At 36.1% G+C, this 72,089-nt stretch overlaps 1 protein-coding gene, 1 long non-coding RNA gene and 1 pseudogene across 2 annotated transcripts; all 3 read right to left on the bottom strand.

Annotated features, from left to right (window-relative positions):
- Positions 1 to 33,750: 33,750 nt before the first annotated feature.
- Positions 33,751 to 34,683, bottom strand: LOC127129590 (uncharacterized). The gene has a single exon (XM_051058742.1). It carries the CDS (start codon positions 34,681 to 34,683, stop codon positions 33,751 to 33,753), a length of 933 nt encoding a protein of 310 aa, XP_050914699.1.
- Positions 34,684 to 37,815: 3,132 nt separating this feature from the next.
- Positions 37,816 to 39,107, bottom strand: LOC127132458 (uncharacterized). The gene is made up of 3 exons (XR_007806719.1): positions 39,020 to 39,107; positions 38,458 to 38,504; positions 37,816 to 37,959 (listed from the first exon to the last, which is right to left on the bottom strand). It is a non-coding gene; the product is annotated as an uncharacterized LOC127132458 (long non-coding RNA).
- Positions 39,105 to 40,719, bottom strand: LOC127129589 (ornithine carbamoyltransferase, chloroplastic-like; annotated as a pseudogene).
- Positions 40,720 to 72,089: the final 31,370 nt, after the last annotated feature.

The raw sequence follows: 72,089 nt of genomic DNA, 5'->3' as shown, positions 1-72,089 counted from the left end.
TAGGATTTAAGTAGCATACTAGAATTTCCCTTAGATTTTAATTAGGATTTTCATTATAATTTAAGTAGGACATTAATTAGGAATTGAATTAAATTCTAATTAGGTTCTTGATTGAATTTAGAATTACATGACAATTCTACATTAGGTTAGAATTAACTTTAGGTCATGAATAAAATTAGACATATTTTGCAAACGACCATTTTGCCCTTATGGGCTTATTTTTGGTATTTTAGTGATAGAATGACATAATCCCATTAGGATTAGAATGTGACATAGGACTTTAATCATTTCCTTACAATTTTAGGACTTAACATAGAATTTTAATCAATATTTTGACCATATGTACATGCTCCTTTAGGACTTCTAACTTAGAATTTTAATCCATTTCAATACATGATCCCTTAAGGTAGTTTCTAACAATCACTAACTTGAATTAGATCCAAACTTAGTTCCCTAAAAACAAAACAAAACCCACGATTAAATTGATCAAAATCAATTTTGATTAATTAAATCCTTTGAACTTGTATAATCCCACAGTCTAAATTGAGTGACCAAAAGACCATTGGTCACTTAATAAGACTTTTCTTCCAAGCTGTGGAGCTCAAGGCTTCAACTCCAGATCTTCAATCAAGGCATCCTTAGTCACACCAAGCAGCGGATTATACAAGATAAATCAAAGGTCAACATTTGGTAAATACGATTCAAATTGTACGAAACGAGCCTTAAGTAATGAGGAATGATGAGAGGAAGTCTCTCTTATCCTTGTCTAGAGCGACTTTGCGTATGGGGCATATGCCCCAAATATTCAAAGTGTTCGCCCTTATTCATAGACTTTAGTATAATACGAATCAATTAAACTACCAAGTCTTCTTCATGCAAAGACAACATCAACACAAGGGTCAACAATGAAGGTTCTTCACCAACAACTTGTCAGTCAAGAGAAGTATCATACGCTTCGAGCCTTAAGTAATGAGGAATGATGAAAGGGAGTCTCTCCTATCCTTTTCTAGAACGACTTTACGTATGGGGCGTATGCCCCAAATATTCAAAGTGTTCGCCCTTATTCATAGACTTTAGTGTGATTCCTATCAATCGACTGTCAAGTCTCTTATCACTTCACTCTCAATTCCATTCTAATCAATTCAATTTCAATCATCCATTTCTTCTTGCCTCCAATCAATTTCTTTTCAGCCCTAGTGGGCTGAACTACGAAAGCTCTAATTTTCTCATTGCACAATAAGGGTACGTAGGCAGGAGAACCCAGTTTCTTCGTGAGCTACCTTATTTATAATCCATCCTTAATTTCAATCAATTCTACTTCTTTTGCCTTATCAATCATCTTGTTTTCAGCCCTAGTGGGCTGAACTACGAAAGCTATGATTTCCTCATTGCACAATGAGGGTACGTAGGTAGGAGAACCCAGTTTCTTCGCAAGCTATCTTATTTATCAACTTATATTTTCTATCCAATCAATCATTCTTCATTCATGCAATCTATACCATCTTTTTGAGATCAATCATACTTCTCCTTGGACTCCTTGTCCATCCTTTTAGGATGTCCTGATGACAGTCCATCTCTACAATCGAGAGTTGTTTGGCTCTTATCCCAAACACTTAATTCAGTCTTTCTTTTTGGGTTTACCTTATAGTGGCGGCCTGCTAGTCCAAGTATTGGTAAATGCCTACTTTTCTCTTCGATTAAGAGACTATCCTTCTCCTGGATCCAAGCTGTTATCCTGATTTGATCTCAAATTGTTGATCCCCCAACAAGTGGTACACTATTCCTTGCACTCTAGCGTTACAATCCTTCCTTGACTTGGTGTTTGTCTTGTGAGTCCCTGTTACTTAGACAAACATCTCTATCTCTCCCTTTCTATTCTTGTAGTTCCTAACTATGATTGCTCTGACTTTCTCATTTCACGATGAGAATACGTAGGCACGAGGATGCGAATCCTTGGTGAGCATACTTCTAATTATTCCTCCTCCATCTTAGGGCATCATTCATATCTTTCACGATTCATTATCTACCTTCGATCATAAATCATTCACCCAGTGACATACTGTATCTTTGACATCGAAATACACCTTCTTCAGAATTCCATATACATCCTTTTAGGACACCTGATGTAGTCCATATTTCTACCTAGAGTTGTTTGGGAAAACAACACCAAACACTTAATTCCTTCCTTTTTAGCCAGAACGCTACAATGGCGGCCTGCTAGTCCACGTATCGGTTAATGTTGATTCCCTCTATGGTAGAAACCACATTTCTCTTATGGATTCTGTAGATGTTTTTGATTGGCTGCATTTTGTGTTAAAACACTAACTGTACTCTGATGTCGTGACTGATGTCATGACATGCTTGAGTAGTATGCTGCAGGATTAGCTAATACAGGATTTACTGAATGTCAAACTGGATATTATGACATTCATCCCTGACAGCAGATACTGAACTATAGAATAGGTGGTTTTTCTGTTATAGCTCAGTATTTAGTTCAGTCTGTTTTTCAGGAGAGTAACAGACCTGACACATAGCCTATTGTCTGAATGCCAAACTGAATGTTATGACATTCATCCTTGACAGCAGATACTGAACTATAGGCAGGTTGGTTTTTCTGCTACAGTTCAGAATTTAGTTCAGTCTGTTTTTCAGGAGAATAACAGACCTGGCACATAACCTATCGTCTGAATGTCAAACTGAATGTTATGACATTCATCCTTGACAGCAGATACTGAATTATAGGCAGGTTGGTTTTTCTGCTACAGTTCAGTATTTATTTCAGTCTGTTTTTCAGGAGAATAACAGACCTAGCATATGGCCTATGATCTGGATGTCAAACTGAATGTTTTGACATTCATTCCTGACAGCATATGCTAAAGTGTAGTCTAGTTAGTTTTTCTGTTTCAGTATTTTTCTCAGGCTATTTTTCAGGAATCAAACAGCTGAGCTAAAATCCAGGAAACTAACAACTGAGCTACAATTAAGAGGCCTAACATATAGCCTATTTGGTAGCACCCTAATATGTGGAAATTAGGTTAACTTGCTTAACCTTAATTTTAGGAAATACAAGTACAAGGCCCAACTGCTGCATTATAAAAGGATGGCAATCCTACTTTCAGCAAATCAGGGATTTCGAAGTGTGAAGCATTAAATACATCATTGTATTTCATAGCTGTATTTTAACTGTGTCGTGTATTAGGTTGTACTTGTGAGCCAAGCAATTATCACCTAGATGATTGCATTGGACTAGGGTGTTCATTGAGTTGTAAGTGTTGTGTCACTCTAAGCTTTTAAGCGTGAGCGCTGTGTTTCTTGATTAAAGCTTTTAAGCACAATCAAGAGTTGTTTGAAGTATAACTTCACCACTGACTTTAAACTTATTAAAGGTTGAAATCACTACTGTGATTGAGGGGGGGTGAGTAGGAACTTTGGTCTTAGTTTAGATTGAAATTGCATTGGGTAGGTATTAAGTGATAGGATTAAACAGTTGGTTTAAGGCCTGAATTAATACTGCTAATAGTGGATTTCCTCCCTGGCTTGGTAGCCCCCAAATGTAGGTGTGTTTGTCACCGAACTGGGTAAACAATTTTTTGTGTTATTTACTGCACTTTACATTTAAGTTCTGCATCATTCTTGTCTGCGCAGAATTGGATGTCATAACATCCAGTGTGACATCGATAGTCTGTTAACTAGAATTTCAGATTCCAATACACTTTCACCTTTCGATTTCAAACAATACTTATTCATTCACATGTTACCAACTTCTTCTATTCTGTGACTTCGGTCACTTCATTCCGTTCATCCCATGATACACTTGTATACTACCTTCTTTCACTCCATGTGATATACCTATTCTTTGAGCCAAATACACTACCTCATTTCACTCCTTATTGTGTCACCTTGTGAACCAAGTGTCGCATTACGCGAAAAACCGGCGGGAAAAGACACAGAGTCGCCACCGTGCGTTATTTATCCCAAAGGAGGGAAAGGAAACGCTCGAAGTAAACCTGGAAAGGAAATGGTCTAACGACCAGAGATGCAAGGATCGGGAGTCGGTTATGCGAAGGGAAGGTATTAGCACCCCTACGCATCCGTCGTACTCGACGGGATCCACGCTCAGAAAGAATAGAAGAAAGGTTGCTAAAAGACTGCTCACAAACTGCACAAAACTGGAATAGAATACAAATGAAAGACTGAAGAAGGGATATGGGGAACGTGCTCGCTAGGATATCGCATCCTATGCATACGTATCTTCTCTAACCAGAGAAGAATCAGAGCACTCGTAGCTCGACTAACGCACGCCGAAACAAAGCGCTGAAAGAAGACGCTGAGACTTCAGAGCAAACACACAAACCCAAACTGGAAACCGACTGCCAATCGCTGGACTTACGTCAGACTCCACAAAAGAACACGGGAAACCGAAGGCCAATCGTTGGTCTTACATCAGACTCCAAACAAAGAAACGCCGACAGGAAACCGACTGCCAATCGCTGGACTTATGTCAGACTCCAAACAAACACAAGGAGAAGAAGAGTCTCGATTGCATCTAGGGCAAGAGAAAGGGAAGGTCTCAATCGCAACGGGGCGAGAGAAAAGAATCAAAGTTAGTTGTTAGTCAAACTCGACAATTCATCGCATCTCGTGCCTACGTATCTCATCTGAACATGAGAATCAGAGTTGCCGTAGTTCGGCTAAACTATTTCTGTTGGTTTGTGTTTTTTAAGTGGACAGCGTCACTTCGCAATCTACCGGATGCTCGACCTTGGGAGACTTACTCACCTGTAGTAGAAGGAGTTAACGTGTCCTTAAGAGGGGATCAAGTTTGTTTGTGTTTTAGGATGCTCACGTAAGAAAGGAAGTCCTAGACGAAGGAACCGTGCTACCTTAATTGACATGCAAACGAGACTACGCGGAGTCTAGCAAACCTAGGGGATACAATCACACCACACAAACACATACAGCATGAAGTAAACACACCAACAAGGGGCTCAAACATCAAGGCTGGGCTTTAGTCAAGGGGTCATATCGACCTTGACAAACAAGCCAAATACTGGAATGGGTAGTCAGGCTCTTAACCTCTAACATTGAGAGTTAGGGTGAGTAGATGACATGGAGATGAGGGTTATGCCTCATAGCTCTTAACCCGGGCCTGGGTGAGCTTCAATCAATGAAAGTGTGGGAGTCCAGAATGTGGGACTCTATTCCACGATGACTGACTCTATGTACAATGATCTTGGGCTTTTATTCAAAATGCGTCAACACATAGTGTGAGCAAGATGAAGGACTCAACTGAATAGCAGGGGATGGATTGCACATCCCTTCTATCTGCCAATGCCTCTTCACTTAGGAGGTCTTGATATGTACATGGCACAAAAGTAAACAAACAAGAACATGGCCTCTTAAGGAGGGCTTTAGACAGGTGCCTGCCAAAATAACATGACAGGTCTTCCAGACTACATGGAGAATAGGAAGTTACCTAGGTGGTATGCCAACCACAAGCAAAGCAACTCAAATAATGAGTTAAAGCGGCTAAAGTACCTGTAAGAAAAGCTAACCAATCAGTATAGTTCAGACAAACAAACAACAGTTAATAGATCTCGACAGACAGACAAATCCAATATGCACAATGAGTAAGCCATAAGGCAAACACTCAAGTGAATTATCATCAAAGCCTACAAAACAAACAAATGTTAGCAAACAATAACAAATGGCCAAGCTCAAATGAAGAAGCAACATCAATCATGGAGATGCATGCTTGAACCTGAAATTCACAACTCAAATGTGAGTACAAACCCCCTAGGGCAAAGCCTAGGGTCAAAGGTGAATCAAAAAGTCAAAACAGAACTTGATATTCAACATGAAGCATCCTTAATCAAATGAGAACATGTCATAAAAAGTGCCAAATCAAAATCATTAAGCAAGGTCATGATATGAGCAAAGGAAGACAAAGACAATTTCAAAGCACACAAATGATCATCATGAATCAAAATTCCATATCAAAACAGAAATGACTCAAATAATTATGGAAATTTTCATGAGCATACAACATGTCCAATACAATCATCATACCAAAAATTGTAAACAGAAGAGATCAATTGGTCTATCAATGAAAATGATCAAATAGGACATCCAATTGTGTGACATGCATTGTCACACCATATTAACATGTACATAAAACAGGAATGGAACATGAGAAAAATATCAAACCAAGCCTCAAATGTCAATCAACATGTTAAGAGTCAACACACAAAATTTCATGGCCATTGGATTATTTTGGAGCATTTCACATTGGAAATAATGAGGCAATGTCACAAATTCATACATGTTCAATCAATCCAACACAAATCAAATTCCAGAAGAGATAAAATCATGAAATCCATACCAAAAAATAAAGGACATTCCAAGGTTCATTTAACAAAAAGAATGGAATTAATTAGATCATTCTACTATTAGTTATGATTTTTTGAAGATCATGCATAAAAATGAAATTAAAATTGAAATATCATGAAAATAATAAAAATGAATTAAAGAAAAGTGGAATTGCCAAAGCCAGGATTCGAAGTATGTTCAGCGCGCCATCAAAACGACGTAGTTTCACTTGGAGGAATAAAAAATGAAAAAGAAATAAATGCTGGAGCACGGATTCGAAGAGAGGGTCTGGGCGCTAGCAGAACGACGTCGTTTTGCTTCCTCCTAGGGTTTGCAGGCGCTAAAAAGCACTATTCCTAGCGGTGGTTGGTACGGTGGCTCGCGGAGGAAACAACTGTCTCCTTCGTGGAGACGGTGGAGGAACAGTAACTTCCAATCAAATTTTTCCAGAATTTTGAAATGAATACACCAAACGGACCGTCTTGACATGAGGAAACCAAATCTACAATTATTTTGGCCTAATTCCTAATAAAAAATGCAAATCGATGAAGAATATTTTTATGCATCAAGACTTTAAATCATCATAACTTCATGAATACTCGTCCGTTTTTAATGAATTTTATGTCAGAATTCTCACCATGAAACGCTCTACAAGATTATGTGCATAAAAGAGATAATTAAGAGATTCGAAAATTGCACCTTCTTGAAGCTTCAACAATGGCAGTGGTAGATTCAAGTGTCCAGCAGCATCCAAACCTCTTATATCAACCTTGTTAACACCTCTGAAGCACAAATCAACCCTTGGAATGGCTTGGATCTAGCTAGATCTTCAAAACTCCATGTTCGTGTTCATGATTGGAATGGCTTGATTCTTCACCAATTTCTGCAAATCAAGGCTTGATCTGTACCAAATGATGATCAAGAATCCAGAATATGCAATAAAAATCAAGTGTTCTTTGAAGAATTTTTGAATTTGGAAGAAGAGAAAATTTGGAGGGAAATTTTCAATCTAGATCTAGAATTGTGAAATTGTGAAAATTCTGTTATAATTATCTATTTATATGCTGGCTTAATCCATTTCCTAATCACACTTAACTTGGCTAATGAAATTTTAATTCAAAAATGAGGTGTAGTGCAAAATTTGGTTTTTTCACCCCATGCATGCAACATGCACGTGAACAGTAACAATGGCCATGCAATTTCACTTAAAATCCTCCTATGAACATGTTGGAATGGTTAAAAAGTCCATATGATGCACCAATTTTGAATTCATGATTTTCCCTCCAAAAATCACATGAATAAGCAAATGATTATGTGATGAAATTTCATATAATGTGATGAATGATTTGGAAAGTTCATGTCATGAGAAGAATTATGCAAAAAGGAGCACTCAATTTGGAGTTATGAGTCAAAAGTTATGGCCTTTTGAAGTTCCATGCACACTTGGCAATGATTGGATCATATCTCCTCAACCATGCATTAGATGCTCATGATCTTGGACTTTTTGGAAATGGGAGAGAAAGATCTTAAACTTTAATGTTGGGAAAAAAATCATTTGAAGCTTCTTTGATGTTGGAAAGTCAAGTTGAAGTTGGACCAAAACCCTTCCATTTTTGGAAACTTTCAATTACAGGTCACTTTCCATTTTTGGAAACTTTTGATCTGACCTCAAATTCTTCAAGATATGCATTTGTAATGACCAATGAACCCCATTTGAACATGAATGAGATGTTGAAACTCATTTCTCCACCTCATAGCCTTCAGTTGACTTTCTGTTGACTTTTATGGGCCCTAGATGACTTGAACATGCTCAGATGACTTTGAGCCTCAACCACTTGATGAAATGCTTCAAAATGAACCTTGGTTCACATAAGCCCTCTAGAACAACCATAGGGCCTTTATCTCAAGAAGATGCCTGCTCTCTTGCACTCTCCTGATGCCAGTCTTGACTGATAAGATGGACTATGCAATGTTAATGCAATGTTAATGACCTAAAAAATGAAACGAATGTACAAATGGGGGGTGCAAATTTGAGGTGCTACACCAAGAGATGTTTGGGACTGTGCCCAAACACCTATTTCTTCGTCTTTTAGGCTTTATCTTATAGTGGCGGCCTGCTAGTCCACGTATTGGTAATAGCCACCTTACTCTTGGGTTCATCTTTTCACCCTTTTTGGAGTTAAAAACATAATTCTTTGGTTCAAACCATATCTTTATCACACTTCTTGTCATCTCCCACTTCTAGTTCCTTGAACTACGAAGCTCTGAATTCCTCATTGCACTATGAGGATACGTAGGCATGAGGGCCCTAATCCTCACCGAGCACTCTATCTATTTCTTTCCTTTCCCCTTTTTCTTTTACGAGTAACCTTTAGATATCATACCTATTCAAGCGAGACCAATCAAAATGGTTCCCATGGAGTACCATGGATGTTTGGGGTACTAATACATTCCCCTTTCATAACCGACTTCCTTACCCGATATATCTCTTTCCCCCGGGTTTTATCGATGTTTTCCCTTCCCTTTGGGGATAAAGAAAGTTCGATGGCGACTCTGTTGTATGTTCGAGCGTGCGATACGTTCAGGTATATTTCCGCTAGCTTCAACAGTGTTGTTGTGTATGATGACTATTTTATTGTAATTTATATTTAAAGAATGAATTAGTAAGATACATGTACGTGAGCTCGCAAGAGTATTTTTAATTTGTTATATTATAATATTTCACATATAATTTATTTTTTATATTATACGATTGTAAATTGTATGAATGTAATAGAGTTAATAGCTCTTTTCTCTCTGGCATTTGATTCATTTTTGAAAAAACCCCATGTAAAATAAAAGTTTGGATTCCCCCTTTAACCTTTGAAGATTCCTCTCTTTTCCCCCGTGTAAGACCCTAATTTTGACCCTAAGATCCCTCATGATATCTCATCATATGCATTGGCATTGGGATCACACATTGGTGTCCTCCTTACCCCTCATTCATTGGGTTTGCATTGGGAGAGGTCACCAAGAATATTTGATTGTATCATACTTTGTTTTTCATTGTTTACTAACCAAAATGCCAAAAAAATATGTCAATATATAGTTTGTTGCTTTTGTAGGTAGTGTGTGCATTCACCCATGCTCCATCAAGCCCATATCTAGGTTTTAAAACCCTCATTGCAAGGAGATCAATCAAGAGATGGTTAAAATTGGCTCTATACATCATATATGTATCCTCATGGTCTTCACATATCATTTTGATCAATATTTCATCAAGAGATTGAAGCTTGTTTGTCTTGGAAGCCCTAATTCATCTAGGTATCTTGTGTGACTTCCTCAACAAGTTTCTTCAGCATTTGATCAAATATTTCAAGGGATACTTAATATTACATCATATTACACATATATGATCCTCCATGAGTCCCAAATATCAATAGAATGTCAAGTTTGCAAGATGGTTCATGGTGGTTGACCATAGAAAGTCAACTGGTCAAAACTGGGGTTCCCTAGTCCCTATCTCCTACAAATTTTTTCATATGAAAATGATTCCAAGAGAATAGTTACTCATAATGACATTATAAACAACTTTTATTTTTAAGTCAAGAGCTAGCTTTATTGGAAAGTCATTTTTTATGGTGGAAGATTATAGGTCATTTTGTCTGAACCCTAGTTAGGAGGTCAACTTCCAAAGACCATAACTTGCTCAATATTTATGAGATTAAATCCATTAAAGTTTCATGATCAAATTAAAGATGTCCTTTTCAACGTTTATGTTTGGAAGAAGTTAAAATTCAACTTTCAAATGCATGTGCCAAGAGGAAATATTATAGGTCATTTTGGGTCATTACCTTTGAACAAGTGATTTTCCTCAACTTCTAAAATACATAACTCCTTCATGAAAAATCCAAATAAGGTCAAATTTGTGACCAAATTTAATAGGTTTTAAAGATCTACAACTTTTATTAAGGAATTTTTTCTATTTGAAGTCCATAGCAAAAGTTATTCAAGATGGACGAAGTGAACATTTGACTTGGTACTTCGAAAATTTTCAAATATGTTTGATTTTCCAAACTTCCACCTCAAAATTCATCATGATTCAAGCTTCAAATGTAAACGTGTTCAACATGAAAGTTGTTCCCATTAATCTCACCTTTCCAAAAAGGTAAAGATCACCTCATTTGGCTAAAGAATGAAGGACTTGCACATGGGTTCTTTTCAAGGGACCAATTGGATGAATTTCACCTTCACATTTCAAACTCCAATGCATGGCCACATGACATGATTTCAGCATGATTCTAAAGAATTTTTGGACATGATAGCATTACTTGATGGGCCTATCACACGCCCAAGCAAGCATGCAAGATGAATTTCTAAATTTGGCAAAAATTTGGAAGTGTGTGGAAATGAATTGGAATGCCTATAAATACAACCCTCATTGCTCATAATTGAGGACCTCATGCCTAAGCTTTGAACCTGCAATCCAAACCCTCACCATCAAAGGATAATCTTGAAGGTTTTCATTTAAAAATCAAGTTTCAAATCCCATTCTGTTTTGAGATTGAAACTCCAAGAGTCCAAGCCATTTGCGGATCTTAATCACTTCCTGCGAGCTTCTGAAGCCAAGCCAAGCATAATTAGGATCAAGATCAAGCAAGTTTGAAGCTCACTCAAAGGTATTTTTCAGAATTTTCATCTCTTCGATTCTCCCTCAATTCTTCACTATTCTTTGTGATTTTTGGTTGGTTGAAGTCCTACCAATGTAGGCAAGAAGATTGAGTTGCTTTGAGGTCAAATCGAAGCAACTCAGTTCATGATCCTCAAAATTCAAATCCCTGTATTTTTTTATATACTTGGAATTGGAGAAAATTGAGGCCAAATTCGAGCTCCTGAGCATTTTCTCTTTAAAATAGTGCCCTTGTTTTCCATTTTTCATGAAGTTGAGATTGGACCAGTCCGGTGGTGATCATTGGAGAAGATGATCGGAGCTAGGGCTCCGGTGGTGCGTTGGTAGGTCTCAAACCATCTGATCTGGTCCAAATGTTTTAATCTTGGCCCTTGGTTGTGATTACCACACGTGTGGCGCTTTGACTCAGGACTTTGGTGGATAGCGTGCGCGTGACCATTATATCTGCCACCTCAATTAATGAGGGAAATTTGGTGGCCCTTATTTTTTGTATTTTCTGATTTTTTTTCATTTAATTGCTTTATTTTGTTTAATTCATATTAATTTCATTTTTAGTCCAAGAAAAATGGGACTTTCACCAAAAGTCTTTAAAAAAATTCTCTTTCATTTTCTGAATTAAAATTATTTTTTGGATTAATTTTGATATTTTTCATGAATTAAATGTTTTTGTGCATATTTTTAATTGTTTAAAAATACTTCTGACTTTTAAAAAAATCATGAAATTTTTTGTCTAAGGTCCTTTGACCTTGTTTGACCTAGGATAAATCTCTTGGCCATTTATTTGGTGCTTTGAAGAGATTTTAGGTTTTGACCAAATTAAATTGAATTTTAATGCACTTTTTAATTTGATGTTTATTTGATTAATTGTGTAAAACTTATGTTGAGCCATTTTTATGGTCTTGTGATGTTTGACTATTTGTTTGGGCCTTGGTCAAGGTCGATTTGACTTTTGTTGGATTAAAATCATTAGATTTATGGGATTGATGAAATGTACATTTCATCTCCCAAAATAAATGAATGATTTTAATTTTATAAAATTCCTTCCATGACCAAATTGTGTTTTTCTCACTCCCTTCCCCCTTCATCTTCATCCCTATTCTTTTCCATTCCTTTCATTGTCCAATGAAATATCAAATATCCTAAGGCTAATTGGTTCATCAATGACCTTGTGCCAGATAAACCAACACAAGTATGACTAAGATAGGTTCATCCCTCTTGATCTTTTCTTTTAGTGTGTGGTATGTTGTAGGAGTTTGGTTCTTCATACCAAATCTCTAACATGCATTAACACCTAAATTTTTATTGCCCGACCTCAGATAGTTGTGACTTCTACATAAGTCCAATTACGATTGCTTAACATAGAGTTAAATTTTGACCCTAAAGGCATAACATTCTAGTAAGTGGGATTGTAAGTCTCCCATCTTTCATGGTATTATAGGGAAACTTGGCCTTTTTTCCTTCCTATGGAAGATGTCTTGGTTCATGGATTCATGCTTCTGAATAGATCGTTGAGTATTCTCCAAAGAATGACTTAATCAATTAAAAATCAAAACCCTACTAACATCTAATTAATTTTGACTAACACTAACTATTGTTAATATTGCTTTACTTTCAAGTCATTTACTTTATGCAATTTAATTTCTAGTCATTTATCATTCATTGCCATTTACATTTCATTAAACTTGTTTATGTTTATGCCATTTTCACTTTGCTCATTTGAGTCATATCTTGTGATTGTATATATTTGTTTGTGTATTTTGATTTTGTTTATGGTCTTAGGACCTTAAAATACTTAATAAACAACAAAAACCCTAAAAAATGTTTGGTGGACTATTGGTCTTGATCTGAACTTTTGGACTTAGGATTAGGCAACATTCCCTGTGCAAAAAGAACTTGGCCAATGTCAACATTCTGAGACCAAGTTATTATAAACTGAGACTTCATCTGATGCAAGTCTTGGGATTTATTTGAGTTCATCTGCTACATGTTCTTGATGCCAACTGTTATTTTGATCTTGTGTCTAATGTCTTATTCTGAGTTGATCAAGGAGTATTTCATATGATACATGAGAAGCCAAAGAAGACTGCTAGCTATGGGATTTGCTTGCTTGGATGTGGCCATCTTTATTTGATGCCTTGATCTTCATGATGTCTGATATTTCTAATTGCCTGATTGATTATTGCTTGATTCTAAGTCCAAAGGGAAAGTGAGTTTTCTATATGACATTCTTGTCTGTTGGATTGCATCTCATTGGTCAGATCTTTTCAACTCTTAACTTTTAAATTTGTGCTTATGATAACCTCTTCATCTTCTCCCACTTCTTAAATTTCAAAATCTCTCCCCCTTTCCAAAAAAAACTTTCTTTGCTTGTGTTTTCAAACTTATACTTTTTAAAAATGATTAGAAACTTTGACCTCATGCCAATGAATATTCAAACCTTTTCCTTAAATCAAATTTTTAAATGAACTTAACTATATTGACTTAAAATTTCAAAATACAAAAAGAACTAACACTCATTCAAATTTTTGGCCTTTAAGTCTTTCATTTAAACTTTTGTTAAAAGCAATTCACCAACTTTGAAATTGTTACCACGAACTACGAGGTTTTGATCCCTCATTTTTATATTGGTATGTAGGCACAAGTCCAAAGGTCTTGTCAAACACAAAAATATAATCAATGAATTTTTTTCTCATCCCCACACTCTATTTTTTCTCAAACATCATTTATACCAAAAACACATACACACATAAAAAAGGGCTCCCTAGGAGTACCTAGGACACTTTGGGTGCTAACACCTTCCCTCTGTGTAACCAACCCCCTCACCTGTAATCTCTGGCATTTTATTAGTTTTGATTTGAAAACTTCTTATCCCTGGGTTTTGTTTGTACTTTTCCCTTTTCCTTTGGAAACAATAAAAGCGCGGTGGAGACTCTGGTTTTATTGACGTTAAGCTTATCCAAAGTTTGATGGTCATGAATTTACCGCTACACCCCGTCATTAAACCCAGACAACTTAAAAACTGATGTGTCATTGACATGTATGGATTTTTCATTTTAGATCATTTCCATGTGTATAAATTAGTATGCATAGTTTCCAAACTACCCCTAATTCATCCATACAAGCCAATGTTGATTCTCCGTTTCTAGTTCAACGTCTTCATAATGCTTTCCCGTACGTCACTTCACTCATTGTCAAAGTGTGTGACCCTCAAACGTTTCATCTCCTCTTATTTTCCAATTGGCTTGAGCGTTGTGATATTTGTCTTGTCGAATGGCACCAGCGTCTGCCGGGTTTGAGACAGGGTCTGACTTCATCATTTTGTTCTTGCGGTACTGATTGCTAACCTCGCCGGATTTATCTTCTTTCTACTACTGGCTGGAGGATCTCCCACCGATTCTAGCAGCAAATGCTTCCACTGCTATCTTGCTCCGTTGTTTCAATCTCCTCACGACATTGTTCACATAAGGATTCAAGTCTAACCAAATTACCCCAACTTTGATTCGAGATACATAGGATTGGGCTTATAGCATTGTTCTTCATGCTTCACCTTTTGGAATATCTAGTTTTAGGTTTTTGTAATAATGTCAGTGACAGTAGTTTTGCTTTGGAGATGTTAAGTTCCAAGTGCCCCAATATGAAGGTTGTGAAGTTGGGTGAGTTTCAAAGGATTTGTTTGGCAATTGGGTCGAGGCTTGACGGAATTGGACTTTTCCACAGGCTTCAATCCTTGTTTGTTAGTTGTTGTGGTGACCTTAAAGACATGGGGTTGGTTAAGGTTGGCCGAGGGTGTTCCTGGTTAGTAAGGATTGAGATTCAGGGATGCGAGCTTGTTACCTAAAAATGGTTGAAAACTGTGACTTGCTTACACCGTAGGGAAATGATTGATATCAATGTTGCTTCCTGTGTCAACCTTGATGCAACTACTACTCTCAGAGCCTTTGAACCAATTCAGCACAAGATTGAGACGCTTCACTTGGATTATATTTGGAAGGAAAGTGACAATCTTGGACATAGTTTTCTCAACTTTGACTTGAATGATTCAGATGAATTAAATGATTCTGAATTAATGGAATGCTTCTGGGTTCAAATTAACGTGTTTGGTTAGAGATGAATTAGAGGTAGTTTGGTAATTATGCACATTGATTTACACATGTAAGAATGATCTATAATGAAAAAGCCATAGATGTCAATGACATATGAACTTTTAAGCTGACAGGGTTTAATGAGGGGGAAAAGAGGGGCATAATGAAAGGTTAAGGAGGGAATGCACAGTTTTTTATAGGTTTTATTTTGAAATGCCTATATGGCAGCGGAGAAAGAGCTATTAACCTTATTACATACATACAATTGACAATAAATAAGTTATCCGTGAAATCTTATAATATAACAAATAAATTACCTGTGCGAACGCAAGCACGAGTATCTTACTAGTTCATTCTGTAAACTTAAACTTCAAACATAGTCATCACTCACACCAACACGTTATAAAATACAAATTCAAATAAATTATATGTGCGAACACACACACGAGTATATTGTTTTAATAAAAAAGGTGATTTTTAAAATTTATACAAAATTAGATATTGCTTCAAATTGTTTTTACATCTATTTACATATCTATATCTATTAATATATTAATTAAAAATATGATTTTTAAAGTTTATTTAGAATTTAAAGTTAATTAGAAATATATTTGTTCTTATACACATTTGAGAAAAAATTCAAGAATAGATAGTGTTATTCATTTTGCTTTAATGAAGCTTAATGTAGTGGCTGTAAATGTTTATTCTTTATTGAAAAAATTAAAATAAATGCTTAAGTTATCCATATTTCTTCAAGAGACTTAATTGCAATATATCTTGTAGGTCCAACATTGATAACAACAAAGGATGTTGGAGTTGTAGTGATGGAGTTCATTTCAACAACAAAGGAATCCAAATTCAATTTATATGCATGATTATTATATATTGTTACATAATGGAGTTGATTTCTAGAAATCACTTGATTTCACTTTTAATATATTTCATTTTCTCAAATGTAATCAACTTATATGTTTTGCTTACAACCACAACTCATAATTTTTATGTTTCTACTGATTTCCACTATCATGTGCATCATACTGTTTAGTAATTACAGTAATAGGAAAAAATTAAAAAATATGTTCATGATTGTACTTACTTATTCTTGAATTGAATACTGAAGTATTGTCAAAATTTAAAAAAAAAATTATACTGTGTTGTTGTGTATGATGACTATTTTATTGAAATTTATATTTAAAGAATGAATTAGTAAGATACATGTATGTGTGTTCGCACGAGTAGTTTATTTGTTATATTATAAGATTTCACGGATAATTTATTTTTTATATTATAAGATTGTCAATTATATGAATGTAATAGAGTTGATAGCTCTTTTCTCCTTGCCATTTGATCCTTTTTCAAAAAAACCCCATGTAAATAAAAAAGCTTGGATTTCCCCTTTAACCTTTGAAGATTCCTCTCTTTTACCCCTTATTAAACCTAGTCAGCTTAAAAGTTGATGTGTCATTGACATGTATGGATTTTTAATTTTAGATCATTTCCACGTGTATAAATTAGTATGCATAGTTACCAAACTACCCCAATTCATCCATACAAGCCAATGTTGATTATCCGCTTCTAGTTCAGCATCTTCCCAATGCTTTCTCGCGAGTCACTTCACTCACGGACCTCGTGTGTGACCCTCAAATGCTTCATCTCCTCTTGTTTTCCAACTGGCTTGAGCTTTAAGACGTTCATCTTGTCGGATGGCACCAACGTTTGTCGGGTTTGAGACAGGGTCTGACTTCGTTGTTTTGCTCTCACGGTACCGACTGCTAACCTCGTTGGATTTATCTTCTTTCTACTACTGGCTAGAGGATCTCCCACCGATTCTAGCAGCAAACGCTTCCACTGTTATCTTCCTCCACTATCTGAATCTCCTCACGACATCGTTCACAGAAGGATTGAAGTCTAACCAAATTACCCAAACTTTGATCCGAGATACATAGGATTGGACTTCTAGCGTTGTTCTTCGTGCTTCCCCTTTGGAAGATCTAGTTTTAGATTTTTATAAAAATGTTAGTGAGAGTAGTTTTTCTTTGGAGATGTTAATTTCCAAGTGCCCCAATCTGAAGGTTGTGAAGTTGGGTGAGTTTCAAAGGATTTGTTTGGAAATTGGGTCGAGGCTTGACAGAATTGGACTTTGCCACGGGCTTCAATCCTTGTTTGTTAGCCGTTCTGGTGACCTTAAGGACACGGGATTGGTTAAGATATGCTGAGGTGTTCCTGATTAGTAAGGCTTGTAATTCAGGGATGCAAGCTTGTTACCCAAAAATGGTTAAACCTGTGACTTGCTTGCTCCGTAGGACATTGGTTGATATCAAGGTTGCTTCATGTGTCAACCTTGATGCAGCTGCTACTCTTAGAGCCTTGGAATCAATTCAGCAAAAGATTAAGAGGCTTCACTTGGATTATATTTGGAAGAAAAGTGACAACCTTGGACATGATTTTCTCAATTTTGACTTGAATGCTTCAGCTGGAGGGAAACCAAACTTTTTTATAGGTTTTTTTAAAATGCTCATATGGCAGGGGAAAAAGAGTTATTAACCTTATTATATTCATACAATTGACAATAAATAAATTATCCGTGAAATCTTAAAATATAACAAATAAAATACTTGTGTGAACACAAGCACGAGTATCTTACTAGTTCATTCTTTAAATTCAAATCTCAAACATAGTCATCACTCATAACAACACATTATAAAATAAAAATTCAAATAAATTATATGTGTGAACACACACATGAGTATATTGTTTTAATTAAAAAGATGATTTTTAAAATTTATACAAAATTTGAAATTGCTTCAAATTGGTTTTACGTCTATTTACATATCTATATCTATTAATATCTTTTTTTTATTAAAATATGATTTTTAAAGTTTATTTAGAATTAAAAATTAATTAAAAATATATTTATTCTTATACACAGTTGAGAAAAGATTCAAGAATAGATATTGTTATTCATTTTGCTTTAATGAAGCTTAATGTAGTGGCCTTGAATGTCTATTGTTTATTGAAAAAATTAAACTAAAGGCTTAAGTTATCCATATTTCTTCATGAGACTTAATTGCAATATGTCTTGTAGGTCCAACATTGGTTACAACAAAGGATGTTGGAGTTATAGTGATGGAGTTGATTTCAACAACAAAGGAATCCAAATTCAATTTATATACATGATTATTTTATATTGTTACATAATGGAGTTGATTTCTAGCAATCACTTGATTTTACTTTTAGTATGTTTCATTTTCTCAAATCTAATCAACTTATATGTTTTGCTTACAACCACTACTCATAATTTTTATGTTTCTATTGATTTCCACTGTCATGTGCATCATACTATAAAGTAAGTACAGTAATAGAAAAAAATATATATATAAAAAATATGTTCATCATTGTACTTACTTATCCTTGTATTGAATACTAAAGTATTTTCAAAATTTAAAATTCATTTATATTGTGTTGTTGTGTGTGATAACTTTGTTTGAAATTTATATTTAAAGAATGAATTAGGAAGATACATGTGTGTGCGTTCGCACGAGTAATTTATTTGTTATATTATAAGATTTCACAGATAATTTAGTTTTTTATATTATAAGATTGTCAATTGTATGAATGTAATAAAATTAATAGCTCTTTTCTCCCTGTCATTTGAGCCGTTTTCGAAAAACCCCTATGTAAAAGAAAAGCTTGGATCCCCTTTTAACCTTTGAAGATTCCTCTCTTTTCCCCCTCACTAAACCTCGTGAGCTTAAAAGATGATGTGTCATTGACATGTATGGATTTTTCATTTTAGATCATTTCCACATGTATAAATTAGTATGCATAGTGACCAAACTACCCCTAATTCATCCATACAAGCCAATGCTTATTCTCCATTTCTAGCTCAGCATCTTCACAATGCTTTTCCGTGCGTAACTTGACTCACTGTCTACGTGTGTAACCTCGCTGGATTTATCTTCTTTCTACTACTAGCCGAAGGATCTCCCACTAGTTCTAGAAGTATACGTTGCCACTACTGTCTAGCTCTACTGTCTGAATCTCCTCACAACATCGTTCATTGAAGGATTCAAGTCTAACCAAATTACCCCAATTTTGATCCGAGATATATAGAACTGGCCTTCTAGTGTTGTTCTCTGAGCTTCCCATTTTGGAAGAACCAATTTTAGATGTTTGTAAAAATGTTAGTGAGATTAGTTTTACTTTGGAGATGTTAAGTTCCAAGTGCCTCAATCTGAAGGTTGTGATGTTGGGTCAGTTTCAAAGGATTTGTTTGACAATTGGGTCGAGGCTTGACGTAATTGCACTTTGCCACAAATTCCAACCCTTGTATGTTAGTTGTTGCGCTGATCTTAAAGACATGGGGTTGATTAATATTGGCTGAGGGTGTTCCCAATTAACAAGGTTTGAGATTCAGGGATGCAAGCTTGTTACCGAAAAAGGGTTGAAAACCATGACTTGCTTGCTTCGTAGAACATTGATTGGTGTCAAGGTTGCTTCTTGTGCCAACCTTGATGCAACTGCTACTCTTAAAGCCTTGGAACCAATTAAGGACAAGATTGAGAGGCTCACTTGGATTGTATTTGGAAGGAAAATGATAACCTTGGACATAGTTTACTCAACTTTTACTTGAATGCTTCAACTAAACTAAATGATTCTGAATTAATGGAATGCTTATGGGTTCAAATTCACGTGTTAGGTTAGAGATGAATTAGGGGTAGTTTGGTAACTATGCATACTGATTTACACATGTGAGAAAGATCTATAATGAAAAAATCATACATGTCAATGACATATCAACTTTTAAGCTGACTAGGTTTAATGAGGAGGAAAAAGAGGGGAATCTTAAAAGGTGAAGGAGGGAATCCAAACTTTTTTTTACAGATTTTTTTTTAAAATGGCCCAAATGACAGAGGAAAATAGCTATTAACCATATTACATTCATAAAATTGATAATATTATAATATAATAAAAAAATTATTTGTGAAATCTTATAATATAACAAATAAATGACATGTGCGAACGCACGCATAGGTATCTTACTAGTTTATTCTTTAAATTTAAATTTTAAACATAGTCATCACTTACAACATCACATTATAAAATACAAATTCAAATAAATTACACGTGTAAACGCACGCACAAGTATATTGTTTTAATTAAAAATATAATTTTTAAAATTTATGCAAAATTAAAATTTGTTTCAAATTGTTTTTACGTCTATCTACATATCTATATCTATTAATATATTATTTTATTTATTAAAAAGATGATTTTTAAAGTTTATATAGAATTAAAAATTAATTAAAAATATATCTATTCTTATACGCATTTGAGAAAAGATTCAGGAATAGATATTGTTATTTATTTTTCTTTAATGGAGCTTAATGTAGTAGTTGTAAATGTTTATTGTTTATTGAAAAAATTAAACTAAATGTTTAAGTTATACATATCTTTATGAGACTTAATTGTAATATGTCTGATAGATCCAACATTGGTAAGAACAAATGATATTAGAGTTGTAGTGATGGAGTTCGTTACAACTACAACTCATAATTTTTATGTTTTAATTGATTTCCATTGTCATGTGCATCATACTGTTTAGTAAGTACATTAGTAGGAAAAAAATTAAAAAATATGTTTATCATTGTATTTATTTATCCTTTAGCATTGGAGAGAGAAATAATTGAGAGAGATAATGACATATATGACTCACAAAATGCATTAACTGTAGGAGAATGTGTGATTTCTAACTCGTTCTTATCCTTTAGGAGCAAATTCCAATGCCCCTGATATGGGATTGTTTTGGTCATAATGTTGAGTCTATATAGGGAACAAAAAATGGAAAGCTTTGACTTAACCCACTCTAATTTTTAATTTCAGATGTATCAATCAGCTACACTTTTTTTATATGAACAATAATTTGAAATATATAGTTTACAAAATACAACTTGACATTAGTTTAAACTTATATATACTTTAATCTATTACATTCATACAATTGACCTTATAATCTAACAAATAAGTTGTCTGTGAAATCTTATAATATAATAAATAAATTATCCGTACAAACGCACGCACATGTATCTTACTAATTCATTCTTTAAATTTAAATTTCAAACATATTCCTCATACATAACAACATGGTATAAAAAATAAGTGTGAAATGTCTAGTCGCTTACGTGAGACGGTAGACAGCACCATAGAAACACGTAAAGTTGTTTGTTGCAAACAGTTGTTAACATTGAATGTTGGAGGCTTTGTCTACCTTGAGAGACCTATTCATGTAAGAGACCGAGAAAATTAACCTTTTTTTCCTGTTTCAAACATATAGAGATGGTTTTAAACCGCCACAAAATGTCAGTTTATTCATGTGGGATATTGGATCAAACTCTAGTATGGTCGAAGGGTATCTTCTTGGTTTAACAATCCGACAGGATCATCAGCAAGTCGTCGAAGTCTATTCAAATGTTGTAGTCTAAGTATGCTAGGATTATTATCATGTCGAATTGGTCATGTTTGTTATGCCCAATTGTTTAAGTTAGATTATCCTCTAGGTTAGCTTGTGTAATTGGCCTGCATGTAAAATCCCCTTAGTTTAGCGTGTTAGTTTTCTTATAAATAGCATACTAGTCTCTCATCATTGAATAACTCAAATCCTAATTAGGTTGAGAGAGGTTATTTACTATTCTGTTACACTTCTAATCTTGTTTCAAAGAGAAAGTAAAGAATAGCAGTTTATAACCAACTTGTTATGTTCTTCTTGCTTCCCTTTTTTCTACCCTTGTGGGTTTCTTGTCGATCAAGAAACTGATATAATTTGTTATTTCGGGATCCTTTTCACAACAAATTGGTGCGGTGAGCATGGAGAAGATGCCGTCAACAAAGTATGAGATTGAAAAGTTCATCGGAGTGAACGATTTCGGTATGTGGCTCTTGAAGATGAAGGTTCTCCAGGTTCAACATGGTTGTTTAGAAGCATTGAAGGGAGTCGAAGCCATGGGTGATGCATTAACAGACAAAGAAAAAATGACTATGGTAGAGAAAGCCCACATATCCATATTATTGAGCCTTGGTGATAAGGTTCTTTGACAGGTATCGAAGGAGACGACGACATCGGGGTTATGGTTGAAACACTAAATTTTGTACATGACCAAATCGTTGGTCAATCACCTCTACCTGAAGCAAGCTTTGTATTCATTCAAGATGAGTGAAGACAAAGTTCTAGCTGAGCAGTTGGATATGTTTAAAAATTGATTCTTGATCTTGAAAATATTGATGTCAAGATCGAGGATGAAGATCAAGCACTGTTGTTGTTATATGTTTTGCCTAGATCACATGCTCGCTTCAAAGAAACTCTCTTGTATGGAAGAGAGTCTCTGACCTTTGAAGAAGTTCAATCAACCTTGTATTCTAAGGATTTGAAAGAACAAAAAGAGCAAAATCCATCTTCGACTGATGAAGGTCTGTCGATTAAGGTAAAATTCACAAAGAGAGATGGCAAGTTCGACAAGAAGAATTATAAAAGTCAGTAGAAGTCTTATAGTGGTGATGCATCTGGTATTAGATGTTATCATTGTAAGAAGGAGGGTCATACAAGAAAAGTGTTCCCTAAATGACTGAAAGATCATGGAGGTAAGGATAATGACAATGCATCCATTGTTCAAGATGATTTCGACTAATCTGATGTTCTTGTGGTTTCAAGTGGCAACTCAAGTAAAGAGTGGATTATGGATTCAGGTTGCACTTGACACATGACTCCAAAAAAAGCCTTGTTCGAGGAACTATGCGATCAAGATGATGGATTTGTATTGCTTGGATATAATAAAGCTTGCCAAATTGCAAGTGTTGGATCTGTGCGATTCAAGCTTTATGATGAGACAATAAGGTTATTAACTGAAATCATGTATGTACCTGATTTAAAGAAAATTTGATTTCTCTTGCTGAATTCGACAAGAAAGGATATGTTTTCCAAGGAGAGAAAAGTATTATAAAAGTCATGAAGGGGCCGAAGGAAGTCTTAAGAGGTGTGAATAAACAAGGCTTATATACCCTTGAGGCTGAAGTTGTCAGTGGTTCTGCAGATGTTGCATCCATAAAACCTTTGTCGAAGACAAAAATTTGGCCCATGAGATTGGGCCATGTCAGTGAAAGGGGTCTGATCGAATTGGGGAAACAAAATATACTTGGTGGAGACAAAGTTAAAAGGCTGAAGTTCAATAAAGGCAAACAATGGATCCCTTGATTACATCCATGCTGATTTTGGGGGGCCTGCAAGGTGTCAATCACATTCAGGATCAAGGTATTTTCTATCCATAGTTGATGATTATTCCATAAAGTTATGGGTATTCATCTAGAAGACTAAGGATGAAACTTTTGAGAACTTCAAAAGTTGGAAGACTCTGGTCGAAAATCAGACTGGCAGAAAGGTCAAGAGGTTGTGAACCGACAATGGACTTGAATTTTGCAATGACGCGTTCGACAGTTTTTGTGCAGCCTATTATACTGCAAGGCATAAAATGGTTTGACTGAAAGGTTTAATTGAACTATTTTGTAAAGAGTTAGATGCATGTTGACTAGTGATGGGTTAAAGAATGTGTTTTGGGCAGAGGTTGTTTTGACATCAACATATATGATAAACAAATGTCCTTCAACAACATTAGATATGAAAACACCTGAAGAAGTTTTATTGGGACACCCACCAGATATCAACAAACTTAGAGTATTTGGTTGTGCAGCCTATGCTCTTATTAGGCAAGACAAAGTCTAACCTAGAGCTCTGAGATGCATGTTTATATGATACACTGAAAGAGTCAAAGCTTATAGGCTATGATGCCTAGATCCAGGTCACAGGAGATGTATCACCATTCGAGATGTAGTTTTCAATGAAGTTGAGATGGCTTTCAAGAAAACTGATGACGTTAGTCAAAGTGCATGATTATTTGAAGAAGAGTTGGAACATGAAGACATCCATGTTGAGGTGGAGCACGTCGATGCTGAATTGAGTATCCCAGATTAAGTCGAAGAAGAAGCACAAGATACTGAAGATACTGAGGAAGTTGATGAAATTGTCGATGTCTACCTGTTGGAAAGAGATAGGCTGAAACGAGTCATCAAGCCACCTCAAAGACTTGGGTATACAAATCTCATAGCTTATTCTTTAATCTCTACAAGTGGGGTTCTAGATGAAGAACCTTGAGACTATAAGGAAGTTATGAGGATTCGAAGTAAGACTGAATGGGTGAAGGCTATGGATAATGAGATGAAGTCTCTTCATGATAACCATGCTTGGGAAATGATCAAGAAACCTGTTGGAGCCAGGTTAGTCAGCTATAAGTGGATTTTCAAAGTTAAGGAAGGAATCGAATTAGTGTCGTCAAAAAGATACAAGGCAAGATTGGTCGCAAGGGGTTTCATTCAGATAGAAGGTGTCAAATTAAATAATGTGTTCTCTCCAGTTGTGAAGCACATATCTATTCGAATGTTACTTTCCATGGTGGCACAGTTCAACCTAGAACTGGAACAAATGGATGTGAAGACTACTTTCTTGTATGGAGATCTAATTGAAACAATCCTGATGAGGCAACCTGAAGGGCATGCAGAAAAGGGAAAGGAAGATTTTGTGTGCAAGCTGAATAAATCTTTATATGTACTGAAACAATCTCCTCGAAAATGGAGTTGGAGATTCAAAAAGTTCATGGCACACATAGGTTTCATTGGAATTCAGTTTGACCACTGTGTTTACTTCAAATTTTGTCATGGACATTCATTTTTTATTTTATTTTGCTTTATGTGGATGATATTCTCATAGAAAGCAACAATGTCAAGTATGTAATTAAGGTGAAGGTTGAACTCAAAAGGAGTTCGATATGAAGGATATGTGATTTGCATCTAGGTTTCTTGGTATTGACATCCGAAGAGACAAAAAACAGTCGAAATTATGCTTATCTCAAGAGACATACCTATGGAAGATTCTCAACAAATTTGTTATGTCGAATTCAAAGCCTGTTGTGACTCTAACGAACGCTCAATTCAAGCTGAGTACAGAACAGTGTCCTGGTACGGAGGTTGAAAGAGCTTATATGAATAGAATCTCATATGCTAACATAGTAGGTTCTTTGATGTATGATATGGTATGTACTAGACCCGACATGACATATGCAGTAAGTCTTGTAAGCTGGTATATGGAGGATTCTGGAAAGGCTTTTACTGGAAAGCATTGAAGTGGATTCTAAGGTACATAAATGGGTCTCTGAACAGAGTCCTGATTTATGGGGAGTATATGGTGAAAATAGTAAACCAGAAATCGAAAGGGTGTGTCGACTCTGATTATGTAGGTTCTATGGATTCCAGAAAATCTAGTTGATGTGTCGAACTTGACATTTCGTCAAAGGTTTGCTTTATGTAACCTTTTTCGATATTTTGGACATGTTTTGAAGAGACAATGATCCTAATATTAATGATCTATTGTTGAGATTCTTCCAAAGCATGCTTACTACGCAAGTCAAACCTCCTTGGTCGATGTAACCAGTGTGTCGAAGACGGGGTGTTTTCATACTTAGTCATTTCTCTGCAAGGTTACTATCATCCTTTATCAAATGCTTCAACTGGAATTTTCAGGCTAACAATATGGTGTGTGCTACATAGTTTTGAAAATAAAAAAAAATGTTGATGCAGGGGACCGAACCAATGACCTTTTCAATTGTCCCCTCGATTTTTTAGAAACTGAGGGGTAAATTGGAAAAAATTTATGTCACTCTTTGTTACCTCGCTTGAGGAACCAAGGTAAAATCCCCTCCGTGCCCGAGGTTAGATATGTTTTTTAAAGTAGTGATATTTTCCCTCGGTTAAATGACACAACCGAAGGGAAATGTGTTTTTCTCCATTTAAAAATTCCAAAATATTATCGATGGAGATCAAACCCATGCTCATTACACCTTTCCCGTCAGTGGAATTTCAATCGAGAGGTAAAGTGACGCACTTTTAATAGTGATGTTCACTACCTGACATGTCAAACCAAGATAACACCTCATATCCAACAGAGGTTAAATATATTTTTTATAATAGTGAATGGAAGCTTTCCATGATTAAGTTTTAATTATCACTTTTTTAGGGGAAATTACACTTACCTTTCCATAGGTCTACTAAATAGACACAGACATTGCCTCCAGTTTTAAAATATGCACTATATTCCTCTAAACTTATATATACCAACGAAAGCTTTTAGTGACAAACAAAAACCATAGGTAAATTTTATCTATACTTATAATTTTTGGTTGTCACTAAAAATACAATAGGGTATCAGTTTCATTTTAAAAGATCTTAAGCGAGATTAGTTCATATTTTAAAACTAGAGAGGATGTCAGTGCCATTCTAATAAATTTGAGGGGTTGTGAGTGTAATTTATCCTTTTTTGTTTAATAATATTTAAAGTATATTTTTTGTATTAATTTATTAGTAACTCCTTTCAATTGTAAATATAAGAGAGTATTTTAAAGAAAGGCTTAAAGTAAATTCTTTCATATTTTTACAGAAAAATCTTTCACATTTTTTGAAGTATTTTAGTTGCTAGACTAACACACTCCAATCGTGACATCAAAGTTGAGTTTCATTCATACTAATAAGTTGTCTCTACAATGTTATTTCATATTTATGCAATACTTACATAATTTCTTCTAGCATTATCATGTGAAATGCAAGTTATCTCTCTTCATTTCAATAGTACTCTTATTTTAGCTTTCACATTGTATCATCGACATGTGGCTCTGATTTTACCATCATTATTGCATAATCTTCATAACTCTCACCCTATTATTTCTTTGCTTCATTGATTGTTATCTACTCCTTCTACTTCTTTTTTCTCCTCTCTACAACTATGCCAATTGAGATTTCCTCGAGCATCATTAATGGTCATGCTCCATCACATCAATCTAATGTGAATTTCAACACCAACAAAGGTTATCAAAATGATTCCGTAGATCCATACTTCATGCATCCTAATGATAACCAACTACTATGTTACTTACTCCATTGTTGAATGCTGGAAGTTATCATTCATGGTCCAAATCCATGACGATGACATTACGCTCCAAGAACATGTTCCACTTCATCAATGGTGCTTTACTATGACCACCAAATGGAGAACATGACTCCATTTCTTAGGATTGATGTAACTTGATGATTATGGCATGGCTGAATAATTCAGTGGACCCTAAAATATCTCAAAGTGTCTTATGGATGGAAATTGCTTCAAGCATATGGAAGGAACTAAAAGATCAATTTTATCATTGTGATGTGTTTATAATTTCATATATTCATGAAGAGATTTGTACTCTAAAGCAAGGTTATTGTTCTATCTCTTCTTATTACACATAATTAAAGATGTTGTGACAAGAATTGGACAATTTTTGTCCCATCCCTACATGTGATTGTGATATCTAATGTTTAGCAATTGATAAGATTCGTAGCTACAAGGATTCTGATGAAGTTATCAGATTCTTGAAAGGATTGAATGATCAATATTAGGATGTTAGATCTCAAATCATGTTGATGGATCATCTTTCCAACATTAGAAAAGTCTATTATTTGCTTGTTCAACAAGAAAGATAAATTGTTACTTCCACTGATGAATCTAAACTTCTAGCTTTTCCTACTGGTCAATTCCAAGGAAGAGGCTCTCCTTCTCGTGGGAAACATGGTAAAGGTGGTAGATCCTTCAATGGTCGAGGCAGAAGTAATAAAGTATGTACACATTATGGTATGACTAATCATACCATTGATACCGGTTTTAAGAAACATGAATATACTCCTCATTGGAAACAAAAAAGACTGATAAATAATGTATCGCATGGTGAGTCTCATGGTGATGAGGTTCCTCCTTACAATTCTGAAGAACAATTTCACCATCAGGATTCAGGTTTCTTAGGATTTACTCCAGACAAACACAGAGCTAAGTTGGCTTTACTTCAACAGTCTTCAAACCTCAACAATCATAGTGTTAACCACCTCACCACTCACTCAAAGTCAAATACATGTATTATCTACACTATTCATATTGATGTCACACCTTATTCCTTCATACTTGATACATGTGTCATTAATTCTGTATGTTTCTCTCGAAGTTTTTTCTCTCGTTTGAAAAGAATCTCCCCTATAACAATCAAACTTCCCAACGGATCCATGGTCACCATTAATTATGTAGGAACTACTTTCTTTGATAAAAATTTCATTCTAACCAATATCTTATACATGTCAATTCTCTTTCAATCTTATTTTTTTCCTAAGCTAACATTGTCTAGATTGCCAACTCACTTTTAATAATTCTACTTGTTAAATACAAAACTCCTACTCAAAGGACATGATTGGTGCAACTGCCTTGAGAGGTGGACTGTAAAATCTCAATCTTCCTCAAGTTGTAGTCTCAAACACACACTACTCCAAAATATACCTTTGGTAACAACCTATTACTATGTCCATTTAAACAATCATAGTAATAACTCATTTATTACGCGCCTGGATTTTTTATTATTTTATTAAAATATATTTCATCTCGGACCAAAATAACAACCATGGTGATAGATGTAAGGTTACTTTCTTTGAATCTCAACACCAACAAATTTTTATTTATTTGTTACAAAAATGGCTTGTAAGGATACTCTTATAAATATATTAAAATTAAAATATCTATTACCATGGTTAGTACCAGAAACCGTTGTAAATAATACTTACGTTTATCACAATTTTTGTTAACAATCGTGGTGATAAGTTTTACGAAGCTAATGTGAAAGTTGCAAACTTGTGTGAAATATTGGGATCATGAGACACAAGTTTGATGCTCTCACTTCAGCTTCATCCTTATTTCATTATGGATGTCATTCTGAGACAAGTAGATCATTTCTTCATCTTCATTCTCCACAAATATTTTTAATAAAAGGTATGTTTGTGAAACATTTTATGAATTAATATGTTGTTGTTGTTGTTGTTGTTAAAAGTGTTTGCCTCATTTTTTAATTCCACTTAAGTTTATTATATTGTATGTAGATTACTTGTTTCATTAACCTCTCACTAAACATGCATTCATTTAAATTGATTTAGAACATGATAATCTAAAAATTAAGTTTTATTTAAAAACCAACTTAGATCAATCAATGTTTCTCAAATTACATGTATCTTGTAATTCATCTCACGTTCTTTAACATATAGAATTTGGTTCAATGCCCCACATTCTTCAAAACAACTATTAGTTGTTTTCTATTTTATATTGAAAAACATCAAAGTTTTTGAGAAATTTTGAACCATATTCATCACTATCATCACAATAATAATCATCATCGACTAAAACAAGTCACCATTTCAAATTTTGCAAGAAATTGGATTTTAGGTTCAAGAAATGTTCATATCTAGGTTTGCAATTGGTGTTAAAGGTCACATTTTATTTGATCTACATTCTAAAGATTTTTTTAACCTAGATATGTTATTTTCTTTGAGTCCATTTTTCCTTACAAACTACCTAATGCTACATCATCTCACAATCATTCATCATATCATATTACTCCTCATCAAACTGATTTTATTTATTTCCCTTACATTCATGACTCTAAACCTCAACTTACACCCGATACTCCTCATACTGAACCTTCGTCTCCCCATACACCAGATATTCCTCATATTGAACCTTCAAATCTACTTGTTGCCCATACTCCTAATACTCAACCTCACTCTATTTCTCCAACTTCATCAAAACCTTCACCTGTTGATTTCCCTTCAACTAATCATAATCCTCAACCTAGAAGATCCACCAAACCCACTAAACCTCCTTTATGTTTACAATATTATCACTGCAATTTTATTGAGAATACAGTTCAATCTCCTCATTCAGTTAATGCATCAACTTCTTCTCCAAGTAAGTATACACTATCCTCTTTCATCTCTTATCATGATGTCTCTACTACTTATACAGATACATTCTCAATTGGTCATCTATTTTTGAACCTCATTCTTATGAAGAGGTCATTTGTAATGCAAATTTGAGTCATGTTATTCAATATGAACTGACTGCACTGATAAAAACTAACACATGGAAACTAGTTACATTACTTGATCATAAGAAAGCTATTGGATGTAGATGGGTGTTTAAACTCAAATTACATGCTAATGGCTCTATGTAAATATTTAAGGCAATGTTAGTTTCCAAGGGCTTCACTCAAACTGAAGGACTTGACTACCTAGACACCTTCAATCCAGGGGTTAAGATGACAACCATCAGGGTTTTCATGGCCATTGCAACTGCTAAAAATTAGCCATTGTTTCAACTTGATGTCAATACATCATTCTTACATGAGGATCTCAATGAAGAGGTCTATATGCAAACTCCTTTAAGTCTTTATCTACCTCATCCTAACTTAGTGTGAAAGCTTCAAAGATCTCTTTATGGATTGAAACAAGAAAGTGTGCAATGGAATACAAAGCTCACTACAACTCTGTTACACCTAAGATACATTCTATGAAAATCTGATTATTCATTGTACACTAAGTTCAATAGTGCCTTATTCATAGTGATCTTTGTATATGTAGGTGATTTGGTCTTAGGGGAGACCGATGTTGATGAGATTACCAACATTAAGATCCTATTAAATGACAAATTTAGCATCAAGGATCTAGGAGTTTTCAAATATTTTCTAGGATATGAAGTAAGCAGATTGAATAAAGGCATCACACTATTCCAAAGAAAGTATACACTTGATCTCCTACGATACACAGGCTTAAGTGAAGTGAAACCATGCAGTACTCATATGCATCCCCACCAACAGTTGCATAAAGACTATGGTAATTTACTATCTGATCCAACAATATATGGAAGATTAATTGGGAGACTTTTGTACTTGACACATTCCAGGCCAGATATTTTTTATGCTGTAAGAAAACTTAGCCAATTCTCAAGTGCACCGACTGATGAACACGTGTTAGAAGATCTCAAAGGTAGCCCTGGTAATGGCTTGTTATTCAGTTCATCATCAACATTGACACTTAAAGGATTCTTTAATTCTGATTGGAAAACATGTCCTGATGCTAGAAGATATACAATTGGGTTATGCTTATTTCTTGGAAACTCATTAATTAGTTAAAAAAGCAAGAAGCATACCGTTTGTTTTCATATCAGAGGCTGATTATAAAACACTAGCACATGACACATGTGAGAGACAATGGATCTTATACATGCTACAAGTCTTTCACATAAATAATCATTCTCCTTTTATGGTTTACTATGACAACAAGTCATTTTTTCATATAGCTAGTTGCAAATCCTGTTTTTCATGAGCAAAAGTTCTCCGTTTTCTTCCTATTGCATCAAAAGATCAAGTGGCTGACATCATGACTAAGTCACTACATGTAGAGTCATTCAACAACCATCAAAGCAAGGAAAAACTATATCATTCTTGTCTCATTTTCATGCATCACATTTCATTTTATTGATGACTTTGATTCACACTCTTTCTTTTCTAGATATTATATCATGGACAAAGATATCACATATTTTTTCTTCACAAATTTCCCAGAGGACATTCCTGCTTCTCTAATTTTGGAAGAGTGTTTGAGGAGTTCATTCCCCACAAAAAGAACAACAAGGGGCACATATTTGGTTTTGTCAAGTTTTAAGAAGTCAAGAATATCAAGAGTGTGTAAGGTCAACTCAATTAGGTGTGGTTCAGTAGTTACAAGCTGAGAAGTCACGTGGAGTTGTTTTCTAGGAAAAATCAAGGTTATCATCACATTTGAAAACATCTTAAGTCAATAGGAAATTTGGGTTGTCATGTGAATCCATCTTTTGTTGTATACGTACCTGATTTTCCTTCCTCCCTTTCAAAAGATAAACGCCACCCCTTGTGGTAGAAGAAGATTGTAAATCGAGAGCTTGGTTGTCTTCATATCTTGTAGGAACGTTGTTAGATGGTGTTGTTTTGGATATATTATTCTTATCTTATTTTAGGTTTAAAAAGAGATTTTTTCTTGGACCCGCAAAACTTGGAGAATGCGCATGGATCTAATGTTTTTTTCTCAATTGAAGACTAAAGTGGATGTAAATATTTGTCCCATTCAACCACTATTAGACTTTATCACTCAACACCTAATAAAAGGAACCTTTCATCCACAAGAAATATTAGCTTGACCAGTGTACCTTCACAGGAAGATTTTTGTCATCTCCAATTGAAATTCTGGTAAGCATATCCCGGATTTCGTACACGATGTCACGACAGCAGGGTCAGCACATTAACACACCACAAACAATATTAGGATTTAAATAAATGTATGATAGGAAATAACACAATCAGTTGTTAACCTAGTTCGGTGCAACGTTACCTACATCTGTGGGCTACCAAGCCAGGAAGGAAATCAACTATCACATAATTAGTTTGATGTCCTGAACAACCTCAGGTTTTACAGACATCTCACCTAATCTCTACCCGTTGATGTTTCTATCTAAGACACTCCTAGATATGAGACCATCTCACTTCCCTTCAACCTTACAACAACTTACAACTAAGAAACATAATCCACTCTTGCTTAAAAGCTTTTGAGGGATTGTTAGTTACAACTCAATAAACCAGGTCCAATTCAAGTATCGAGGGGCTACTCGAACGACTCACACAAAGCACAGACATGAAACCCTAATTTGGACAATATTCTGCACTTCTTTCTCCACTTCTTAGGTTTGGAACCGCTCTATAAATAGCAGTCGAAAGACACGGGCTTCAGGCTTGATATACAGAAGATCAAAGATCTCTGCACAATCTTTAGCATATTTGATCTCAATCAAATCAGATGTTTCCTAAAATGTCTTGACATCGTTATAAATAAGTCAAGACAAAATAGTCTTCTTCTTTTTATAAAACGCTAAACATAATACGTGAACTAAATCTTCATAGAATATTCAGATAAAACATTAAAGAACCCAAATCTCACAAGATACTAAAACTGGGTCACACTCCAATGTTGAAACAACACGTCAGGACATCTTTTTCAACATCTGTCAATAATACTTGTTTTTCCAAAATGCAGCCAATCAATATATATCAGACCTAACAATCTCCCCCTTTGGCAGATTTTGACTAAAATAATCTTTGCATAGACAAACAGGAATGGGGGTAAGGATCATGGAGTCAAACCAACAAGTAAACACCAGAGGCAGGCGCAGCGAACAACATGCCTTGCACTATCTCACATGAATGCCCTACCTAAGAGGAAAAATAAATTCATTTTAGACAGGTTGTCAAGGCATTGTTCATGACATCATTAATATCAGTAACTCCCCTGGAGTAGCAAATGTGCTCCCCCGAGTAGAAGATCCAGGGGAAGAGTTACCCCAAGAGTTACTCCCCCTCCATACATGCTCCCCCTCAAAGAGAAAGTAAAAACATAATGCATACATAACCACATACATAACTACTCCCCCTTTTTAGCCATAAAGTTGACAAAAATTCACCAAAACAACAAAGTTAGCAGTACACAACCAAGAGAGTTTACAATCCAAACATAACCAAGAGCACTTTTAAAGTGTAACAAAAATATTCAGGGGACATCCCACAAAATAAAAACATAAGCTTAAGCAACATACAAATGAACCAGAGTGCTTCAGTCCTCATCATTACTGGTAGCATCTTCATCACCACTTGAATCAGACCCATCTTCATTTTCCTCTTCTTCATCTGTTCCATTACCTTTCAAACTTTCTTCTTCTTCAGACAAGGCCTTTATCAATATTTCAATCTTGCTTTTCCTTTCAGTACAACTTTTGATAGTTTCATCGAAAGTCTTGTAGGTATCTTTTAGCTCAGCAAGGATGCATGTTCTATTAGTAGGCATGGAAGGTGTCTGCCCATATGTCATTACAATATCTGGAACATGTTTCCCAGTAAACAATCTATAATGTAATGAGAGAGTATGTTCCCTTTTGCAGATATTGTCAGAACTGATTAAGATACTTGGGTGTTGACTCGGGATAACACCACAGATCAAGGAGGGAAAATCTATTGGAATCTTCACAGCATAAGAGGCAACATGCTCCATAGTTTGATCAAAGACATATGATCCAAAGTTAAAACTTGACTTGGTCCCAACAATATAAATAAACTTACATAGTCCTGTAGCAATGTTGGAAGTGTGATTGGTTGGAACCCAATTAGCAGCTCCAATTCTGTGGAGAATAGCATACTTCACACTCAAGGCACTTGCGGATAGTTTCCCTTTCGATGGCCATTCTTTCACTTGTTTAGCAGTAATCTCTTTGCAGATGACATTGTCAGAGACTTCTATTTCAGCCTGTTCTTCTTCATTTATGCCCAAGAACCTGTTGAATATTTCAGGATAAAAATCCACACATCTTCCTCTGACATACACTTTCCTAAACTCCTTGCTCCTCTTGTTGTCACATTCCTTAGATATGTTCACAATAAATTCTTTAACAAGCATTTCATAGCACTTGCCAAAACCAGTAACATTTTTCATTAATCCAGCTTCTTGAATCAGACTCATCACCTTTTTGCATTCAAAAGCATCTTTCCTCATTTCCCTTTCCAGAGCTAATCTTTTTTGATAAAAAAATTCCATTTTTCAACATTCTCCACAGAGAGAAAGGAAATTTGTCAATTGGAACTTCAAGAATATTTGCTGGAATCTTCTTCCCAGAGGCTTGTTTTTTGGAAGTAGTGATGATGTCCTGAACATTGTGTTCGGCATCATGGTCAGATTCACTAGACTCTGAAGGAACTTCCTTCCTCTTCAGGGATTTCTTCTTAGACATAGGGGTAACAACCTTGCTCCATCTTTTTGTAGGACCATGTAAGACCCCAATTTTGACCCTAAGATCCCTCATGACATCATAACATTGCATTTGCATAGCCTCAAGGATCATGAGCATCTTGGTTCCCTTTGCCTTTGGGTGGGACTCCTTGTGATTGATTTGAGATCACCAAGCATGCTTGAATTATACATCATTGTTTCTCTTACTTTTGTTTACTAAAAAAATAAAAAATAAAAATAATAAAAATAATAATAATAATAATAATAAAACGAAAAGAAAAAAAAACGAAAAAAAAAATAATAAATAAATAGATAAAACAAAAAATTTTGGACTTGGGCCTCTCTCATTTGAGCCCACAGGTCCACAAAAACCAGGTTATAAATTCAGAGTTTCAGTGAAACAAAAGGACATTCCATTCCTATTACTCTGGCAGGAAAAAGAAAGTGAGAGAAGAGCTAACAGAGTTCAGAGCAACCTCCAGAGGCTGAAGGGAACTCATCGGCAAAGAACCAATTCCCTCTCATATAAACCCTCAGATTGCTCTGCAAACCCAACGGTGCAATTCAATTTCATTCGATCTCTCCAATCAGGTTTGCCCTATATCCATCATCTTTATGCCTTCAATTTGAATTTTCTGAATATATGAGGTATTATGGGTGAATTTGATACCCTTTTGATGCATGTGTTTGACAGGAGGTTTAGGCCTCCTACCCTTGGTTGCTTTTTGTGAGCTTTTTTGTGAATTTTAATGGCATGATTCATGTGGTTACATTTTGATTTGGGGGCAACTCTTGATTACCCTATCTTGTTTCTCTAACCTGTTTGTTGAGTTTTTTTTGTGAGGGCTCACATGACTCTTGCAGAGATGGCCTGGTGTTCCACTTTATTTGTGGGATACCACCTGGAGGTTTATTCCAATTACCTGTGCTTAATGGCTTGAGATATTTGTTTGTGACTGCTTATTCCAAAGGATGGGAGCTACTTGGATCATCAATATGATCTCAAGAGGGGAACTCCTAATGTGGTTTTATTTTCTTTTCCCTTATCTCTTGTACGTTTAGGAATTTAACCCTTTTTTTTTCTTTTTTTTTCTCCCCATTCTAACCCAAGCCAAAACTTTTTGTGCAAACAATAACTTTTGTTTTCAACATTAGAAACCTAAGCCTTATGCTTTTGATTTTCAAACTTAATTTTCATAACACTTATTTTGAATTGAACCTTTTAATCCACTTTAACCATATTTTTATAAATACTTTTAATTTTTAAATATAACCCATTCAAATACTTTTTGTGGTTTCAATGGCCACCTTCTTAATCAAACCTTTTTTTTATAACCATTAGCTATTAGGTTTGAGTTATCCTTGAGGTAGATATAATACTCACCTTTATCCTTAGTGATGGACAATGAGTCTTCCATGCTTATTATAGGGTTAACCCCTCACTAGCATGTTGAAGCACTACAACAAACAAGACCTTAGACAACGCTTTTTTTAGCCTTAGACAGCGCTTTAAAGCGCTGTCTAAACCTCCGCTGCTAAAGGTTTAGACAACGCTTTTTTAAATCTTAAAAGCGCTGTCTAAGCCCCCCCCCCCCCCCTTAGACAGTGTTTTGGCCAAAAGCGCTTTATAAGACCCTCTTATTTTAAATTTTTTAGGTATACCTTAGACAGCGCTTTTGAAAAGCGCTGTCTAAGCCCCACCCCCTTAAACAGCGCTTTGGCCAAAAGCGCTTTCTAAGACCCTCCTATTTTAATTTTTTTAGGTATACCTTAGACAGCGCTTTTCAAAAAGCGCTGTCTAAGCCCCCCCCCCCCCCCTTAGACAGCGCTTTTGCCTAAAGTGCTTTCTAATCCCCCCCTTAGACAGCGCTTTTTACAAAAGCGCTGTCTAAGGTATTCGAAATTTTTTGAAGCTTTTGTTTTAAACCACATTTTTTCCAGGTTTATAAACCAGAATTTCTACCTGTTTTCAACCAGATTTTGACAGACAATTATCACATTTTATATATGCCATTTTGGCCTTTTTTTCTACCAATTTTTGGCTAACAAATATATATATATACCAATTCAAACCACACTACTCTCAGTATTCTTAAAACTCTTCCACTTTCCTTTGTATGCAGGGTACTAAAGTATTGAAGCAATTCCAATGCCTACAAAAATTGGCAAGATATCATTTTCATTGTATGGATCATTTCTCCTTTTTCCAACTGGGAGAGATAATCTCAACCTGTATGTATAATGTATAGCATGCCTCTCTCAATGTGTATGAACAAAAAATAGAATAGGCCTCTGGTTTCCATTACAATAGCAGCCAATCTGCCCAGAAGAAATAGGAAAAGAATAATGAGCAGATAGAAAAGTCTGCCCTGTATGATACCTACACTAAGCCTACACTCTATACCTGAAATTTACATAAGCGCTTGGGTAATGATCGGGAAAAAACCCATGAATCCTAAAACTGATATGCCCATCATGACAGCCAGACGTGCTTCTATCGTTGCCTCTTTTAAAAAAATCTCCAGAATTTATGGCCATGGCAAGGAGTCAGTCGAAATCTAGGACGTATGGAAGTCAGCATCATCATAGCTGGGTGGAGATAATGGTGGAATTGCAGAGGGAATTGAATCATCTATAACCTCCAAGATTCTTCTTGCAATTGTTTGGGATACTCCACCAGCGTCAATTTTTCTAGAAGATATCATTTCTGATCTGTCATTCCTAGTTGAATTGCTACTCTCAACAGACTTTAAAAATTTGTCTTTTGATGTTGTTGTCTGAGCAGCTTTCGCAATCACCGAGCTAAAAACACCAGATTCTCTCAAAATTTGCATAATGACCTGCAAAAGCAATGTTTTGGAAGAAAAGTTTGGACGTTCTCTAAGAACTGTAAGGTAACAGTATAAATCGCTTGAGTAGAAACCAGAAAGGAAATTTGAGAAAATGAATCTTACCATGGGAGCATAAATGCGAGATAAGATGCCTTTTCTAATAAGTTTCATCGTTAGTGCTTTGTCTGTCCACACAATGTGTTCACGGTACCTAAATAGAAAAAAAATGTGACTTGAAGACAAATTGATATACAAGTTGAGGCTGCTTTTATGTTAAAAACTATCACGTGATTTTAGGATAGACTACGAGCCATAAAATTTAATATGTTTGAGATGTTCATTTCTAGTCTTCATCTATGTATCTAATATTATTTTCTATTTATATTGTAAGATATTAATGTTCCAACAGAATCTTTATTTCAGGAGCCAAATCCACCAAATTCTCACTTCACACAACCTGAGCTCCTCGACATAGATTTACTATTCATTCCCACATAGTTCATGATTTAAATTACAAATAAGAGACTATTTAAATAATTCCATACAGTATAAGACTATGAATAACTATATGGACAAGTGAAAATGTCAATTACTGACATATATGAAACAAAAAGTTTAACTGCTTATTTCAAACCCCTCCCAGGAAAACAATATAGCATTAGTTTAAGTAAAAAATTTGAAGTAATTATTTTCATATTCCTAAACTTACCATTGAAGCATTTCTTCCTCCGTAGCAGTTGAAGCAATTATGAACGCCTACATCAGACACAGAACAGAGTAGTCAGATTATAAATATATACCTGGGTGCAATTTAAAACTTCCTTGTCCCCCACCCCACTCAACAAACAATCAAAAAATGTACACTTGCGCAACTTCACAGCCGAATATGCTAGAAAGTAAAGAACAACTCAATGAATAAAACACCATTTATTTTAGGTTAGACATCAAGGGAAAAAGAGGCAATATTGTTTAATGAAATAGTAAACCAGGAACAACTAATTCTAAATTACAATGTTAAGAAATGAAAAATATTCTGAGGTAATGTCATATAACCAACCATGCACAGAAAATAACAAAACAAAACATAGCCTGAGTGCAGGGGCTTAAACAAACATCAAGATGCAAAAAATGATGATGGATATAAAAGTATTTGAAAAAGAAGAACGTAATTGCAGATAATAATGTACTCAATACACTTCAAGAAGTTAGTAGTAATTATGTTAACTAAAACTAGAAAATAGGAGAGCATGTAATGGGAAACTATAACTTACAGCTCTGTCAAAGTCTAACATGAAACATCTTTTTACATCATCTTTTGTAGGCTTGCAGCCACACCGATCACGTCTTGAAGTCAAATCAAAAAATTTGTGTGTAAGTGTAATGCAGAACAGCAGCTTCTTCCAACTTGATCTCACTGTTAAAGGATTTGGTAACAATTAGAGTAAAATATGTACAGAAAAAAAAATGCATTCTTCACTATTAATATTATATTATGGATTTAAACATTTTACTTATAATGGTATGGAATTAAACTAACATTAATTAGTTAGAAAATACATAAGTTGTTTAATTAATAAAACAAAGTAGACCGGATTTACCTAATATATGTATTGACAACGTTGACGCCGATTTCTTCATGACAGGGACACTCGCATACTTTGCAAGATCAAGTATGTCCTGCAATTAATCAAAATAAAAAGAGGATAAACCAAAAGTAATTGCTTATTGACAGAAAGTCTCGCAATTTCAAAGTAGCTACTCCCATTTTGATACTAAACACACCAAAATTGTAAGATTCTGCTAGTTATCAAAATATTCTACATAGTCCTCTTGAGGTCCTATATTAGCATCACATTTAAAATCCAATACCCCACACCTAACCTATAGTACATGACAAAAATAACAAAAACCTCATACCTTTCTTCAATTATCTGTTTATGTATCATAGTTGCATATTCACTTATTTTCTCTTTCAATTTATGCATGACCTATCGATATATTCCTATCTACAACCAATGCCAATAACCCTAACAGGTGTTTAATATCAAACATTATGCATGCTTTTTTCGCAATCCGATGCATGCATAACAGATCCAAAAGGATATAGAGGATTTATATTAATAACATCTCGAGACTACAGTCTCAATTACTCTTATCCTCAAAAGCCAACATCAGACTCCTCAATAAAACATAAACAAAGCTAAGCAACTCTAAGTGAACACCAACCAGCAGCAACATACCTGATGAGAAAAAACACGGGCCATAATGATATCGTTATAGCGAGACAAAACTCGAGCAACATCACGAGTCTCCTCTCGCTTCCCCATTTGAATGTCATTGGGTCCTAAGTAAATAGCATGACCACCTAACAATGAAAAACCAGTCTCAAATGAAACCCTTGTTCGCATGGATGGCTTTGCAAATATCATCGACATTGTCTTCCCTTCAAAAGGCCGAAATGTCCTGTCCCCTGATTTCAACAATGTTTTCACCTCAATAGCTCAATCCAGTATCTTCAAAATAGTTTCCTTGTCAAAATCATCTATGTGAATAAAATCTTTCAACCCATTTCCAACTTTCGCTGTATCAGTAAGCAAAAAAAAAAATAGCCACTTGTTACTTAAATAAAATATTTAAAAAAAAATACTAAACCCTAATTTGATGAAAAGTAAATCTGAATCGGTTGATGTTGATGTTGAAGGTGAGGGAGAAGAGGATTACCGGTGAGAGTAGATTCGGCGGCGGGAGCAGAAGAGGTTCGACATGAGATTCTTCTGAGTGGTGAAGGCGACGAAGAAGAAGAAGAAGAAAGAGAAACGGAAGGGGAATGGCGGAAATTGTGAGATGAGGGAGAAAGGTAGGGTTTGTGTGATCCAACGGTGGTGAAACAGTAACAGTGGGCAGTGATGACACCCATTTTCTCTTTACTTGGGATGTTTTATTCTTAGCTTCCTCAATTACACTCCGAACACAAGAGAATAATGTTGTTTATCAATTTATACAAGCACACTATCATAGCAGGTTATTGTTCTTGTTATTGTTTTATTTTTAAAGAAAATAAGATATATACTTTTGAGGCCTTGTTTGTAGCACTTTTCTGTTTTAGATTTAAAAATATTTGAAAACCAATATTTAGGTATTGGTATTTTTATTTTGGCCTCTTCGATTTTTTTTTTTAATTTAAAGACTTTAGACAGCGCTTTATCAAAAGCGCTGACTAAGGTCTATATTTAAAAGCGCTTTCTAAAAGCGCTGTCTAAGGGGGGTCTTAGACAGCGCTTTTAGAAAGCGCTGTCTAAGACCCCCCCTTAGACAGCGCTTTCATTATTTTTTTGGAACATTTTCCGTGTTTTATTTTAATTTTAACCTTAGACAGCGCTTTCTTTTAAAAGCGCTGTCTAAGATGCGCTGTTAAAAGTCATTTTTGGCGTAGTGAAGCTATCCTCACATGGTGGATTTGTGGTTTTAGGTTGAGTTTTCTCCCTTTGATAACAAAAGACCTTAAGGTTTTTGGACCAATCAATTCACCAACTTTTTTTTGAATTTTTTTACCCCGAACTACGAGGTTTTGATCCTAATCTTTTTTTAAGATGGTACGTAGGCAATGGGTTCATCCATTCAAACACAAAATTCAAATAAATTTGTATATTCTTTTCTCATCCCTTCAATCATGTTTGCACAAATAAATTTTCACAAAAAAAAAACAACAACCTTACAACAAATGTGAAAAGGGCTCCCTAGGAGTACCTAGGATGCTTTGGGTGCCTAACACCTTCCCATTGCATAACCAACCCCCTTACCCAGATCTCTGACATTTTTACTAGTTTTTGATTCGATAAAACTTTTAGGTTTTTGTTCGCTTTCTAACCATTCCTTTGGATAAATAGAAGTGCGGTGGCGACTCGACTTGTATGATTTACCTTGGATTTAGTCAATATCTCTAATGGTAACGAATACCCCGCTACAGAAAAATGGCGACTCTGCTGGGGACGAAACATCCTAGTGGGTTTTGCCTACTTTTCATATTTGTTGTATTGTATTCTATATTTTTTTTGTGACATATTTTTGTGAAATTTGGGATTACTGTATTGTATGTAATGATTGAATTGTTTGAATATTAATTCCTTGTATGCTTGGTGATCTCTGTGAGATGAGTTCTATACCTGGACTCGAGTGCACTTAGGATAGGAGAATGGCGTAGTCTTGTCGACTTGTGTGGAGTTGTTCCTTAGCAAGATGACTTGCAAGTCCATTCACTTGGTGGAGGTTATGTTGGGATCAATAATGTCACACAAGTAAGTTGTGGTTAGACATTACTCTTTCCAGTATAGACCTTAGAAGCCAAGGACCTTAGTATACCAAACCAATCTTGGCATATTCTTAGGATGTAGTGAGAAAGTCGTTCAAGTGTAAGATTTGATACGATTGTTACGCGATACTACACTCATAAGAGTCTCTCTTGAAAATATTTTTGGAATACGAGTAGTAGTTCCTCCGGTAATATCCAAAAGATGGGATGATGACTATGGGAACCTTTTGTAGAACATGTTTGGCAGGTTTAAACCTTAGTACGCTCCCTTTGGGTGGTTCTTAACCTAAACTCCATGCTCGTGACTTACAACAAACCCTTGATTCATGGTTGATCCGTTCAGGTATCCTTAATATCAATGGAACTTGGGTGTTGATAAGGTGTAAACCATAATCCACCGAAATGGATGGTTGATATTAAGGATAACATGATCCATCCCATGACCTTTGTTTGGTGTGCTTTGCTTGATCCTTGAGTGTGATTGTTGCATTCATGCATTCATATCATCAAAATAATGAGAAAATTTTCAAGGAACTTAAGAGGTCTATTTGCAAAATTTTCAGACATGGAAAGACAAAGAAGGAATACAAAGAAGTACAGTTTCAGACAACCAGACTTGAAAGAGTTAAGGAATTTGACATCTTATGTATTAGATCCCTTGGGTTTCAAGGCTCGTTTCGGGAAGCTTCTTCCTCTTCTGACTACTCAGGTGGATGAAGGATTGATGAGTGTATTGGTGCAGTTTTACGATCCTTTGTATCGTTGCTTCACGTTTCCGGATTTTCAGCTTTTGCCTACACACGAGGAGTATGCTTATCTTGTGGGTATACCTGTTCTGGATCAGTTGTCGTTCAGTGGCTTGGAAAGGGTTCCTACTTCCCAAGATATAGCTGACATGTTACACATAGATGAATCTCTGGTTAGTACTCATATGACTACCAAAGGTGGAATTCGAGGTCTCCCTTTTGAGTTCCTCATTGCTCAAGCTACTATATATGGGAAGGCCATGAGTGAGGATGCCTTTGAAGCCATATTTGTACTTCTCATCTATGGATTGGTATTATTCCCCAACATCGACAAGTTTGTGGATGTGAACGCTATTAGGATTTTCTCTACTCTTAATCCCGTTCCGACTCTGTTGGGCGATACCTATTTCTCTTTGCATATGAGGAATACAAAGGGTGGTGGCGTTATTGTGTGTTGTTTGCCTCTGTTGTATAAGTGGTTTATTTCTCACTTACCGCAGACGGTCGCCTTCAAGGAGAATAAGGGATGTCTACGGTGGTCCACGAGACTTATGTCTCTCACTAATGATGATATCTCTTGGTATAACCATGTGTATGATGGTGTGCGGATTATTGACTCTTGTGGCGAATTCTCCAATGTACCTCTTCTTGGTACATGTGGTGGGATTAACTACAATCCTGTTTTGGCACGTCGGCAGCTTGGGTTCCCCTTAAAGGATAAACCTAATAACATTCTGTTAGAGGGTGTATTCTTTCAGGATGGTAAAGATCCCCAAAGCTTGAAAGCTAGGATGGTCCGCGCTTGGCGTAAGATTCATAGGAAAGGAAGGAAAGAGTTGGGTCCTAAGAATTGCATCGCTTTGGAGCCTTACACTGTTTGGGTTAGGAAGAGGGCGTCTGAGTATCTCATGCCTTACGAGTATCCGAGACCTACACCTATGATTATGGTTGGGTCTTCAACCCTCCCTAATCGAGGAGTAGAGGAGTTGAGAGACGAAGACCGTTCACGTGCCTGGATCCGTGAACGTGAGGAGTTGCTTCAGCAGATTAAGGAGAAGGATGAGTTGATTGAGTTTCTTGAGCATCAGGTTATTGATGACCCTGATGATGTATAAACTTCTCTACTTCCTCAGTCTTCTAAGTTCTAGAAGAGGAGGTATGATCGACTCGCCAAAGAGAAGGCCGATATGGAGGCAGCCTACGAGAGGGAGGTGAAGAGGCTTCCCGCATCTTATCTTCCTGTGTCCCGAGCTTTAGATGATTGTTTCTAGGGATGCATAAGATGATTATTTTCCTTTTCTCTTGTACATGATTAATGATGCTGCACTTCTTTTCCCTGATATTATTTGATGAGATATTTCCATATGTGATAAAATGCTTAATATTTCCAAAATTTGCAAATAAAACTCTAAATTTCCTTTTAAATAAAAAACAAATCATATGCACAAGCATTGCATGCATCATATGCATAAGCAGGTTTTGTTTCCGGTCCCTTGCCCTGTGGTCTAACTCTGTGTCCTTCATTTATTTTGAAGACAAGCTGACTCACCGGTACTACACTAGAGACAACATTTCAAGACTGATGGATCACTTAGAGCAAGATAAAGGATTCGGGAGTGGAGGTTTCATCCACACTGGTCTAGATGAGGAGGCTGCTGCCGTTTTAGAAGAAGATACAAAGGATTCTGGCAACTTCATCATCCCTGGTGGGGTCTGCAACAATTGGGTCGCTGTGGATATTCCAACAGTTGTCCATAAGTCAACGTAATAATCACTTTGTTTGAAAACCCTTCTCCCATGCCAAAAGGAGGAATGATGACATTGTTGGCGCATAAGTACAATGATATTTTCATTCAATAAATTCATGTTAAATGTTTGTTTTTCCAATTATTTTCCCTTTTTGCTTTTTGCATGAAATTGGTGATCACATAAAACCCTAAAAAATAGAATAAAATCGATCTTTTCATATGCATAATGATTTGCCTTGTTTGAATTCTAAAGCTTTTCATATCCAAAAATCATTATGCAGGTTGATTTCTAAACCCATTGAACATAATGACCCAACACCATCTCCCAATTTTGAATTCCCTGTATTTGAGGCAGAGGAAGATGATGTTGAAGAGATTCCTGATGAGATCACCCAGCTACTTGAGCATGAAGAGAAGATCATTCAGCCGCATCTTGAGAATCTAGAAACAGTCAACTTGGGGTCTGAAGATTGTGTGCGAGAGGTAAAGATTGGGGCACTTCTGGAAGAATCTGTTAAGAAGGGGTTGATTAAGTTGCTATGAGAATATGTTGATGTCTTTGCCTGGTCATATGAAGACATGCCTGGTCTAGATACTGATATTGTGCAACATTTCCTACCTCTAAAGCCTGAGTGCATGCCTGTAAAGCAGAAGCTCAGAAGAACTCATCCTGATATGGCAGTGAAGATCAAAGAGGAAGTTCAGAAGCAAATTGATACGGGGTTCCTGGTGACTTCTATATATCCTCAATGGGTGGCCAATATTGTGCCCGTGCCTAAGAAAGATGGAAAAGTCCGGATGTGTGTGGACTATAGAGACTTGAATAAAGCTAGTCCGAAAGATGATTTCCCTCTACCACATATTGATATGTTGGTAGACAATACAGCTAAATTCAAGGTCTTCTCGTTTATGGATGGATTTTCTGGATATAATCAGATTAAAATGGCAGCCGAGGATATGGAGAAGACAACATTCATCACACCTTGGGGAACATTCTGTTATCGAGTGATGCCCTTCGGTTTGAAGAACGCCGGAGCCACGTATCAACGAGTTATGACTACCTTGTTACATGATATGATGCACAAGGAGATTGAGGTGTACGTTGGTGATATGATCGCTAAGTCAAGATCGGAGGTTGTACTCCCTGTAGAGGTGGAGATCCCGTCAATGAGAGTCTTGATGGAGGCCAAGTTGACTGATGCTGAATGGGTTCAGAGTCGTTATGACCAGCTGAACTTGATAGAAGAAAAGAGATTGACTGCCATGTGCCACGGTCAGTTATATCAACAGAGAATGAAGAAAGCTTTTGATAAGAAGGTCAAGCCTCGTGTGTTCCGAGAAGGTGACCTTGTGCTCAAGAAAGTCTTGTGTTTCGCGCCCGATTCAAGGGGCAAGTGGACTCCGAACTATGAGGGTCCGTATGTTGTTAAGAGAGCCTTTTCAGGCGGTGCTTTGATACTTACAACTATGGATGGGGAGGATTTCACTCGTCCTGTGAATTCAGATGCAGTCAAGAAATACTTCGCCTAAAAAAATAAAAAATTGAATAGCTCGCTAAGTTGAAAACCCGAAAGGGCGGCTTAGGCAAAAATGAGCGTCTCGGTGGATTGAAAACCCGAAAGGGCGATCCAGGCAAAAGTTAGAGACACAAAAAATATATAATAATGATATATGTATCCCGCTAGATTGAGTACCTCATCCAGGGGCAATCTAGGCAAAAATTAGGGATTTGGCAAGTAACTGCATCCTGACAAGACTTTGTTCTACAACTGTCATCCGTCAGAGATTCCTACTCATTATCAGCCAAAGCTTCAAATACATCAGATTCAGAATTGGTGGAGAAATGGTCATTATGTTCAATGTAGCCCTTTTCCAATATATATCACCAATTTCAAATTCGTAAAGATCTATGGAGTCTTGCCATTCGCAGACTACCATTCTATCAAATAAATTTGAGCCTTTTATCCAATTATTGGCACTCTTATCTGTTTCTATTCAACAAATGTTTTGCATGTTTTGATTAAGAAAATATCATTGTTTTAAACGATCAAATTTTTTATAATTTGTTTCTAAACAAAGTGAACATTCACAATGACGAAAGGATACTTAGGAGATCCTCAGTGCTCTCCCAAGGGTGGTACGATCCCCAACAGGGTAAGATTTTTGTCCATATTCCTGGCATGACTGTATCTCCTCCCTCCGGAACCCCTTGTGGTTTATCCTACCAAGTGGATTGCTTGTTGAGAGTTACTTCTCTTCCCTTCAGCAGAGTAGCAATCTTTCTTCCTCAGCAGCTTAGATCTCTTTGGGCAAGAGCGGTATTTGGTGGTTGATCCCGATGAATCCTTTATCCCTTCGGATAGATTCCCCAACAGAGTTGTTAGTGTGGTGGACCTTGTCTGTGATAACTCTCGTCCCCAGCTGGAATGATTGATGATTCATCCCCTGCAGAGTTCTTTGCTTCCTGGTATCTCTGATCCCCAGCAGATTGGATACTCTCCGGTGAACTTGGCTTTCTCTCTTGAGATGTAGTACCGGGTGGTTAATTCGTGGACCTGGTTGTGTTAGATATGTCTGTCTATCAGCATACATCATACATAAACCACGCATATTCATGCATAATTATAACAATCAGGTATTCATGTTGCATTCTTTGCCATATATCGTTGTTTGTTGTCTCCTGCTATTTGGTAATATACTTCCCCAAGCAGACGTGTGTGTCTGATCTCTCCATATAGAGTCAGCTCCATAAGCAGAAAGCGTCTATCCTTTCTTCCATATTCCCCACCGGGTCATATCCTCGTGGATGTTGATTGTTTTTGTTCCTTCCCAACACATATACTGGGATGGTTTTCCCCATTAAGTTATATCCTCACCGGGACAAGTCTTGATTTGGTGTGCCTATCTAGTTTGATCCTAGATCGGTCTCTTGAGACTCTTTTCCTGTTTCCCCGTGGTAAATAAATAATTGCTCAATAATTAGTAATTATTATCCCGGCGGAGTCTGTGGTTCTCTACCCTCATACCGGTAGTTGTAAACCCCATTTTGTCCCCGTGCAGAGTTAAACCTTGATTGTTGTTCATCCTAATCGATGACGGGTACTCTCTTTTGTGGTTCTCTACCCTCATACCGGTAGATGTAACTCCCTCCTTGTTGGTTATCTTTATACAAAATTCGATATTGACATTCCTTAATTTTTTAGTATACCACCCAGTAACCGGTGATATATCTCTTGGATAATTGCTCTAATTACGCAATTTATCCTCAGCGGGTCATCTCTCGTCTATCTTGTTGTTGTTAGTAACGATTGTTCCTCCCCTGAATTGGTCATCATTATATACCTAGTTACGGTATCCCGATGCCTTTTCTTTTCGGTCGATTTATCCTTTATTAACCCAGTAACCGATTGTGGATAATCGTCCATGCAAGTATATTATCTACGTTCTGACGGTAATAGATAGTATATCTCATGCACTCTTTGGTCGAAGCCTTTTGTTCTTCCCCAGTTGAGTAAGATTCGTACCCCCTTTTCGGAGTCGAATGTCCATCCCATAATCGAGTTTGCTTTTTGCCCTCTTTTTGGATGATGAGTGTTTTGGGAATATTCCCCAATTCACGCCTTGATTGGTCATCATTATATACCTAGTTTCGGTATCCCGATGCCTTTTCTTTTCGGTCGATTTATCCTTTATTAACTCAGTAACGGTTGTGGATAATCGTCCATGCGAGTATATTATCTACGTTCTGACGGTAATAGATAGTATATCTCATGCACTCTTTGGTCGAAGCTTTTGTTCTTCCCCAGTCGAGTAAGATTCGTACCCCTTTTACGGAGTCGAATATCCATCCTATCATCGAGTTTGCTTTTAGCCCTCTTTTGGATGATGAGTGTTTTTGGAATATTCCCCAATTCACGCCTTGGTTGGTCACCTATTATATGCCCAGTAACCGGTATCCCTGGTGTTCCCTCCTCTCTGCTCCCTATTATGACTTTTTGTCCTCTATGGAGTCAGATTTTCCTGAGTTGAGATATACCTTTTTAGGTCTTCCTCAGATGATTTGGTTGATTGATATCTCTCACCCTTATACCGGTCTTAGATATTCATTCTTCCCGAGCATGTTGTATCTCACCCTCATACCGGCGATCAGATCACATGTCTCCTTGAGCTTATTACCCAGTAACCGGTAATACCTCGTCCCGCTGCTTCCCCAGGAGTGTCCTTTTAGGCATCCCAGCGAAGTCCCTTAGTGGATTATTTTCATCCGGATTTTTATCCGAAGTATCCGTTGTGGATAGTTTTTGCTGTATTGGCATATTCCCCAATACATGCACCTTTGAGTCAGCTCAGGTCTTTCCATTGGATATTTTCCCTTTGGAATTCTGTTCCCCAAGCATTGAGTCGTGACCTGCTCACGCATTTTATTCCCTCTCCTATCCCCATAACAGTCCCTAGAGTCTCTGTCCCATTGAGTGTATTTCTCGTATGGATTGTCAGTTTCTTCGGATGTCTTTTCTTCTTTGTGGACACATATCCCCATAGAGTTCGTACTATTTGCATACATACATCTGCATCATGAGGTCTCTTAGGGACCAAAATTTGTCTCTTTGTTATTATTTAAGTCCATTCTACCTCGTCGAGACGAAGATTTTAACCTTCACTTCTCCGGCTAGAATGACCTTAAAAAGGGGCATCTGTAAGACCCCAATTTTGACCCTAAGATCCCTCATGGCATCATAACATTGCATTTGCATAGCCTCAAGGATCATGAGCATCTTGGTTCCCTTTGCCTTTGGGTGGGACTCCTTGTGATTGGTTTGAGATCACCAAGCATGCTTGAATTATACATCATTGTTTCTCTTACTTTTGTTTACTAAAAAAAAATAATAATAATAATAATAAAATAAAAATAAATAAAAAAAAACGAAAAAAAGAAAAGAAAAAAAAATAAAAAAAATAATTAAAACAAAAAATTTTGGACTTGGGCCTCTCTCATTTGAGCCCACAGGTCCACAAAAATCAGGTTATAAATTCAGAGTTTCAGTGAAACAAAAGGACATTCCATTCCTATTACTCTGGCAGGAAAAAGAAAGTGAGAGAAGAGCTAACAGAGTTCAGAGCAACCTCCAGAGGCTGAAGGGAACTCATCGGCAAAGAACCAATTCCCTCTCATATAAACCCTCAGATTGCTCTGCAAACCCAACGGTGCAATTCAATTTCATTCGATCTCTCCAATCAGGTTTGCCCTATATCCATCATCTTTATGTCTTCAATTTGAATTTTCTGAATATATGAGGTATTATGGGTGAATTTGATACCCTTTTGATGCATGTGTTTGATAGGAGGTTTAGGCCTCCTACCCTTGGTTGCTTTCTGTGAGCTTTTTTGTGAATTTTAATGGCATGATTCATGTGGTTACATTTTGATTTGGGGGCAACTCTTGATTACCCTATCTTGTTTCTCTAACCTGTTTGTTGAGTTTTTTTTTGTGAGGGCTCACATGACTCTTGCAGAGATGCAGAGATGGCCTGGTGTTCCACTTTATTTGTGGGATACCACCTGGAGGTTTATTCTGATTACTTGTGCTTAATGGCTTGAGATATTTGTTTGTGACTGCTGATTCCAAAGGATGGGAGCTACTTGGATCATCAATATGATCTCAAGAGGGGAACTCCTAATGTGGTTTTATTTTCTTTTCCCTTATCTCATGTATGTTTAGGAATTTAACCCTTCTTTTTTTTTCTTTTTTTTTCTCCCCATTCTGACCCAAGCCAAAACTTTTTGTGCAAACAATAACTTTTGTTTTCAACATTAAAAACCTAAGCCTTATGCTTTTGATTTTCAAACTTATTTTTCATAACACTTATTTTGAATTGAACCTTTTAATCCACTTTAACCATATTTTTGTAAATACTTTTAATTGGTAAATATAACCCATTCAAATACTTTTTGTGGTTTCAATGGCCACCTTCTTAATCAAACCTTTTTTTATAACCATTAGCTATTAGGTTTGAGTTATCCTTGAGGTAGATATAATACTCATCTTTATCCTTAGTGATGGACAATGAGTCTTCCATGCTTATTATAGGGTTAACCCCTCACTAGCATGTTGAAGCTATCCTCACATGGTGGATTTGTGGTTTTAGGTTGAGTTTTCTCCCTTTGATAACAAAAGACCTTAAGGTTTTTGGACCAATCAATTCACCAATTTTTTTTTGATTTTTTTTACCCCGAACTACGAGTTTTTGATCCTAATCTTTTTTTAAGATGGTACGTAGGCAATGGGTTCATCCATTCAAACACAAAATGTAAATAAATTTGTATATTCTTTTCTCATCCCTTCAATCATGTTTGCACAAATAAATTTTCACAAAAAAAAATAACAACCTTACAACAAATGTGAAAAGGGCTCCCTAGGAGTACCTAGGATGCTTTGGGTGCCTAACACCTTCCCATTGCATAACCAACCCCCTTACCTAGATCTCTGACATTTTTACTAGTTTTTTATTCGATAAAACTGTTAGGTTTTTGTTCGCTTTCTAACCATTCCTTTGGATAAATAGAAGTGCGGTGGCGACTCGACTTGTATGATTTACCTTGGATTTAGTCAATATCTCTAATGGTAACGAATACCCCGCTACAGACCAACACTAGATCTTTTTGACAGTTTCATTTCTTTAGGTGATAGAGCGAAGTCTAGAATGAACTTTCTATGATTTGACATGCAATGGTTTTACTATTTGGAGGATTAGGAATAAGGTTGTGTTTTCTAGGTCTTCATCAAACATGAAAGATGTGGAGGAGAAATGTTTTTTTTTGGCATATAAATGGTTTTTTAGGACATCAACAGAGAACTCTTGCACCTTCATAGAATGATTTAAGAACCATATCATTCAGATTAACCAATAGAGGATTAAGATGTATGGTCGGGTTCTGAGTGAGAGTGTTCATTTCTTTTTTATGATAATCTTTGATCTAATGTTGGTAGTTCCAATGGCTTGAGATCAAGCCTATTCTTAATTCTTATGTAGTTTTGAGGGCGCGCTTTAGTGGAGTTTAGCTCGTGGTGATTTTTGTTGTTTTTTGTGATTGTATTTATTCGTTTTCTGTAGTTTGTTTTTATATAATATAATAGTTATTATTATGGAGTTAGCTCACGGTGGTTATACTACATAATGTTAAACATTTGTTATTTTTATATAGTTATACCACATAATGTTTATGCTCGACATAGATTTTGTTACTTCTTATATCATTTTTATGTATTTATATTCTATTGGATTAATCCCTAGTTTTTTTATTTTTATATATAATATTATTATTTGCCTTTTAATATTCTTGACCTAAAATGTCCATGTATATCTATTTATACTAACTCATAAACATGATGTGTTGTGTTGTAACGATATAGAAATAAAAAATCTATTTCAAACATAAATATCATACAAATTTAACATTTTTATTATTGTTATTTGTAACATTCACACAAAATATGATCTCGTATACTAATTATGAGCTTTTGAAAAAAAAATGTACAAATTCTGAGAAACTTCAAATTTGAAAAAAAAATGTATAGGCTATATAAATATTTTCTCATATTTAATTCTTTGTATTCTGTTTTCATTTTGTTAATATTTCTTCTACAATTTTTTTTCTTCAAATATTTTATTTTCTTTTTCCAATTTTTGTGTGTGTGTAACAACTAAAAATGGTAGCTAGGAGTGTAACATTTCTTTTATAAAACTTTTCCACAAAATTGTAGTTAGGAGTTTGAGAAATAATTAAGAATATAATATTTTTAATATTTTGTTTTATAAGATTTATATATTTTTATATTGAGCCTTTTAAAGTAAATAGTTAGGAGCTGAACTCATTATTATAAGAAGAATGTGGAATTTTTTGGTTTAAAACATTAAAACAAGAAGTATTTTGAATAACTAATTTTCAGAGTCAAGTAATTATTTCAATAAACAATTTTAAAAACAATTTTATAAATATCTTGAAACGTCATTTGGATTAATGAATACTCCAACTATAAAATAATTGTTTTTCTATTATCTTAAAATTGATGGAAAGATCGAGATAATTAGTCGAAAAATAGCCTTAAAAAGCTATCTCATGTGCTTAGAACAACCAAAATCATCATGATTCTGTTGCATTCCGTGGCATGGTTTCTACTGAACACCATGTTTTATGTATCGATTGACATGCCGTGTTGTCACCCTTGAAATGTCATTTTGGTTAATGAATACTCCAACTATAAAATAATTTTTTTTCTATTATCTTAAAATTGATGAAAAGACCGAGATAATTAGTCGAAAAATAGCCTTAAAAAACTATCTCATGTGCTTAGAACAACCAAAATCATCATGATTCTGATGCATTCCGTGGCATGGTTTCTACTGAACACCATGTTTTATGTATCGATTGACATGCCGTGTTGTCACCCTTGAATTAAGTGACAATAGTGAAACTTTAAATGATACAGTTAATAAGAGCTCATTATTTAATAGGCAAATAAAATGAGAAAGATATGATAAGTAAAAAATATTCTAAAAGTATATAGTTAAAAGAATAGTTATTAAGTAAAATGAACTAATAAAATTATCATTAGTGAAAAAATTGTTAATATATAAAAATTCCAAATTACTTTAATAAATGTTAATTTTTAGTTACTAAAGAGAGGAAGGGTAGTATTTACTAAATAATAAAAATAATAAATTAAAAAGAGAAACATTTTTCGGGATATAAAAATTTATGGGAAGAATAAAATAGAGTCGGTTCCAACTCATGCTAGTATTGTAATCAATAAAAAAAACTATTTTGAGGACATATAGAATCGATAAAGAAAGATGCTTATATTTAAGAAATAAATAAATCAATAATATTAAACAATTTCAATATGGGAAATAAATTTAGTAATGACCTTTGTCATATCTCAATTTTGTCCATCGATCAATAAATCGATACATTCATCATAACATTTGCATCATCTGCATATCATAGCATATATTTCTTTCAGAATAATGCTTAGAGAATCTCTCGAAATAAATTTTTGGGTTTCTAAACATATCGGTTGATTTGATTTTTAAATGTACGTAAAATTAACGGGCGAAAATTTTTGAGATCGGACTTGCAGCTGTCAATTTTATTAATCTACGGTTCGCGTAGTTCAACATGACGTGCTCGTTTTATTTTTTTGGTCCCCTTTGTGGTTGCATTTTAATTAGCCCAAGCCTTTTCAACCGAGTATTTTTTACTGTAAAATTTGATCTTTATCTGTCTATTTTCCAAAAGTTTATTTCGCATAGATCATTTTAGTGTATTTATTTTATTTTTTAGAGCATTTTCGAGCACCTTTTGTCAACATGGTTCATAAAAAGATAAATAGGATTTTTTATGGTTTCATTTCGATTTTATGTTTATTATTTAAATTTGTTTGATTTAGTTGTTTAATTAGTTTTAACTCATTTTTGCACTAAAAAATCAAAAGGGTATCTTTGGAATAAATCCACCACTGCTTTAAGTTTCCACCACCTTTATCTTCCGATTTTGATCTGACCAATAACAACCAACCACTTCATATCATCATCTTGCGACCACTTCACAACACTTTCCTATATTACCCATTCTCAAATCCATTGAATCTTCAGTCATAGTGATGGAGTCCAAGTCTGAGGTGTCACCGACTCATCCCGAGTTTGATTCCACTCAAATTATCTAATCTCCCTCGTGGGAGAAGGGTATTTTCGCAGTTGTAATGATCAGTGGACATCAATATATTGTTCACCCTGACCGCTAGCTTATTTGTTCAGAGACTCAAATATGCTAAGGTTAACGACACGATTTCCCTGCATAATGTCTTACCGGTTGGCATATATATGTCTTGCTACATTGGAAAACCGATAGTAACAAATGTGGTGGTATATGCAACACTAGAAGATCAGAGTTTAGACAGCAAAGTAATGGTGTTCAAATACAAAATAACCACCATCGAGTTTCAGTCTCACCTCAACGTTCTCAACTGTGTCGGTAGCACCAAGTTTACGACAACAATAACACAACATTATTTATGTAATTCTTCTATTTAACGCAACAACAACTTCAACGACAAAGCAACACTTTCAAAGTTGGCTCAGTTCCTCACTTCGGACGGTATTCCATTTTATTTTGAGTCGTTCACGATTCTGTTTATTTTGTTGTTACGTATTTATCTTTTAGCATTCTGATTTGATATCGTTTGCGATGCTGGATGTTTTATATCTTTGATGTTGTAATGTTGGTTGTAATAATAATAAATAAACAATGTTGTTGTGTTTTGTTTGTTTTGTTGTGTTAAATCGGATAAAATACACAGATTCGACATAATATATATGTTGTTACTCTGCCGAATTTTTGTTTGATATATTGATAACATGTCAATGTGTATATGTGTTGGTTTTGGTTACGTTTCAGCGTTGCGTTCTACATGTTTGGTTGCATTACGTTATAATTCTCACGCCTTAGCTTTCAGTTGTGTTATGTTATGTCTTTGCACGTTAAGTTTCATTTTCTTTACGTTTTCACTTCTATGAGTTTGGTTTTCGTATGTCTTACGATCCATTTGCGATGATCACGTTAAGTGTTAGCAAGTTAGTGGTTAATTTTCATTGGTTTACGTGCGACATTTTCAAGTTTGACTGTCGACACGCTTTAATTCAATTTTGTTTGTGCGTCTAATAGTTTAACATAGTGAATATCCACATTTTTGCTTCTTACCAATTCGCGCTTCGACATGCGACTTTTGCTTTCATGATATTGTATTTTATTGCGTTTCAAATTAATTTACGATGAACACACTGTGCGTTAGCAATTTTCAATTCGATTTGTATTGAGATACAACAATCCAACATTGTTACATTTAAATCAAATTTGAATCCTAATTTCGGTAGTTTTTCACGTCTTCGCGTTACAGATATAAATTCGCGTCTTCGCGTTATTTAATTTGTGCATGTCTCATTTTCATTTACTCTTTCGATCCAATTATGATGAATGTGAGTGGTAAATATTTTGTATGTGCTTGTATCCTTTGATTTTGTTGTATGCTTTGTACATATTCAATTCAATTTACTTTGTGGCATTAAGTTGCACCTCGTGCTATAGTTCGTGTCACTAAACTAGAATTCGCAACCTTTGTGATGTAATTCTCAACCTCGCATTATGATTCTCACTATCATTCATTATTCAACCATCTTCCACCATCGATTCAAACTAATTTCAAAGCATTTCAAAAATCATTTTCTAATCAATGCGAATCAAACCTCGATCAACATCGAGTGCGTTTTCCCAATTAAATTAAATATCGATTATTTTATTTTTACAATAATTTGGAAGAAAAATGATTGATTTGGTGTAGACCTTTCTCAATCTCTGAATATTTGGACACTGTTGTAGAGCTCCCTGTGTGAATAATCGTCTTCCGTTAACGAACCATGACTTAATTCTCCATGCTTTTTTTCACAATAATTTAGAAGAAAAAAGGATTGATTGGGTGTAGACTTTTCTCAGTCTCTGAGTATTGGGACACTTTTGTAGAGCTCCATGTTCGAATACTCGTCTTCCAACCCTAAAACCAATCTTAACACATCAAACTCTTTTTTCTCGCCCCCGTATGATCGACAACCCTTTTTTCAAACAAAAGATGTTTCGTCCATTCCGAGATGGTGAAAACAAAGCTTTGTTCCTACATGCACAAGAAGTTAGGACGCTTTCTGCTCGACGATAAAAAATCTGTGAGAATCCAGATTATGTTATCCAGTATGATGTGATGTCAATGTTCACTTCTTCGTGTTTTGGGTAGCAGGTAATGTTTTTCGTTTGAATGCGACTAAATACCTTTTTCTAAAATAGACAAACAAAAAAACATTTTCTACCCAGAACTACGTAGCCTTGAGCTCTCCATTGCACCCGGAGATATGTAGGAGCGAAACCCGCAATCTCGTCCGACATATTAATAAAAAACCTTTTTGCGACCCCTTTTATTTCCCTTTCAATCTTTTATCACTCGAAGAAAACAAATGGCATAATTTAACATTTCAATCGCAAATCTAACTAAAAGGTTCCTGTTGAGTACAACGGATGTGAGGGGTGTTAATACCTTCCCCTCACATAATCGACTCCCGAACATGAATTTGGTTGCGACCATCATTTTGTTTTTCTTTTAAGGGTTTTATCGATATTTTCCCTTTCCTTTTTGAAATAAAATAAAGTTTGGTGGCGACTTTATTATCTCGAGCATGCAAGCGCTCATGGTCATTTTCCGTGTCCCGCCAGCTGCTACTCTGCTGGGGAAATATGCTCTTGCAAGAGAGAGTTAAGCCTAAATTAGTTCGATTTGCGATGAATGTTAGCTTTGTTTACTTGCTTTCTTCTGCTTTCGTTTTATCTCTTTTGCCTTATTACTGATATCTGATGTTGGTTCGCATTAAACAATGGGATATTATGATTTTTGGCAATGTGGGAGATAGACTATATACCCGAGTTTGAGGAAAACATAAGTATAAGATGATAGTTGTGTAGTGTTTGACCTGCGAGATTTAGGACTCGTTGGGTTGGCATGAAAAACCCGCCTAGAATAAATCCTATTGAGAATATTATTGTCAAACGAGTATTCGTTACGACGATAATGTTTTTTATTATGATTCGTGATTCTAGGGACCTTTTTAGAGCCTTGGAGTCTATGGTTAGGTAGTATGGACCTACGAGAATTAGGACTCGTTGGGTCGATACGAATACCTCACCTGGAGTAGATTTTCTTGGAGATATGATTGTCTAACGAGTAGTTGGTACGACGACTATATTCCCAAGAAGGATCCATGACATTGGGAACTTATAACCGTAGAACCTACCCATGAGGTTCCATTAATCATAAATATCGGTTATTTCTCCTATCTGTTACTGATTGACCAGAGCACGGTGTACATGCGATCCTGAGCTTTACATTGCATTTTCATTTCATATTAAAAAAAACAAAAGTTCATGCATTCACATTTCATCAACATGCATGCACATTATTTTCCAAAAAAAAAACTCATTTTGCCTTTGTCTATAACCAACAGCTGATTTCTTGACACTCATATCGAACTCGAAACAATTCATGAAGGATCATGGACCCGGGACTGCAAAATCAGTTTTAATTAAGAGAAGATGTTGACTTGATGAAAAAAAGTTGGAATAACTGGTGGAGGCCATGATAGCTTTGGCAAGGAGAGAGGACATCATTCAACAGCATGTCATCCCTGAGAATGTCATTCCACCTCAAGTAAGCAGTCGGACGCAACCTCACCATTTGGTGATGTTTTTCCAAAAAATAACCTCTTATGCTCATGACGGTAGCTAATGATTCACTATTTTCAAGACAGTTTGAGTGGGACATCGTTGAGTTGGTAGATGAAGTTACAAAGGAGTTATATTCAGTCATGGTTGGACCTAACTAACGCCTTTTTGAAGCAGTACAAATATAATTTATTCATGGCTCCCGATCGCATGTAGTTGCAAGGCTTATCTCAAGAGAGCAATGAATCCTTCAAAGGGTATACCCAAAGATGAAGAGAGTTGGCGGCTCATGTTCAACCATCATTCTTAGAGAAAGAATTGGTTGACTTATTCATGGATACCTTGTAAAGTCCGTACTTTGAAAGGATGATAGGTAATGCGTCATCAAGCTTCTCTGACTTGATGATAATCGGGGAATGCATCGAGAGCGGCCTCAAAAGAGGAAGAATTCAAGGCTCTTTGAGTAGCCAGACTAGTGAGAGTGAATCCCTTAGAAATTCCCAAAAGGAAGAGGAGGATGAAATTAAAGCAATATGGGAAACTCACCAAGCTCCGCAAGTTCCACATCCAGTGTCTCACTATCTGAACCTGTGCATATCAGTTGTTCAGAGTCAAGAACCTTCTAGGTCTCTATATCAGATGCCATTCCCCCCACATGTTCAATATCCTCCTACAAATCGAGGTCCCCCTCAGCATCAACAATAGATTATGTAGCAGCAGACATACCGACGGCAACATGTTCCACAACAACGAAGCCAATACACTCAAAGGAAAAAGAGTCAGTTTGATCCTTTTCCAGAATCATACAATCACATACTTCCATATTTGATTAACAATGGACTAGTAGTGCTGAAGGAACTGAATCAAGTGCCTCTTTCCTACCCATCAGGCTTTGACCCTAACTCCCGATGTGACTTCCACGCCGGTGCACCAGTCTATGCTATGGAAGAAATTGTCAAGAATAGGTGTCGATATGATTATCATACTAGTATCAATGAGCATGACGATTTCCAACTCTAAAGAAGGCTATCCCAGTAGTGAATCAAGCACGATAGAGTTTCCTCTGCGCTGGCAATCATTTGGCTATTTTTAGAATTTCATTTGTAATTACTTTTCATGTTAAGCACTTATTTGCTTTTAAGCATTGTTGTTTTCTTTTAATGGTAATATTATTAAAGTGGTCATGCGTTTTTTGAATCAGTCATTTCGTATTCACTCATTTTCATTTTTTTTTATCAAAAACAAAAAATATTTCTCCCACTCACTTATCAAAATGTTGCTTTAGCAAATATTGGAGGGAGAATGATGAAAAAAAAATACCTGAAATTGATGTGGTATGCTTTCAATTAAAACTTTGATAATGATGTAAGACATTGTTTCAAATCCCCAAACGCCGAAGATATAAGGAGTTAATCCCTAGTCAACCATATTGATCCTAGAAGTTGGTGTTTCTTTCGGAATTAAAAACCCTTAATCTTAACCTGGGGAAGGGTAGTTGTGTTCAGAAAGTTTGACTATGCATTCAATCTTCAAGAGAATTAGTCCATCAACACAACCTCTACAAAGAGGTTCAGACACATGCTATCTTTCGCACGCATCTTGAAGTATCGAAGAATTCGATGAAAAATCCAAAAATTTATAATGGTTGTTCCTCAATAATCAATAACACGACAGTCATAACCTTTCAAAAAAGAGAAGAAAAAAGCCCGCTAAGTCGAATACCGAAAGGTGACTTAGGCCAAAATTCGGGCATCCCGATGGACCGAAGTCTTCAAAGAAGCGGTCCAGGCAAAATTAGGGATAAAAATCAATCAAAAGAGGTCATCAAAATTCTCAACAAAAACAAATAAAATAAGGTGACTTCCATTTCAAGAAAATATCATCTTGAATCTCCATCTTCACCCTTACACCTTTGAACCCTCTTGGAAATTGAATGTGTATGTTGAGTTATTTGAACGTAAGACTGAAGATCATCAAGAAGAAGGGGTGGGTTAAAATTAAAGTTTGAGCCTTATTTTGTGTGTTTCAAAAACCATGAACCATACCACATTACTGTAGCGGTAAATTCATTACCATCAAGCTATGGATAAGCTAGACGTCAATAAAACCAGAGTCGTCACTGCGCTTTTATTGTTTCCAAGGGAAAAGGGAAAAATACGAACAAAACTTAAAAGATAATAAGTTTTCAAATCAAAACTAATTAAATACCAGAGATTACAGGTAAGGGGGTTGGTTACACAGAGGGAAGGTGTTAGCACCCAAAGTGTCATAGGTACTCCTAGGGAGCCCTTTCTTGTGTGCGTATGTGTTTTTGTACAAATGATGTTTGCAATAAATAGAGTGGGGGATGAGAAAATAATTTATAAATTATATTTTTGTGTTTGACAAGACCTTCGGACTTGTGCCTACGTACCAACATAAAATGAGGGATCAAAACTTCGTAGTTCGTGGTATCAATTTCAAAGTGAATGAGTTGCTTTTAACAAAAATTTGAGTTTAACAAAGGCACAAAAGGCCTAAAAGGTTTGAATGAGTATTAGTTATTTTTGTTTTTTGAAATTTTAAGTAAAGTATAGTTAAGTTCATTTACAAGTTTGATTAAGAAAAGGAGTTTAAAATGCAATGGCATAAGGCCAAAGTTTCTAATTTGCAATATGGTCAAAGTTTAGAAAAAGACACAAGCAAAGAAGATTTTAAAAGGGGGAGAGATTTTGAAATTAAAGAAATGGGGAAGAGATGAAGAGACTAATCCTAAGCACAAATTTAAAAGTTAAGAGTTGAAAAGGTCTGACCAATGGGCGGCAATCCAATAGACAAGAATGTCATATAGAAACCCAAATTTCCCTTGGACTTTAGAATCAAGCAATATCAAGACACAAATAGAAAGATGAAGAGCAAGGCATCAAATAAAGATAGCCACATCCAAGCTTAGCAACTCCATGGTCTTCTTCCAAATTCCCATGTATCTGATGACTTCAGAGATGGCATTAGACACGGGTTCAAAATAACAGCTTCAATATGATCATGTTGCAGATGAACTTAAATGGATCTCCAATATTGTATCAGATGAAAGTTCACTTCACAAGCACTTGGTTTCAATAAAGTTGGCATTGGCCAAGTCCTTTGCATAGGGGATGTTGCCTAAGTCTAAGTCCAATAGTCTCAGATCAAATCAAACAGTCCACACAGGATATTTTTTAGGGTTTTTGTTCTTATTATGTACATTAAGGTCAAAAGATCACCAAACAAACAAACATATACAAACACAATATATCACAAATTATGGCCCAAGTGGGCAAAATTAAAATGGCATTAAAGTAAACAAATTGAATGGTATTAATAATGGCAAATGAATAAAAGCTTGAAATTAAACTGCATAAGAGTAAATGGCTTGAAATTAAATGTTAGTTGTTAGTTGATTAGAAGTTAGTATTGCATTTGCTTTGTTTTGTTTAAGTCATTCTTTGAAGAACACTCAACCCACTTATCACAAGCATGGACCCTTGAACCAAGACATCTTCCAAAGGAAGGAAAAAAGACCAAGTTTCCACACAATACCATGAAAGAGGGGAGACTTACAATCTCACTTACTAGAATGTTATGCCTTTTATGTAACAAATCTAGCGCTATGTTAAGCAATCGTAATTGGACTTATGTAGATGTCACAACTATTTGAGATCGGGTAATAGAAATGTGGCGTTAATGCATGTTAGAGACATAGTATAATGGACTATGCTCATGAAGCATACCACACACAAAAAGAATATGCAAAGTGGCGGACCTAATCTCATCCATACTCATGTTGATTTTTGCAATCAACTAACCGTAGGATATAGAGATATCATAGATCGATGACATGAATGAATAAGGAAAGGGAATGAGATGAAGAGGGAGGGGAATGGAATCAACACAAATTGGTCAAAGGAGGACTTTTACCAAATTAAGATTATTCATTCATTTTGGGAGATGAAATGTACATTTCATCAATCCCCTAAATCCAATGATCTTAACTCAACAAAGTCAAATCAACCTTGACCAAGGCCGAACAACACAAGTCAAACTCAACAAGTCAATTAAAATGGCTCAACACAATTTATTTGGCATTTAATCAATTACAAATAAATAAAATATGCATTAAATTAAATTAGGGCTGGTCAATTTCCTAAAACCTCATCAAAATACCAAAGAAATTGCAAGAGATTTATCATAGGTCAAACAATGTCAAAGGACCTTGGAGAAAAAATTTCAATATATTTGGAAATTTAAAACTATTTTTAAAAAATTAAAAATATTCACAAAATCAATTAAATTATGAAAAATATTAATAATGATCCAAAAAATAATTTTAATTCAAAAATGAAAGAGGAATTTATTTAAAAAAAATTGGTGAAACTCTCATATTTTTTGGATCAATATTAAAATTAATATGAATTAATGAAAATAACACAAATAAAATGAAAATCAAATAATCAGAAAAAACGTGGACCACTTGATCTCCCTCAGTAATTGAGGTGGCAGATCAAGTGGCCACAAACGCGCGTTCCATGGTGGACTTAACTCAGCGCGCCACAAACCAGGTAATCAAAACCAACACTCGTGATTAAAACAATTTAAACATATCATGAGGCTCTAGACCTTGCCAACTCACCACCGGAGCAAATCTCTGATCACCTTCTCAGGCGAGCCTCGCCGGACTGGTCCAATCATAACCATCACTAAAATAAAAAAGAAGGACATGATTTTGAAGTAAAAATGGCACTGAGCACGAATCTGACCTCAATTTATCCTAACTCCAAGTATATTGAGAGATACAAGGAGTTGAAATTTGAGGTGCATGATCTGAGTTGCTTCGATTTAACCTCAAAGCAACTCAATATTGTTGCCTACACTGGTAGGACTTCAGAAGACCAAGGATTCAAGAGAATTATGGAGAATTGAGCGAGAATCGAAGAGATGAAAACTTATGAAAAATACCTTCAATGCAGGTATGGATTCAATTTCTTTTGCCTTGGCTCGTGCTTGATCTTGTTCTAGAAGCTTGCAGAAGTAGATTAGAATACAAAGAAATTCTTGGATCCCTGGAGTTTTGAATCTCAAAACAGTGAGATTCAAACTCAATTTTCAAAGAAAATTCTCAGGATTATCCTCTCAAATGGAAGGGTTTGGGGTTTTGGATCAAAGTTGGCGTGAAGGAGTCCTCAATTTTGAACCTAGAGGCCTTTATTTATAGCTATAGCAAGTGTTATTTGCACCCTTGAAGTGAGTTTCCAAAATTGGCAATGAGTGATGCACGGGTGCATGGGTGTGTACATGCCCATGAAGTCATTCCTTTTGGTCCATAATTGAGTGTGAACATGTTTGAAATCAACTTGGAATGCAAGGCAATTGTACACAGTTGTTTGAAGTTTGATCTTTGCCAAATGATGATGCCATGTTCAAGCCATGTGTAGACCATTCAAATCTTGTCCAAAATGGATGAAATTGGAATTTTTTGAAAGGTTAGATCAAGAGGAGCAACTTTCATGTTGAACACTTTTCCATTTGAAGCTTGTATCATGATGAATTTTGAAGTGGAAGTTTGGAAATTTTAACATATCAAAATATTTTCTAAGTGTCAAGCCATATGTTCACTTATTCCACCTTGGCTAACATTTTGTGTGAGCTTCAAATGAGAAAGCTGTCTTCATCAAAGTTGTAAATATTTCAAATTCCTTCAAAATGGTCACAAATTTGACCTCATTTGGATTTGATATGAAGGAGTTATGCATTTTTGAAGTTGAGGAAAATCACTTGTTCAATGGTATTGGTCCAAAATGACCTATATTGTATCCTCATATCACATGCTCATAAAAGTTGAATTAGCTCTTCCTCTAAACACCAAAGTTGAAATAGACACCTTGAATTTGATTGTTCAACTTGAAAATCTTTCATCTCATAAAACTTTAGCAAGTTATGGCCTTGAGAATTTGACCTCCAAATTAGGGTTTAGACAAAATGACCTATAATCTTTCACCATAAAAAATGACTTTCCAAGCAAAACTAGCTCTAGACCTCAACATGAAAGTTGTTTGGAATGTCATTTAGAGTAACGTTTATCTTGGAATCATTTTCATATGATAACAATTGTAGGAGATAGGGTCTAGGGGACCCCAGTTTTGATCAGACGAATTCCTCTGGTCAATCACCATCAACCAACTTGCTAACTTGCAATTCTATTGACTTTTAGGACTCATGGAGGATCATATATGCATAACATGATTAAATTTGAAGTATTCCTTGAAATATTTGATCAATTGTTGAAGAAGCTTGGTGAAGAAGTTACATAAGATACCCAGATGAACTAGGGTTTCCACTGTAAACCAATTTCAAACTCTTGATGAACTCTTGACCAGAATAACATGTGAGGCTCATGGGGACTCATATATGATGTCTAAAGCCATTGTAGACCAATCTTGATTGTGCTCTTAGCAATGAGGGTCTTAAACCCTAGATATGAACTTGATAGATCAAAGGTGATCATGTGATATCCTACAAAAGAGTTAGACAAATGCAAAGACATATTTTTGGTATTTTGGTTAGTAAATGACAAAATACAAGGTATGATACAATCACATGGTGCTTGGTGATATCTCCAAATACAAACCCATTGAATGAGTGGTAAGGAGGATACCAAGGTATGATCCCAATGCTAATGCATAAAATGAGGTAGCATGAGGGATCTTAGGGTCAAAATTGGGGTCTTACAGCTGCCCCTATTTAAGGAGGTTCTGACTGAGGAGATGAAGGTTAAAATCTTCGTATCGACTCAGTAGAATGGACTTAAATAACAACATATAGAAATAAATTTTTGTCCCTAAGAGACCTCATCATGCATATGCTATGAATGTTAAAATAAATATCTGTGGGGAAATGTTGCCACAAAGGAAAAGAATTCAGAGAGACTGAAAGTCCCCAGGAGCGTAATTCATTCCTAAGGAAAACTCACTGGGGAGATAGAGACTCTGAGGGGATAAAAGGTTATGCGTAGGTCAGGCTACGACTTAAAAACTACTGGGGGACACGAGGGGTTTCCATGAAAAACAATGGAAAGACTCACTCGGGGAGGTACAAAGATCATCTGCAGGGGAAACGGTAGATCAGAACAAAACTGAAATACTCGAACTAAGCAGGAATAACAATTTCACTAGGGAAATACGCACTCAACTCAACTGGGGAAGAAAAGATCTTCAACACAGGAGGAGCAGAAATATATTATCCACTACCGGTTACTGGGTATAGGGATAACAAAATCTGATAGGGAGTACATTTATTACCAGTTAGGGTAAATATATCAAGGATGACTTGCTGAGAGCCGCCAGGAGGTGTATTCATTACCGGTTAATGGGTAAGAATAGACTTGCTGGGGAAAAGCTGAAAATAGGATTTATAACTACCGGTTACTGGGCAGAAGACCACAAAGAAGAGAATATATGTCACCGGTTAAAGTGAACATACCAAGGATAAATTCAAAGGAAATAAAATTCGTCATCGGTTAAGATGAACATATCAAGGATAGACCTTCCTGGGGATGCTAAGGAGGATATCCGTCACCGGTTAGGATGAACATATCAAGGATAAACCGCCCAAGCAAAAAAGTAGGAATTACATCTATCAAATGCTGGATAGAATACCAAAAAGAGAATATCTGTCACCAGTTAGGATGAACATATCAAGGATAGACTCCAGGAGAATAATATGGATTACATCTATCAGTTACTGGATAGAAAACCACAAAGAGGATATCCGTCACCGATTAAAGTGAACATATTAAGGATAAACTCTACAAAGGGGAGAAAAGCAGGATTTACAACTACCGGTTACTGGGCAGAAGACCGCAAAGAGAAGGAAACCTGTCATCGGTTAGGATGAACATATCAAGGATTAACTCTCTGGGAAACAAAATAGGGATTACAACTACCTTTTTACTAGATAGAATACCAAGAAGAGGATATCTGTCATCGGTTAGGATGAACATATCAAGGATAAAATCAAAGTAGGGGAAAAAATATCTGTCATCGGTTAGGATGAACATATCAAGGATATTCTTCCTGGGAAACGTGAAAACGAATCCGATGGGGAGAAAAGGGGTTACTTTTACCGGGTATTGGGCAAGAAGTAACAAACTGCAGACTAAGAAGAATACTACCAATTACTGGGTAATAAACTCTCAAGGGACCAAAAGTGTCTATCTAGGTAAGATCTAGAAAGAAACGGTCAATCAAGACTCAACCCAATGAGGATATAACTCAAGGGGAGTGGTTCCATCCAGATGATCAACTAGGGAGGAAGCTGTAATAATAATCATCCACGAGGAAATAACTTAGTGGGGAAAGGAGAAAGGTTAAAGTCTTTCTACTTAGGGGGATGACACTCTATAATTGAAGGAGGACAGACACACCGAACCTATATGGGGATAAAGTACCACCATAGTAGAGGATAAAAATCACAAGAATGAATCACTAGGTGCAATGATGCAATAATGAAGTTATATGAGTCTATATGTATATGTATATGTAATGATTATGTTGACAAAACAATAACAAAGGATACAAAAATATCGCTGATTTGAATCATCGGTACAATTCTCAGCCAATCCACAAAAGAGGGAAACAACTGCTGGAGAAAAGACCAAACATCTCAAAGGCTCAACTCTAGCTGGGTAAGAAGGAAGGAGATCTGCTGAGGAAATTGCTATCAACTCTACAGGGAATTTTAGGTCAACACCATATTAAATGAGAGACAACCCTGTAGGGGATAAACACAAATATCTACTCAAAAACCAGGAGGAATCTCTGACTAGGGACAAATCTGATGGCGACTTTCGGGGAATCAAAGTTCTGCTGAAACCTGTTGCAATGAAGTGCCTACAACCTGAGGGAGGACAATCATAAACTCAGATGGGGATAACGCCGAACTAACCAGCTGGGGAAATAAACAAACACCGAATGCTAACACTGTCGGGGATGAAAGAGGAAACATGCCAACTGCTTGGGGAGAGCCAATAATGCTCCACACTTAGGGCTTACTGCTTTCAAACCATTGTTGATATTCCTTTTAATGAAATCGATTGCTTAAAATTAATGCTTTCATATGTTTAAGAAAATATGATTTTGATTAAAATTTAATTTCAAAAATGATCATAGTAAAATTTAAATCTATTTGGCTGAATTAAACAAGAGTAGAAACAATTGGATAAAAGCTCAACTTTATTTAATAGAATGGTAGTCTGTAAATGACAAGACTACATAGATCTTTACAAAAGTTGAAAAATGGAAATTTACATGGAAAAGGTCTACATTGAATACAATGATCACTAATCCTTCTACCAACTCTTGATATCCACTATGCTCTTGGCCACTATCGGGGATCAGAATACAACAATGTGCTCAAGAAGGTCTTCAAGACTGAAGATCAACAGGATGCAGTTACTTGCCATAATCCCTAATTTTTGCATGAATTGCCCCAAGGTGTGGTACTCAATTTATCGGGATAAGTTTTTCTATTTTAAGTCTCTAACTTTTTCTTGGATCGCCCTTTCAGGTTTTCAACCCACCAAGACGCTCATTTTTGCCTAAGCCGCCCTTTCAAGTTTTCGACTTAGCGAGTTGTTCTTTTATTTTTAGGTGAAGTATTTCTTGACTGCATCCGTGTTCACAGGACGAGTGAACTCTTCACCATCCATAGTTGTAAGAATCAAAGCACCCTCGGAAAAGGCTCTCTCAACAGCATATGGGCCTTCATAATTAGGAGTCCATTTGCCCCTAGAATCTGGTTTGAAAGATAAAATCTTCTTGAGCATAAGGTCACCTTCTCTAAACACACGAGGCTTGACCTTCTTGTCAAAAGCTTTCTTCATTCTCTGCTGATACAACTGACCATGACACATGGCAGACAACCTCTTCTCTTCAATCAAATTCAGCTGGTCATACCTGGTCTGACACCATTCAACTTCAGTCAACTTGGCTTCCATCAAGGCATGCAATGATGGGATCTCAACCTCTACGGGGAGCACAACTTCCATGCCATAAACAAGTGAGAAAGGGGTTTCCTCTGTTGAAGTGTGGATGGAAGTACGATACCCGTGCAAAGCAAATGGGAGCATCTCATGCCAATCCTTATACGTCACAACCATCTTCTGGATGATTTTCTTGATGTTCTTATTCGCAGCTTCAACAACCTCATTCATCTTAGGTCTGTAGGGAGAAGAATTATGGTGTGCAATCTTGAAGTCTTTGCAAAGAGCTTCCACCATATTATTATTCAAGTTCGATCCATTATCAGTAATGATCTTACTTTGCACACCATATCGGCATATAATATGATTCTTGATAAACCTCACAACAACTTGCTAGGTTACATTTGCATACGAAGCCGCTTCAACCCACTTTTTGAAGTAGTCAATATCCACCAAAATGAAGCGATGTTCGTTCGAAGATTTGGGCTCAATCATGCCAATTATGTCAATTCCCCACATGGAGAAGGGCCATGGGGAAGAAATGACGTTTAACAGTGTCGGAGGAACATGAATCTTATCTGCATAAATTTGACACTTGTGGCATTTCTTCACAAACTTGCAACAATCATATTCCATTGTTAGCCAATAGTAACCTGCTCGCAACATCTTCTTTTCCATTGCATGTCCATTGGAATGAGTACCAAAGGAACCTTCATGGACTTCAGTCATCAATAGGTCTACTTCGTGTCTATCCATACATCTAAGCAGAACCATATCGAAATTTCTCTTATAAAGCACATCACCATTCAGGTAGAAGTTGTCGGCTAATCTTCTCAAAGTCTTCTTATCTTTCAAAGATTCCCTAGATGGGTAAGCCTGACTTTGGAGGAAACATTTGGTATCAAAATACCACGGATTCTCATCTTTGATCTCTTCAATAGCAAACACGTGAGTTGGTCTATCAAGATGCATTATAGTAAGATTGGGAACTTCATTCCAAAACTTCACCACAATCATTGAAGTCGGCGTTGCAAGAACATCTGCCATCCGGTTTTCATCTCGAGGGATATGATGAAACTCAACCTTTGTAAAGAAAGTTGAAATCCTCCTCGCATAATCTCTATATGGTATCAAACCGGGTTGATTCGTCTCCCATTCACCTTTGATTTGATTCACAACCAAAGTTGAATCTCCATAGACGTCCAAATACTTGATTCTTAGATCAATGGCCTCTTCAAGCCCCATAATGCAAGCTTCATACTCAACCATATTATTTGTACACTTGAAACTCAATCTAGCTGTAAACGGAAAATGCGTGCCTTGAGGAGTAATAATCACTACCCCAATGCCATTACCATACTGATTAATAGCTCCATGAAATATCATGCCCCAACGGGAACCAAGTTCTGGCCCTTCTTCAAGCAATGGTTCATCACAATCTTTCATTTTCAAGTATAAGATCTCTTCATCAAGGAAATCATACTGCACTGACTGATAATCTTCAATCGGTTGGTGAGCCAAATGGTCAGCCAAGACACTACCTTTGATAGCTTTCTGAGATCGGTATTCAATATCATACTCTGATAACAACATCTGCCAACGGGCAATCCTCCCAGTTAAAGCAGACTTCTCAAATATATACTTGATTGGATCCATTTTGGATATCAATCAAATGGTATGATTCAACATATATTAACGCAAACGCTTAGTGTAACACCCCAAGCTGCTTTCAGGATTATCGACTAACCCCACAAACCAACACGGACCTTTTCAGCATGTTTTTGTCCTCACTCGCACACTTTCCAGGAAACTTCCCAGAAGGTCACCCATCCCAATACTACTCCAAGTCAAGCACGCTTAACTATGGAGTTCTTATTGGTTAGGCTACCGAAAACAAGATGCATCTTATTTTCGGTAGCCTAAAAGATAAGAACTCCATAGTTAAGCGTGCTTGACTTGGAGTAGTATTTGGATGGCTGACCTCCTGGGAAGTTTCCCGGGAAGCGTGTGAGTGAGGACAAAACATACTGAAAATACCCATGTTGGTTTGTGGCGTCAGTCGGTAATCCTGAAAGCAGTTCGGGGTGTTATAAATGGTATCAGAGCCATACCTCTCCCAGTACGATTTGGTTCGGGGACGAACCAAGCAGAAGCTGGTGGGCATGTAACACCTGAGGTCGGAGAGGCCGAAGAGTGGTCACATGTAACATCCGAGGGAAATGGAGTGGTTGTCAATGCATGAGGCATGACAATGAGACACCCCTAGCAGCTTCTAGGGGGAAAACCGAATTCACATCGGAATGAGAGGGATCCTGAGGTTGTGTAGGTATGAGACTACATGGTTGAAATAAGTTTGGGGTGTTACAAATGGTATCAGAGCCATACCTCTCCCAGTACGATGTGGTTCGAGGATGAACCAAGCGGAAGCTGGTGGGCATGTAACACCCGAGGTCGGAGAGGCCGAAGAGTGGTTACATGTAACATCCGAGGGCGATAGGAGTGGTTGTCGATGCATGAGGCATGACAATGAGACACTTCTACCAGCTTCTAGGGGAGAAAACCGAATTCACATCGGAATGAGAGGGATCCTGAGGCTATGCAGGTATGGGACTGCATGGTTGAATGAAAGATTATAAGGATTAATTTGTACTACATATACCAACAAGATGCATCTTCTTTTCGGTAGCCTAATAGATAAGAACTCCATAGTTAAGTGTGCTTGACTTGGAGTAGTATTTGGATGGGTGACCTTCTGGGGAGTTTCTCGGAAAGTGTGTGAGTGAGGTCAAAACATGCTGAAAAGATCTCTGTTGGTTTATGGGGTCAGTCGGTAATCCTGAAAGCAGTCTGAGGCATTACACTTAGCCAGCCCAAGCCAATGCGCAATAAGTCTTCTCAAGCATAGAATATTGTGTCTCACAATCGGTGAATTTCTTACTGAGGTAGTAAATAGCATATTCTTTCTTTCCAGTCTCATCTTGCTGACCTAGAACACAACCCATACTCTCTTCAAGCACAGTCAAATACATGATCAACGGTCTTCCTTCAACAGACGGAGACAAAATCGGAGGCTCAAAAGCCTTCTGGCAGTCCTCGGTCCAATCACAAGACTGATCTTTCCGAAGAAGCTTGAATATAGGCGCATATGTGTAAGTCATATGCAAAATGAATCTGGAAATGTAATTCAAGCGACCGAGAAAACCTCTGACTTGCTTCTCAGTTTTGGGCACAGGCATCTCTTGTATTGGTTTGACCTTGGCAGGATCAACTTCAATACCCTTCTCGCTGACAATAAAGCCCAACAACTTACCAAAATGAACACAAAAATTACACTTATTGGGATTCAAGCGGAGGTTATACTTCCTCAAACGTTGGAATAGCTTCAACAAATGCTTAACATGTTCTTCTTCATCAATGGATTTAGCAATCATGTCATCAACATAGACTTCAATCTCTTTGTGCATCATATAATGAAAAAGAGTAGTCATTGCTCTTTGGTAAGTTGCACCAACATTCTTTAAACCGAAAGGCATCACTCTATAACAGAATGTTCCCCAGGGTGTAATGAATGTGGTCTTCTCCATATCTTCGGGTGCCATCTTGATCTGATTATATCTGAAAAATCCGTCCATAAACGAAAAGACTTTGAACTTAGTTGTATTGTCTACCAACATATCAATGTGTGGCAGAGGGAAATCATCTTTCGGACTGGCTTTATTCAAATCTCTATAATCAACACACATGCGGACTTTTCCATCCTTCTTCGGAACAGGCACAATATTGGCCACCCATTGCGGATGCTCGACAGTCACAAGGAAACCGGCATCACTCTGCTTTTGCACTTCTTCTTTGATCTTTACTGTCATATTAGGATGAGTTCCCCTCAACTTCTGCTTGATTGGCGGGCATTCTGGCTTCAATGGCAATCTATGCTCCACAATCTCTAATCCAAACCAGGCATGTCTTGATAGGACCAAGCAAACACATCTGAGTACTCTCGGAGAAGACCAATCAACCCCTTCTTAACTTCTGGACATAGTCGAGACCCAATCTTGACTTCCTTCACATCATCCTCCGAACCCAATTTGACTAACTAAATCTGCTCTTCGAATGGCTGGATGACTTTTTCCTCGTGCTCAAGAAGATGAGATAATTCATCAGATACCTCTTCATTACTTTCTTCCTAAGCCTCAAACACAGGGAATTCAAAATTTGGAGAAGGAGAAGGAT

This window comes from Lathyrus oleraceus, chromosome 3, assembly GCF_024323335.1.
Source record: "Lathyrus oleraceus cultivar Zhongwan6 chromosome 3, CAAS_Psat_ZW6_1.0, whole genome shotgun sequence".
Lineage (NCBI taxonomy): Eukaryota > Viridiplantae > Streptophyta > Magnoliopsida > Fabales > Fabaceae > Lathyrus > Lathyrus oleraceus.
The sequence above is the reverse complement of the archived record's forward strand: the minus strand, read 5'-3'. Positions and strand labels throughout refer to the sequence as shown.

Bases quoted from the DNA above. Each gene is read 5' to 3' on its own strand.
- LOC127129590 (XM_051058742.1), bottom strand. From the start codon at position 34,683: ATGAGGAAAGATGCTTTTGAATGCAAAAAGGTGATGAGTCTGATTCAA.